General features: G+C 40.2%; 1 protein-coding gene and 1 long non-coding RNA gene across 43 annotated transcripts in view; one reads left to right on the top strand and one right to left on the bottom strand.

The window, feature by feature from the left end:
- Positions 1–31,367: 31,367 nt before the first annotated feature.
- LOC138925418 (uncharacterized) lies at positions 31,368–45,873 on the bottom strand. Its single transcript, XR_011441541.1, has 2 exons — positions 45,587–45,873; positions 31,368–37,612 (listed from the first exon to the last, which is right to left on the bottom strand). It is a non-coding gene; the product is annotated as an uncharacterized lncRNA (long non-coding RNA).
- A 21,135-nt stretch (positions 45,874–67,008) lies between these two features.
- TCF4 (transcription factor 4) overlaps positions 67,009–72,089 on the top strand; it is a 344,026-nt gene continuing 338,945 nt past the window's right edge. For 8 of the 42 annotated variants that reach the window (XM_070275682.1, XM_070275679.1, XM_070275691.1 and 5 more), the window contains exons 1-3: positions 68,250–68,832; positions 69,721–69,812; positions 71,458–71,530. In XM_070275682.1, coding sequence (XP_070131783.1) covers positions 69,741–69,812; positions 71,458–71,530 — 145 coding nt within the window. In that variant the 5' untranslated portion in view covers positions 68,250–68,832; positions 69,721–69,740. Of the gene's footprint in view, positions 67,579–68,085; positions 68,833–69,720; positions 69,813–70,601; positions 70,825–70,909; positions 71,003–71,457; positions 71,531–72,089 lie in introns of those variants that run through there. The other 34 variants (XM_014727825.2, XM_023647843.2, XM_023647841.2 and 31 more) reach the window with 14 other exon arrangements.

Raw genomic sequence — 72,089 nt, 5'->3', positions numbered from 1 at the left:
TTTTAAGTTGTTTCGTGTAGGATGGTAAGTCTGGGCCCCATTACTTCATCTTGGCTGAAAGCAGAGCTCATTTTCTACATTCCTTTTTCTCAGGCATTCAGATGCCTTTATATTAAAGTTATCCTTACCCATAATTGCTTAGAGCATCTCCCACTCAAGGGTTTACAATTAGAATTATAGATCTGTTGGGATTAAGAGATCTTAGAAACTGTTAGTCTGAATTTATCTTTATACATGTGAGGAAAATGAAGAGCAGATAGTTGAAGCGAATTCCTCGAGGTCACACAGCTGCTCAATGGCAGTGGAGCCAGTAATAGACTTCAGACCAATTAGTGTGTGGCCTTGTGCTCTCCTGAAACCTACACAATACTATGAGTCTTTCTTTCTTTATCAAAAAACTGCCATCGAGCAGCAGAAGGTTCCAGATTTATAGTCCAGGATGTGATCATTGACTTATCCTGATGGTTTAGTCTAATTCTACAATGTGTCAACTTCTCTGTCCCTAATATGAAATGAAGATTCTTAGCCCTGGTGGAAAGAAAAGGAGTCCTGTCTTTTAGTAGAGAAAACTGGGAAAGCAGAGGCCTGACTGTGGGTGCCCACATGTCCCACCCCCCTTTACTGTACTTTACCCCATGGAATGCTTGTGGAGTTGCTGGCCCCTCCGTTGGAATCTGAGTGCTTGTCCTTATTAACTGCATCTTGTCCTTGGCCTCTCTGACTTCGTCACCTTGGTCTTTGCCACTAGCAAATGAATATGGGTAAGTAGTCAGCAAGAGACGGAAAAGTTTTCACCTCTATTAAGAATTTTTTTGAGGGGAGGAAACAACTTTTCCTCTCTGTAATCATAATTTTACAAAGACAACAGCTTCGATCAATGAATTGTCTTCTGGAAAATTTCTGATATCACAAGAAATTATATTTTCTAGCATATTTCCTTTGGAATATATTGCTTGATAATAGTGATTTATTTCTCACATATAATAGATATTTTCTTCCAATTAATAAAGACATTTTAGCATACATAACATATAAAATAAAATATACCAGGAAGAAATTTTTATCTCCCTATGTGTCAAGAAACCTCTGATTCCTTATGCTTGTTCTACATTATCTTGCACAAGTTACTTTACCTCATATAAAGTTAATTTAATTTTCAGTTAACTTAAGCTTCAGTAAATGGTAATTTCCACATGCTCAAAGGAAATGTCTTGAGAATCAAAAAGTTATGATTAGAACAAGGCTGTGATGCCATAAAAATGTGAAGCATAAAGGAAAATGAGTATAAGGAGCCTCTGATAGAATTTGCCTAAACATGCCCATTCGTTGGGACTTCATAATTCAGACAGTAGAAGCATGGGGTGTTAAAAGTGAGGACCAGTTGTATACAGAGGGTTTTGTTTATTTATTAAGACCACTTTAGTTATTTAGCTCATGCTGTGTGAAATTTTACTGAAGCACCAGCCTGTATAAAAGTAGCCTGCTCTCAGCTAACAGGTTTTCCTGTCACCTCACTGCAGTAGTTTGGGCCATATCTGCCCAGAAAAGCGTAGTTATATGGACTAGTTCGAATACATTCTACTCAGGTCAGGGGGACATACCAATAGTCATTCCCAAGGCTCCAACCAATGTTATGATTCTATGGCAATGGAGCTTATAAAATTAAAGTAGAAGGCTATAATCCTTTCTAAATAGTTTCTGCAAAATAAGAATGTCCATATTTTGCTCAAATAACCACTAAAAAAATAATAAAAGTTAACAATATTATTTAAAAGTGGGATATTTAATTAAATATATGAAAATACATAGAAAGTACTATCAGGCATATTGTAAATATATCTAAAACACTGTTATAATGGCAATGAAGGACAATCAAAACATTGAGTGGACAATCCATACGCCTGGGATTAAACAGACCCACTTTCAAACTCTGGCTGTATCCTTCATGAGCTGCCTGTCCTTGAGGAAGTCACTCACCCTCAATGAACACGTCTCCTCATCTGCAAAATGATAATGATAGTGCTCTCCAGGGTTATTATGAAGTTTAGGGCTAATACAGGCAGAACACACAGCACAGTGTCCAGCTCCAGGCGTCGTGGCTACTAATGGAAGCCACAGTGGGATGGGGAGGGAGAGCGTGAGCTTGGAAACCAGCAGACCCAGCCCAGGATTCTAGCTCCAACACTTACTTTCTCTGTCTTGGCAAATCACTTCAGTTCTCTGAGCTTCTATTTCTCCTAGAAGTTCATGAAGATAATTATAAAAATACCTTCCTGGCAGGGCTGTTGAAGGAATAGACACAACATATACATTAGAAGTATACTTGTTCCTCTCTCCAGTTTCTAAAAAGAAGGGTCCATGGAACATGGGGGTGAGGGGTCATGGAGAAATAAATGTTCCAGTGTTCCCAGGAGTAAAATGCTCCCGTCCGGAAGGAGAAGTGACTCTCTGATCCCAGCAGAATAAGCCAGTTCTGAGTTCTACACAGAGGAGGGCACTCAGTATGCTAGGTATCAATACACATCCTGGATAAAGACATTTAATCTGTACCCCTCTCATGGCCCCTGCTGATAGGTCCTAAAACAATCTTCCCCTGAGGCCACACACACTTTCACAGGCCCTGAATGTGTTTCAAAAACAGGACAGGGTGGGGCTGGCCCCGTGGCCGAGTGGTTAAGTTCGCGCGCTCTGCTGCAGGCGGCCCAGTGTTTCGTTGGTTCGAATCCTAGGCGCGGACATGGCACTGCTCATCAGACCACGCTGAGGCAGCGTCCCACATGCCACAACTAGAAGGACCCACAACGAAGAATATACAACTATGTACCAGGAGGCTTTGGGGAGAAAAAGGAAAAAATAAAATCTTTAAAAAAAAAAAACAAAAAAAACAGGACAGGGCTCCCCTCTCTGTTTTATTCCCCACCTGGCCCACACATAAGTATGCAAAGCAAAGCCTGTTGCAAGCCGCCTTCAGTGGGACCTCACCAAAGCTGGAGGGGGAGAAGCCAGGCAGCCATTCTCCCTACTCCTTCTGGCTGGGTAAACTGTGCAGGCCTGAGCCAATGGACCAAGCCTACCTGACTGAGCCATTTTTCACTGAAGGCGACCTCATGCATGACTTAAAGCTTAGATCTGGCACAAAAGCTAAGAGGCCTCCATATACCAGTCATTGTTGTTCATGTGGAGAGTACATGGCATTTGCATCTCATTAAAAAGTCGATATTTTGTCTGCCTTTTAATAGTAGTTTTAAGTGTATCCTTTATCATCCTGGACTTTGGAAATAGTGGAAGGATGACCTTTAGCCCCCAAACTCTCAATGGTTGATAAAGCATATAGCACACAGTCAGTAGTCAGTAAACGCCAACGTAATTACCAATGTACTAACTTTGGTTTTATTCTTGGAGGTAGTGCAGTGGCTCCAAGACAGATTTTAAAATCAAGCAGACCTGGATTTAAATCCTGACTCTGCCATTAGCTAAGGGTATGATTTTGAAAAACATCTGTGATTTGTGTAAGAGTCAGTGTCCTCATCTGTAAAATGACAGCTGAACTAGCACCCACCTCCTCGGGCTGGGTGAGGGTTCAGTGAGATCGCGCACTGATGGTGCTTAGGACTGTTCCTGGCACAAAGGAGCTGCTCAACAAATGTTTGTTGTGGTTTTAGCTGTTATCACAAGAATCCTACCTGGCCTGTACTACTGCTCAGCCTCAGCCTCAACACAAAAGCAAGTTTAGGAAGAATCCCGACTCTCGCCAAGCTTTCCTCACTTTTCTGTTGCAATGTATTTGGGCATCTGTCCCTTCTTTGCATTCCCACTTTCACCAAAATAGTTCAGGCCTTTGTAATTTCATAGATAATTTATTATAATCACTTAGCTAATGGTCTTCCCTCCAAATTCTACTCCTGCAAACCATCCTACACACCACTGTCATTGAAATCTTCATAAATTCTCACTTTATCAACAGTTGCCACTGTCTACATTGGTGTGTCCCAAAAATAGAGTCCAGAATTTTTGCTATACATAACAAGTGCACAATAATTTCAAAGTCTGTATTTTACGGATTCTCATCATTGTCATTTTTAGCCTGTATTAGAATCTTGTATTATCTGTTAAATTTACCAACACCATGTGGAACGTGGTTACCTTCATAGTTTACATATCTACTTGTCTATTATTTATCTATGGCTGCATTAAAAACTGCCCTAAAACTTCAGAGCTTAAAGCAATACACACACGTTATCTCATAGTTTGCATGGATCAGGAATTTGGGAGTGGCCTAGCTGTATGGTTCTGGCTCACAGCCTCTCATGAGGTTGCAGTCAAGATGTCAGCTGGGGCTACAATCATCTGAAGGTTTGATGACTCTGTTAGCAGGAGTCCTCAGTTCCTCTCTGGTTGTTGGAAGCCCGTCTCAGTTCCTTGCTAGGTGGGTCTCTCCATACGGCTGCTTGAGTGTCCTCACAACATGGTAGCTGGCTTCCGCTATTGTGAATGATCCAAAAGAGGGGCAAAGCAGAAGCCACAATGTCTTTTACCACCCAGTCTCAGAGTCATGGACCGTCATTCCACAATATCCTAATAGTTACACAGGTCAGCCCTATTCAAAGTGGGAGGGGACTGCACTAGGGCACGAATACCAGGAGGCAGAGATTATTGGAGCCATCTTGGTGTCTGGATACCACAGCCTGGATCAAGATTGTGATTCAAATCACCATACCACCCGTGTCTTCCACAGTTAGATCAGCAGCAGTTTAAGTTACGTTCATGTTAATAACTCTGACTTCAGTGGCTCCTATTCCCTTCTGCTTTTGCAGGAACTCAAACTTCATAACAAATATCCCTTGACTATTGCTGGGAGATGCCAAGAGATCTTTCCCACGTGCTCACAAACAAGCGCTCTCTGCTATCATCCATGGTTTCCCAATTTCTCTCCCCCTTGTCCTGGTCCCCTTCCATGAGGTATCCTGCAAAAGCTTCTTATAAAGCTGTATGAAAGCATATTTTTCCGACCGCCAGTGCCCCCGTCAGTCCTTCTAGATGCTTCTCCTACCTCTGCCACACACAATGGTTCCTTGTTATGATGGCAGGAACCTGAGCACTACCAGTTCCAGCAGCCAGGCAGTTATTCAACCAATATTTATTGATTCTCTGGCACTGTGCTAGATTCTGGGGACACACACACAAGAGATACATGGTCTGTGCCCCTAAAGTTTGTAGTCTGGAATTCTAGACCATCAGACTGTGTAACCAGTCTAATGGCCAAGTTGGAAGTATACGTTGGTCTCCTTACTGAAGTGGGCTAGTAGGGTTCCCCAAGAAGTGCTCCTGGTGCCCTGACGCCTCACAGAGCTTAACTCTTTCAATTTTAGCTTGTAGGTATTCTTCTCTCAATTTGAATCATACAAAAGTCCATGGAAGGCTGAGCTAGAAAACAAATTCAAAATATAAACTCCTGCTCTATGTAGAAGCCCTCGATCCTCCAACATCTAAGTCTTTGTTACTGGGCCAACTTTATCTGGTGAGTTCATTCTGCTCTTTGCATGACACATGTCTCAAGAGGGTCCTCAAAACACCATGCAAAGAGGCTTCTGGGGGCCTACCACAACTTTCTGCTGATTGATGCCCAAGCAATTGCCTTCTTTTTTTTTAAGACTTTATTTTTTGGAGCAGTTTTAAGTTCACAACAAAATTGAGAGGAAGGTACAGAGATTTCACATATTCCCCCTGCCCCAAATATGCAAAGCCTCCCCTGTTATCAACAACACTAACCAGAGTGGTACATTTGTTACCAAGGATGAACCTACATTGATACATGGTAATCACCCAAAATCCGTAGTTTACTTTAGGGTTCACTCAGGATTGTACACTCTATGGATCTGGACAAATGTCTAAAGACACGTATCCATCATTATAATACTATACAGAGTATTTTCGCTGACCTAAAAAATCCTCTGTGTCTACCTATTCATACCTCCCTCCACCCCCAACCCTCACCTCCACAATCACTGATCTTTTTATTGTCTCCAGAGTTTTGCCTTTTCCAAGATGTCATATATTTTGAATCATATGATATATAGCCTTTTTAGATTGGCTTCTTTCACTTAATAATACGCATTTAGGTTTCCTCCATGTCTTATAGCTCATGTCTTTTTAGTGCTGAATAATATTCCATTGTCTGGATGTACCACAGTTTATTTATCCATTCACCTAATGAAGGACATCATGGTTGCTTTAAGTTTTGGCACTTATGGATAAAGCTGTTATAAACATTCATGTGCAGGTTTTTGTGTGGACATAAGTTTTCAACTCCTTGGGTAAATACCAAGGAGTGTGATTGCTAGATAGTGTGATAAGAGTATGTTTAATTTTGTAAGAAACCACCAGACTGTCTTCCAAATTGGCTGTACCATTTTGCATTCCCACCAGCAGAGTATGAGAGTTCCTGTTGCTCCACATTCTCACTAGCATTTGGTGTTGTTAGTGTTCCGGATTTTGTCTATTCTAATAGGTATACAGTGGTATCTCATTTTTCTTTTAATTTGCATTTCCCTGATGATATATGATGGTGGAGCATCTTTTCATGTGCTTATTTGCCATCTTCATATCTTCTTTGGTGAGATGTCTGTTAAGGTCTTTGGCCCATTATTTAATTGGGTTGTGTGTTTCCTTATTGCTGTTTCAAGAGTTCTTTGTGTATTTCTCATAGCAATCTTTTATCAGATATGTCTTTTGCACATATTTTCTTCCAGTCTGTGGCTTGTCTTTTCATTCTTTTGACAGTGTCTTTCACAGAGCAGTTTTTCATTTTAATGAAGTTTAGCTTATCAAGTATTTCTTTCATGGATACTGATGTTATTTTTATACCTATAAAGGCATCACCACATCCAAGGTCATCTGAGTCTTCTCCTATGTTATCTTCTAGGAGTTTTATAGTTTTGCATTTTACATTTAACTGTATGATCCATTCTGAATTAATTTTTGTTAGCAGTGTAAGGTCTATGTCTAGATGCATTATTTTGTATGTAGATGTCCAGTTGTTCCAGCATGATTTATTGAAGAGACTATCTTTGCTCCATTGTATTGCCTTTGCTCCTTTGTCAAATATCAGTTGACTATATTTATGAGGGTCTGTTTCTGGGCTCTTGATTCTGTTCTGTTGATCTATTTGTCTATTCTTTCATCAACACTATACTGTCTTAATTACTATAGTTCCATAGTAATTCTTGAAGTCAGATAACATCAGTCCTCCAACTTTGTTCTTTTTCAATACTGTGTTGGCTATTCTGGATCTTTTGCTTCTCCATATAAATTTTATAATCAATTTTTTTGAGATGCACAAAATAACTTGCTGAGATTTTTATTGGAATTGTGTTGAATCTATAGATAATTGGGGAGAACTGACATCTTGACAATATTGAGTCTTCCTTTCCATGAACATGAAATATCTCTCCATTTATTTAGTTCCTTTTTGATTTCATTCATCAGAGTTTTGTGATTTTTATCATATAGATTTTGTACATATTGGGGCCAGCCCCATGGCTGAGGGGTTAAATTCGTGGCCCAGAGTTTCACCGCTTTGGATCCTAGGCGTGGACATGGCACCACTCATCAAGCCATGCTGAGGCAACATCCCACATGCCACAACTAGAAGGACCCACAACTATGTTCTGGGGGACTTTGGGGAGAAAAAGGAAAAGTAAAATTAAAAAAAAAAAGATTTTGTACATATTTTGTTAGATTTATCCTAAGTATTTCATTTTCGGGCGTGCTAATATAAATGGCACTGTGTTTTTAATTTCAAATTCTACTTGTTCATTGCTGGTGTATAGGAAAGTGATTGATTTTGTATACTAATTTTGCATTTGACAATCTTGCTATAATCACTTTTTAGTTCCAGGAGACTTTTTGTTGATTCTTTCAGATTTTCTCCATAGACGATCATGTCATCTGAGAAAAAAGAAAGTTTTTGTCTTCCTTCCCAATCTGAATACCTTTTACTTCCTTTTCTTGCCTTATTGCATTAGCAAGGACTTTCAGTATGATGCTGAAAAGGAGTGGTAAGAGGAAACATCCTTGCCTTATACCTGATCTTAGCGGGAAATCTTCAAGCTTCTTAGCGTTAAGTTTGATGTTAGCAACAGGTCTACTGCAGATAGTATTTACCAAGTTGAGAAAGTTTCCCTCTATTCCTAGTTTACTGAGAATTTTTTCGTGAATGATGTTAACTAGTGCATTCTATATCAAGGAGAAACACATTCCAGTATTGCCCTGATCCTGGGAGGCATTCTAATATACAAACATGAAGAGAATAACCATTGTACTGTTTTGAGATAAAAAATGCTTTAGAGATTTCTAGTTAAGCATGGGGATTGAACACCCATATTTCTCTCTGCTATCTCCAAAACACCCACTAAAATGATAGGAAGTGATTTTTTTAAAATGGAAATAAAAATGATTAAAGCGTGAACCAAGAAGAGATCTGACAGCAGCCCAAGAGATGTCAATAATATGTTGGAAGCTTGAAAACAGGATAGGTGTTAACTGACTTAGCAGAGAGGAGAAAGTTAAAAACTAGGTGTCTATAGGAGGAGAAATCAACAAAAAGAAAACCAATTAGCTCCACACAACTCCAGAAATTCTGAGCATTGGAGATGTTGAAAACACAAAAGTTTCTAAGTTGTTCTAACGTACTCTTAAACTCCTGGATCCCCTCTACCCTTCTCCACCACAACCACCACGGTGTGAGAAACTGCAACTCTCCCACAGCCCACAGTCCTCAATAAGTCCAAAAGCTTCTGGGCTTGGGACCATCTGGCAGACCCAGGAGCATAGCTGAAGAACTTTGATGAAAATAGAAGGATCAAGTGAAAGCTACCTATTGAAAATTGATCCCTCCCCACCCCATCCTTGCTTTCTTCTATTGGTCAGAATGATATCATATTGCCAGTCCAAGTAAAATTACTGATGAGGAGTTCTGTTAGAACCAGCATTGTCTTCCACAAAATTAAAGGAGATGTTCATAGTAAACATGTGAAATGATGTAGTGAGCCTTCTGTATGCCATTTATGTTTTCAAGTAATTACCCTGCTTATAACTTAAATGTCTCTCAGTACATCAGCTTGTCCTGAGGGAGTCCCCTAGAATCCTACCTCCTGCTGACATTAGTGATTAGGAGGCCATGGGAGGTCAGCAAGAAGTAAACAGATCTGTCACTCTTCTGTACTCTGAAAAGATTCTACAACAGGAGGAATAGAGACCATATTCCTTCGGGAAGTGTCACCAAGAAGGCTTTTAAAAAATCTGCTGAATGTTTTCTAGGTAGTACTTTAGCTGTGAGGGCTTTAGTGCTGTTGTTGTGGTCGTTGTTCTGTTTTCTTTTCTGCAATTCAGAAAATTTGCACAATAAAATACTTCCATTTGGGAATCATTCTTTAATTTTCCAAGCAAGTTTCAATATATTCAATATACTTACTATTTACTATGCCTTATCTAGTACACCCCATTCTATTTTATTCTCCATTCAACTTTGTAGAATGTGGTATTACAAAAGGGTTTTATGCTGCTGTAATTTGCTACTGTTGTCTGCATTTATTTCTTTAATGACATAAAATTAAAAAGCTGGCAAAGTAACAAGTTAGGACATAATTTAGAAAATTTCTTTGGAAAAATAACCTTCTAGAAATGTTCAGAATGATTTGTTATTAAAATGTTATCAGAGCACATAAGCCTTCTTAATATACAGAACAATAGCCCTGCTGTCATAGAGACAAAGCATTTCCTCAATAAAACATCCAGTCTCAATTCCCAGCCCCAGAGCACATAAACTTGGAAATGACCTTGGCAAGTCTCCTTCAAACTTAACTGGTTTCTCCTGATTGTATTGCTAAAAATCTGTAAAGGAGCAACAAATTACAAAATGCACTTGGAATATTTTATTAACACTAGTCCAATTGTGTAGACATAGAAAAGCTGAAATAATCTCTTTCCACATAGCAAAATTTTAACCTTGAAGTTTATTTAATAAATCTAATGTTGAAATACAAAGAAACTAGTACAAAACCATCATAGACATGTTGATCTTTCATTAACTGGCCTCTAAGTTTTGGATATACTCTTAATTTTACAAGTCTCTCAACAAGTAAATGAAGCTATTGCACATAAACTTGGCAGACATTCAGTTAAAGTTAATGTGTGGATGTAGTAGATAACCAAAACACTAAATCAACACAATTCACTTCTTTTGCTTAAAAGGAAATCTTCAGGGACATAGCTTAGCACTATATTATTCTCAATATAGTCATTACGAAGATGAAAACCAAATGTCATTCTCAGACTTATCCAGCCTCTACCAGTTGAAGTCAGTTATGCCTATGCCAGAAGGTTCAGCTCCATGGTGCTGCGCCAGTCTTGCCAGAAAAGTTGTCTTACTCAAGCTTCTCCAGAGAAAGAGAATGAATATGAGGAAGGAAGAAAGGGGGGAAGGGAGGAAGGGAGGAAGGAAGAAAGGGACGAAGGGAGGAAGGAAGGAAGGGAGGGAGGGAGATAGGAAGGGAGGAAGGAGAGAAAGAGTGAGGGAGAGAGGGAGGGGGATAAGGAGAGAGGGAGGGAAGGAATTTATTTATTATGAAGAATTGCTTCACACGATTGTGGAGTCTGAGAACTTCCAAGATCTGTGGCCAGCAAGCTGGAGACTCAAGAAAGCCCATGGTATAAGTTCCAATCCCAAAGCTGGCAGGCTCAATCAAGACCTATGTACAAAGAGGCACTTTTCCAGTTCTAGTCAGAAGGCAGGAAAAGACCAATGTCTCAGCTGAAGGCAGTCAGGGAGAAGGAGTTTCCTCTTACTCAGCTTTTTTGTTCTATTCAAGTCTCCAATTGGAGGAGGCCCACCTACATGAGGGAAGGCAATTTGCCTTACTCAGTCTACCAATTCAAATATTAATCTCATCCAGAAAAACCCTCACAGACACACTCAGAATAATGTTTGACCAAATGTCTGTGTACCCTATGGCCCAGTCAAGTTGACACATAAAATTAACCATCACAAAAATATACTGGGGGCCTGGGACTAGGCTGCTAGGACTGCCAAAAAATTCGAAACCCCTTAGAGTGACATACATTCCTGATTATGAAGTCCATCAGCATCCCCACTTCATTCCACTGTCTAGTTTTACTCAACTATTTGCATATAATTCCCGGAATACACCACATTCTTACACCTTCCTTTCTCAGCACATGCCGCTTCCTCTGTTTAAATGCCTCTCCCCAACGTCATTTCCTGGCTAAACCCTGTTCAGTATTTTAGGACTCAGGTTAGTTGCCACTGCTCTAGGAAGTTCTTCCCTCCCTCACTCTCCATGCCCAACCTGAGTTAGATGCCACTGCTCTGCTCTTGTCTCTAATAAAACACCAAATTGTAATTGTCTAGTTAGTAGTTACTCAACTATCTCCCCTTGAAACAGACTTTGAGGGTGGGTCTTACTAGTTTTTGTATCCCTAGTAATTAGCACAGTGTTTAGCATACAATGGGAACTCAAAAACAAAAATTTCTGATGGATAAATCTGAAAGTACTTCAGCTGCCAAATACCCAGGATCCAATGGACCTGAGTGAGCCCTGAGCCTTGAGGCAAGACTCCCTCCTCTGCAGACATATTGTTCCAATCTCCATGGCTCTTCTATTTTGGTTTCCCCACCCAATAGACCAGCTTTCCTCTGGATCTGGACCCTGTTTGAATCCCAGGCTGGAAGTCACTTCTAAGGTAATGAATCCTACATCCCATATTGCTCCCCATTGCCATGTGGCTTGTCAGCTGTGACCTGTCTCTTCCTACCTGACCCCCAACTCCCCCAACACGCTGAAATTCTCTCCTCAAATACCAATTCTTGTTCAAGCCAATTGGATCGATCATTCAGAGGCAAGCCTACTCTCGGGTCAACTTTCCAAGTCTCTTAGCCCACATAGTGCCGGCTTCTTCCTTCTTCCTACCAACCAAGATATGACCAACTTACTCTCCTTTTATCTTCTATTCTAATAATTAGCTTCATTCTTGGAGATAATTTCAGCAACAATGTATCAGATTTAACTCAAAGAAGAAAAATCAGAGGCCAAAAGTGGAAAGATGCGTAAGTGAATACTGATCTCCTTTGATTCAGGTACAAGGCCTGATTACAAAGGGAGACTGATTTCATTTTATCAAATATATCAAGATATGAAGTTCATCTCACTGAGACTAGCCACTCATTTCACAAATGCATCTGAGCCATTGTGCTAAACATATGAGGAAATTCAGCCTAAAACTTTTATTTTGGGTTACCCAAAAACTTGACTCAAAATAACTTAGAGTTATTTTCAGAAATAAAATTCACCCTTAAAAATAAACATGTGCCATCATTGAAGATATTCATATTAGTGAGCTGCAAGCTCTGAAAGCATTTCTAAAAGAGAAATGTATTTAATATTATGAGTAAAGTTGTAAAATTTGTGTATTTTAAGGTACAAATTCTGGTGCATCTGTCTTCAAGAGAAATCTAATTATCTCAGACTTCTATTTCCTTTTCTTGCTCAAGCAATTTGGAATATCATATCACATAATTCCTTTTATTGAAGAATCATACTTTGAAAGAAATATATCACAGAAACTTCTAAAATAACTACTTTTCAAATGTAAAACTCCCATAGTCTAATATTGCCACACAGCATCTTTGTGCTTGATATTAATTAAGATTCAGCCATTTGAAGAAATAAAGGATATACTGATTTCTTTTTCTACAACAGTAGCATCAGTTTCAAACACTGAGAAATTGTCCACAAGAAAAGCAAAATTATCTTTGTTTCCTGGATCTTACCTTCAAGGCTCACTTTCTACACATCTCCCCTTTTACTTGCTTCAGCTCTTTAGCTTTGGGCAGAGAGCAGAAGGGTGGTCTCCCTGTACCACCCAGCTGTTATGATCTTCACATTAACAAAAGCCCATCACTTATATGTCTAATAGGGACTTTTCTCTGTAACAATGAGAAAACTAAACAGGGCCACACCATAGAGAAGAAATGAGACTCTCCCCTATTCTCATTTCACTCCTAATGTACTCTGCCCAGTGTGGTTGAATGACTGCTCAATCTGCCTCTAAGAGAACAGTTAAAGAGAAAAACCCCCAGCAAGGTAGAAAATGGTTTTTGCAGCTGGTTGGGTTATCAGATGATTGGAAATGTGGGGATTTAGGGATTGGGGGCATTTTGAGGTAGCACTCCCAGGTTGCAATCTGCCTACACACTTTTGTTCTCCAGCCTATAGCTATAATAACAAAGCAACTAAATCTATTGTCCACCTTTTGTCAATCTTTTTTCTTTTCTTCTTCAAGTCTGCATTTGTGTTCATTTTTACCTGAGTTCATCCACTGAAAATTACAGTGAAGAAACTTTATCCATGGAGGCACTTGGGAACTCCAACCTTCTTTTCTTCAGGTATCATAGAGAATGGCCTGCCTTCATCTGTCTCCACTCTAATCACCTATTACTCCCCACAGGATTTCTTCCTTTCAATATACTAAGAAAAAAAAAAAAAGAACAGTTTCCTCTCATTATCCCCATCCTCCTGTCCCTACAGCAAACACTGAGCTTTGGTACCATAGCGCAAGTATCCTCCGTATTAGTCAACTAGCAACTCCGTATTAGCCACATAACACCAACTTCCAAATCTCAGTGGCATGCACAATAGCATTTATTTCTTGTTCAGTCCTTGAGCTGGGATGGGTCTGCTTCATGTAGGTCTTATTCTCCCCCTCAGAACAACTGGTAATCCAGGGCATATTCTTCTTTTGGGGATGACAAACACGCAAAAGGGCAAGCCCTGTGTCCAAGAACATTTCAGGCCCCTGGTGTATCATATGTGTTCACATCTCATTGGCCAAAGCAAGTCACATGATGAAGCCCAAATTCAAGTGGCATGGAAGTATGCTACATCTTTTGTGGGAAGGACTGTTACGTTTACATGAAAAAATGTGGAGGGAGGGGTGAAGTATTGAGGCCAATAATTCTATCTACCACATTCTCAAACTTCATCAACTTGTAGGTACAACTTAGTCAAAATATCTGTATGTCTACATTTCAACAATTCAGTATCCCCACCTGCCTATAAGGAATGTCCTCAGCCCGCTTCGAAGGTTCCTTACCAATATGTCAGAGAGAGTCTATTGGAATAAGAGGAGATATCTTTTGTGTTCTCTCATCTACCCAGGCTTTAGCTTGTGCCTCCAGGGTCACTGGAAACAGACAGCCAGGGGAGATCCCTCCTCCAGTGGATTGTCCTCCCTGTTCTCAATTGTCTCAGATGGTTTCAGAACCTGAATTTACCTTAAGTACTGGGGCCACCATTACCCAGCTACCTGGGAATATCCTTGAGTATGCTCAGACTCCTTAGCATTTAGGACCAGAGAGCGGAGCGGGGGCGGGGCAGGGTTCCTCTCATCACCACCTTCCCAAACGTTCACTTCCTGCTGTAGAATCTCACTCTTCAAAGGACAACCAGCAGCAGAAGGGTCAGTTCTTAATGAAAGAAGCTGCCCTGATCTTTAAGGGTTTCCGCTTGACTAAAAGATTCTGCTACCAAAAATCTTTGAAAATCATCATTAAAGGAATGATCTGCCCAAAGGTTGTGTTTATTTTTCCTCTTTTTATCATACTATATGTTTTGAAACAATAGTTTCTTAAACCTCTACTACTCTTTCTCGAGTTTAAAAAATAATAGGTCTTGTTTCAGCCGGGCCCCATTTCTAAGGTACCAAAAGCAATCTCAGTAACAAACAATTGCAAATGTTCAGCGGCTTACAACCATAAAGATTTATTTCTGGTTCACATCACATGGCAGTCGCAGGCTGGCTGCAGATCTGCAATTCCCTTCTCCAGGCCTACATCTCCAGACTGGGGCTGAAAAACAGCCCCTATCAGGCCTACTGTTGCGCTGACAGAGGATACAGAGAGAGCACTAAAGAAAGCAACAGCTAGGAAAACATCTGCATGGATGTGGCATATTGTCACTTCCACTCACATTCCATTGGCTAAAAGAGATCATATGGCCAAGTCTGAAGCCAGTGGGGTGGAGAAGTATACTCATCGCTGGGGAAGGTGTTCACAGTCACAGAACCATTGACAGGAAAGGTGGAAGAGTCAAAACGTGGCAGCAAGATAACAGTCAGTAGTACCACGCTTCCGAATTTCTACACCGCTACTTTGGGGGTCCACTCTCCAGTGTCCCGGTGTGAGGGGCAGTTGAAGAGGTGGCTTCTTGCTTCCAATCTAGCACTAGTGGTAGCCTGAGAAGTAGCTCTTCCCCTGAGGAATCAGTTCCTGCTCCCCACACTGAGCCCTGACTGATTCTAAGGGTGAACATAACTACCAAAGCTTTCTCCCTCCTGCTCTCTCATTTTACTTAGATCCCTGCCAGATGGAAAGACAGCACATATACGTGGTAAAGCTGAGTACAAAGGGCTAGAAGGAGCCTCTCCCACATCTCAGAAGAACAAGTAAATTCAGTGACTTTCCTCTGGTTGACACAGGAACCAGCAGTGGCACATGTGAGGCTGACCTTGAGCCAGGCAGCAGGGCTGGGGAGATGGGTTGGAGAGAAGGGTGTCTGCTGGGGGCTGATGCTTCTCTTTGACCACAATCTGTGTGGCTGCCATGGATCTCTCCCTCTACCAGCTCTCAGCATAGAGAGATGGGTGGGCGGGCTGCTGGCAAAGTTGGGGAGGAAGAAAGTGAGTATTCAGTATTCCCAGTATTCCGGATAGGCCACAGGAGAAGAAAAAGGGAAAAGGTATTTTTTGAAAACGGAACACTGTGACTGTCCACCTAAGGTGGCAGATCCAGATGAACAGGGGCGTGTGTAAGCTGGCAGGTGTAATTCTCAGACCCTGTGCATAGACATCACCACAGATCTATTTGGTCTGTGTCTCAAACCAGACTACAGTGAAATTTTACTTCTGTCACCTCTTGAAGGCACTTGGTGGCCTTGTTCATCTTCTTTTTGCAGTACATCATAGGTCTTTGAGCTTTCTGAATGGCAGAATTTTACTGCCAACATTTTTTTTTTTTTTTTAGGAAGATTAGCCCTGAGCTAACTGCTGCCAATCCTCCTCTTTTTGCTGAGGAAGACTGGCCCTGAGCTAACATCCCTGCCCATCTTCCTCTACTTTATACATGGGACGCCTACCACAGCATGGCTTGCCAAGCGGTGCCATGTCCGCACCCGGGATCCTAACTGGAGAACCCCAGACTGCCGAGCAGCGGGAACGTGTGAACTTAACCGCTGCGCCACCTGGCCGGCCCCTATTGCCAACATTTTTTATTGCTAATGATTTGCCCTACTATCACTCTCTCCCCTAAACGTGCATATGTACAAAATATATAAAATAGTAGATATGTGAAAATGTATTTGCACACACACACAATTATTCATATATATTTAGAGAGAGAGAGAAATGAGAGAAGAGAGATTACTATAAACATGATATTGAACATGATGCTACTCATTCTCCTACATCGGTATATTACTGAATTTTATATTTACTTTCCGTCTCTACTCCATTGAAGGCCTTTAGAGGAAATGTGAAATATGGCAGTATTAGTCAGTATCATTTTAAATCAAATGTTTCATTTTTATGTAAATTTCTATTTACATAACAATAACCTTTTAAAAATGTAACTATTATGTTGGTCTTTCACTAACTTTCATGATATAATCCCCTATAAGCAACAAATGCTCAAAAAGATAGCGATGCTGGGATTTCTTTGGTCAATTCTTTCCTACTCTGAAATCATCACAGTTTAAATATTCAAATGCATCTCGTATATGAAAACATTCTTCTACTGCTCTTTGTATCTTCCCTTGCCAATCTTATGATTGAGTGTTTTCCTTGACTTGAATCTGCTTAAAGGATATTTGCCTTTATCCTTTTCTTATTCTTATTGCATCTTCCAGCTTAAGTGTAAAATCTTCTGGTTTTGCCGTTTTTATCCCACAGGACATCACTATTTCTCTTTAATCTTTCGTATTCATCTGATCTAGCTTTCCACTGTGCGTGGATTTCCCATTTGGCTTTAAGCTGCTTATAGAATTCTTATTTTGGCTAATTAGATTTAATTCTGAAAGCTGAGAAAGGACTAAATGTATCACTCTGCCCCGACAGCCCCCCCAAAAAAGTTCTGTCTCAGATGTAGGCGTCTGGAGCCTAAACAAATCCAAGTCCAGACATCCATGGCATAGCACATGTGGTATCATCTTAGGGATACAACGCACGTCCCTATGCCCCAATCTCTCTTCCTGCCAAATTTCTCCCACCTGCTGCCTGCTGTCTGCTGCTTGGAATATCTTTATCCGGGAGATAAACTTTGCATTCCACAATTACAGGTGGAATGCACAGACACATGGAGGAGGGAAAATGATTTCACCTTACTTAAATTTACATTTTCCTAGACTTCAGAGAATGTTTTCTTTCTTCAGAGCAAGTTTCAATAGGAGACAGATTCTAGGTGCCAAAAAAGTTTAGAGAATGAAGTTGATCTACTTCCCAGTTTGTCCAGACATACCTAGGTAGTGAGATCCAGGCTCCTTCAAGGATCTGCCCCACATGAGAAGGACTGGACATGGTAAGGATCCAGACTGCTTTAGAATGTGCTTTGGGGGAGCGCAAGTCAACCTAGAGCCTTTTTGCTCCTCCCATTTTACTTTATCTCTTCTAGAAGGCAACTTGAACCCGACTAAACCCCATGCTCTAATATTTGGAGCAACATTGAATAAAATAGACAGATTATTTTCTGCTTCTAGTGTGACCATAATTTTTGCTCTAAGTGTATAGTCCAAGAACAATATGTGGCATAATTATTGATGTTATTTTGAGCATGCAATTAACTTACTTTATCCTCCTGTGCCCGTAGGTATATTAACTCCTTAGCAAAACTGAGACCATATCAAAATACTTTTGGCACAGGCAGAGTTATAGAATCTATCAAAGCAAAACAAAGCAGGAAATGACAACCAAAAAAATCAAAACAGAACAGTTAAACTCATCTTCTTTATGGTAGATTAATATAGAAAATTACAACAAATTCAGAAAAGCTTTTTAAAACTTAGCTATTTTTTAGTCTACTAAAAATATCAAATTTTAACATTAAAATACTAAAAGCACTTCATTTCAGTTCTGAAATGTTTCAAAGTACACATATGCACAATTAATACCAATCTTACCAACTGATAAGTATTTCAAAGTAGTATAGTAAAATCATGATTCTAATAATTACCCAAAAGACCCAAGAGAATAAATTTTAAAAATAAATAAATAAAGCATAGAACCAAAAACTCTTAAACTTGAGTTTACAGATTTCCCAGAGACTTTGCAGAAACACTGTTCCTGTTTCTTTAGCTGGCCAACTCTCCTATGTCTTGAGTCTTGATTGTGTCTACTCCTTTCACGTCCTCAAACTTGCCCTATCATCAGTTATTGTGTGTATATATATCTATTCAATCCTTTCTGCAGGTTCCTTCACCTTTATCTACTAACGTGCTCTACTATAGCAATGTCCAAGATTCAAAGAACAAAATGCCACTCTTACAAAACACTTACAGTACTATCCCGTTGTCTATCAGATAGAGCAATATCTGTCTACTCACTTTTAACTTTTTTTGGATAGATAATGCATGCATATCGTACAAAATTCAAAACAACATGCGTTCCTTGAAAGCATATTTTCATTTTAGTTGTTTTTACTTTATAAATACTTTGTAAATATTTTGTGACTGGGTTTTTCCACTTAATATATTGCTAACATTCATCCATATCATTGCGTGTCACTGTAATTCATTCATATTGACTAAAATATAATATTCCAATCTGGGAATATAACATAGTATATTCATCCACTGTCTCGTTAATGGACGTTTGCGTTATTTTCAGATTTTTGCTGTTTGAAGAATGCACTGTATGTCTTTGGTTGTTTATGTGCAAAGTGCTCTTGGATAAATACCTAGGAGTGGAATTGTTGGATCTTAAGGAATGTGAATATTCCCCCTTAAAAAGTAATGCCAAGATGTTTTCTGAAGTGGTTGAATCAATTCGAATACACACCCACCAGTGATAAACAAGAGACCCTGTGGATTTGCATCCTCTCCAACACTTGGTATAGTCAGACTTTTATATTTGCCAACCTAAGTTATATAAAGTGTCATCTAATTAAAGATCTAGATAATCAATGCTTTTGTATTGTTTAAGAAATCTTGTCTTATCTCAAGGTATAAAAGATATTCACTTAATTTTTTTCTACTAAGTCTTCAAATTTTTTAATTTAAGTTCTTAATTCATTTGGAACCACTGGGGCTGGCCCTCCTTTTCATTCTTGAGGAATAGTTTCACTGGGTCTAGGACTTGGGGTTGATAGTTCTTTTCTTTCAGCACATGAAATGTTATGTTAGTTCCCTCTAGTTTCTATTGTTTCTGATGAGAAATCCACTGTCATTCAAATTATTTTCTCCTATAGTTAAGTTGTCATTTCTCTCATTGCTTTTAAGATTTTTCCTTTATCTTTAGTTTTCAGAAGTTTTACTATGATGTGGCTTGGTGTAGACTTCTTTGGGTTTATCTTCTTTGGGTTTTGCTCAGCTTCCTGAAACTGTAGGTTTATGTCTTATGCAAATTTGGAGTTTTCAGCCATTATCTCTTTAAGTTCTTTTCAGCCCTACCCCCTTTCTCTTCTCTTTCCAGGACTCTGACGACATGAATGCTAGATCTTTTGTTATTATCACATATGTGCCTGAGGTCTTTTTTCTTTTCTCCTCTCTCTCATGCTCTCTCCTTCTCTCTTTTTTTTCCATATTATTTTCTCTGTGCTGTTCAGATTGAGTAATTTCTATTTTTCCATCTTCCAACTTGGTTATTCTTTCCTCTGTTCCTCCACTCTAACAGTGAACCTATTCTCTGAGTTTTTATTTTGGTTATTATATCTTGCAGGTCTAAAATTTTCATTTGGTTCTTCTTTATATCTTGTATTTCTTTGCTAAGACTTTCTATTTTTCATTAGTTTCAAATTTATTCATAGTTCATTGAAGAATTTTTAAATAGCTGCTTTCAAATTTTTGTTGGATAATTCTAACATCTCTGTCATCTCAGTGTTGGCACCAATTGATTGTATTTTTTACTCATTGTCAGATCTTCCTGATTCTTAACATGATGAGTGATTTTTCCATTGAAACCTGGTCATTTTGGGTATTATGTTATCAGACTCTTGATCTTATTTAAACCTCTATTCTAGTTGGCTTCTACTAATACCGCTCCAGCAGAGGAAGGGAGGGATGTCTTGTTACTGCCAACTGGTTATAGAAGTCCAGGTTTCTCTTGAGTGTCTGTTGACATCTGACAGATGTGGCTCCTCCTTATTGCCAACCTTGTGCAGTCCAGATCCCCAGCAGACCTCCACTTATAACTCCCAGGCAGGCAGAGGTAAGAGTGCCTCATTTCCACTTCTCTGGTAGACTCCACTAAAACCATGCTGGGGAGTAGTCCCACTACCAATATGTGATGGTAAAAGTTCTAACTCTCTACTCTGCCTCCCCTAATACCATCCTAGAAAGAAAGGGGAGGACACCTTGTTAGTGCCAGGTGAGAGTAAGAAGGCCAGGCTCTCCATAGGGTCTCCACTGTAACATGCAGGAAGGGGGCCTCATTACTGCCAAACAGAATAGAAATCTAGGCTCCCTGCTCAGTCTCCTTTGACATCATCCCACAACAGGGATGGCAGTGACTCTTTGAATTTTGCTCTATATATTTGGAAGTCATTTTATCATTTATCATTATTCCCATCCCAAATTATGCTTCTTTTTTGTGGGGGCAGGTCAAAGTGTATTTAGTTAGATACTAATATTGGTATATATAAAAAAACTTTTAATATTTCCCTGCTTTGTTTTTTCATATCTTTTTACTTTCAATCCTTTTGTATCATGATGCCTAAGATTTGTCTACTGCAAACAGCATAATTCTGGATTTTTTTCCAATCTGTCAACATTTGTTTTTTGTCCTTTTATATATAATTATATATTTTTGAACAATTTTTACCTAATTTATTTCCCACTTCTTCTATATTTGTTTTTAGTCCTTTCTTTGATTTTTTTTTAAATTGGGTATCTGTATCTACCTCCTAATAAAACATCTTGAGCATGTACTTGTATGCCTCGGTTTCCCTTCAATCCTCATTAATGTTGGTATTATCCAGACTTCCATACTTAGATTATTATGGATATACAATTTTATTTTTTTCCATCTTAGTAGCTTTTTAAAGAAAACAACAACAAAAAGCTACCAATGTATTAAATCACCTTTACTTCATATATTTATTGCAGTTTCTCCTGAATTTGCTTCTTCACTTCTTTAAGAACTTCATCTAAAACTTTTTTCAGTGAGAACTTTTGAGTGGGAAACCTTCTGAGGTCTTGCATATGAAAGAATATTTTTATCCAGCCTCATATTTGAATGACAGTTGGGCTAGATACAAAATTGTAGCTTCTAAATTGTTTTTCTTAAACATTTTTAAAATACCACTATTTCTGACATTAAGTTACTTTTTTAAAAAATATGATGTCAATCTGATCTTGTTCCTCTGGATATATTCTGCTCTTTTAGAACTTTCTCCTTTTCTGTATACTATTTTATTAGAATATGTTTAAATGTGGGTTTTCTTTACTTACCACTCTGAGGACTCTTTTAAACTGAAGTCTTTCATCTTTTATTTTAAAACGTGGGAAATGTGTTTCTTCAAATACTTTCTCTCCATTATTACTTTTTTTATGAGACTCCTATTATCCAGATGTTGTCACTATTATTTCTTTCTTCAATAGCATTTTTTTTCAATTTGTAATTTCTTTGTCCTTTCTTCCTTCCAGGGATTTCCTCAATAACATCTTCCAATTTACTAATTCATTTCTCAGCTATATTCATTCTGCCATTTATCCCATTAGAGTTCTTTTTTCAACTATGATATTTTTCTTATCTAATATTTCTCCTTGATCATTATACTTTTTGTTCTTATTTCATATTGCTAGTGTTTTCCTTTCCTTATGTCTTTTAGAATTTTTATTAGGTCAGTTTTAAATTATTTCTATGTCTAACAGTTCTGCTTCTGATAGAATATGCAATCCGGTGTTTGTTTTTCTTTTGAAATGATTGTGCTTCTCTTAAGATCTGTTATTTTGGGCTGGGAGCTCATTGTTCCCTGATGGCATCAGTTATTTTATCAGGCCGTGGATGTGTGTGTGTGTGTGTGTGTGTGTGTGTGTGTGTGATGGAGAAAGGCCAGACTTCAGACCTTGTCAAGTTAATTAGTGCAGGAATGGGGTTGGGGTGAATAGGATGTAGAATGGGGGCACCAGAAAACCACAGTTAGTCATTCCTCACCCTACAAAACAGCTTAGGTCAGGGCTTGGCTGTTTGCCCTCCCTGGGAGAAGATACATTAAAAGACATTCCATAGTTTGTAAATGTTCTGGGGGTTTGGAGGTGAAAATAAAGGAGTGGAGAAGTGATCAGAGGTTAGTGAGTCCCCACCTGTTTTTCTCAGTACCTCACAAGCTCGAGACTTCCACATTGCTCTGGTTTTATTTTTGAGGACATCTGGACCAGAGCTCAGAGTCACTGAAGGTAAAATGCCATGCGTTATTTGTCCCAAGGCAATATTGGGAGAAGTAAGAACTGAACTCAAAACTCCTAGGCTGCATTCCTATTGTGTCCTCCCACATGAGCACTGAGCTGCTTCTGTCTTAGATCAAAGCCTCAGCTCTCCCAAAACACAAACACAGAACTTCAAATCCGCTAGTGTCACTCCAGGCATTTCTCACAGTCTTCTCCATATTTTGGTATTTTCCCTCTAAGGCAGTGATTCTCAATCTTGGCTGCATAGTAGAATCACCTGGGGAGATTTTTTAAACCCTAATGCTCAGGCCACACCCCAGACCAATTCATTTAAAAGCTCTTGGGATGGGAACAAGGCATCATTTTTCAAAACTTCCCAGGATCTTACAATGTACAGCCAGATGTGGGAACTACCACTCTAGCTCCTTCAGGTTGACCTTGCAGTTATGAACCACCAGTTGGGCTATTTTAGTTTCTTGGTAGAAACTGAAACCATAGATGATCTCTCCATGGCCAAATGCAATAGTCTTTTTCAGCTCTTCAACCTCACTGGCATGTCCATAGCACTTGGCATGCCTCTTGAGAGTCTTTCCTCCGGTTGCTGAGACTGTACATTCTGTCGGCCCTTGTCTAAACTTATGCACTGCTCCTCTCCACCTCCTGTACCATCAAAACCCTAAGATTGATTGCTTCTCAATATTCATAGTCCATGGTTGCCTCTTTCTCTCCAAGAACTTTGCCAGTAAATGTATTTAAAATCCACATCTCCAGCCCTAACCACTCTCACATGTTCTTTCTCTAATACACCTCCATTTGGATGTTTCGTTGGCATCTCAAATTCAACACGTGTAGAATGAAACTCGTAATTTCTACATAAAACAGCTCCCCCTTATGACTCTCTTCCACCAATTCGGCCACCATTTTCAGGGGCATCTTTGGCTCTTCCTTTTATAACCTATTTCCAAAGTTCAATTGGCCTGTTTTGTGCAATATCACTTTTACATTCTTATTACCATCTTTTAAGTTCAGATCCTAACAATTTCCTGTCTAGACTATTGAATCAGCCTCTTGTGTAATCTCCGTTCTTTTGATACTGTCTACCACGAGTAATCAATACACCACTGTCAGATTATTTAGTATAAGATACAATTCCAATCATGTAACTCACAACCCATTGCTCAAAACTCATTAATCGCTCACCGCCACATCACATTCAATGTACAAACCCCCCGGCATCGAGTGCCCTTAAGTATGGCTCAAACTAACTTTCTGGCTATGTTTGCAAGTATTTCTCCACACTAGAGGGGAATTATGTTTTAAGTGGAAAGAATATAAACTTTAAATCAGACATATTTGGTTTTAAATTTCAACCTGCTACTAGTAACTTGGATAAGTTCCTAAACCAACATGAGTCTCACTTTCCACAGCTAAAACAAAAAACAAAAACAGAGATAATATAGAATAACTAATAGAACATTTAAGGAGATTAAATGTAATTATGTATAAATTATAGTATTACGATATTTTTAATAGCTCCTAAACCCCCTACTGCACCTAGTTTAACCCTTTTATGAGCTAGGAGATAGGAAAGGTTTTGTTTGTTTGTTTTATCTAGTCTTATATGTAGTTGCTTCTCCTGGCTATGTTTTAGGCCAAGTGTTGACGAACTATTGCCCATAGGCCAAACTCAACCTGCCTTGGGTTTAACCCAGACACCCATGCATTTAAGTATTGTCTGTGGCTACTTTCATGCTACAACAGCAGTTGAGTAGTTGTGAAAGACACCATATGACCTGCAAAAATATATTTGCTAGGCTCTCTTCCTTTCCTCATTCCATAGTCTCTCACTAAGTGTGGTGGTTTTAAAATATGTCCACAAATTCTTCAATGAAACTCACTTCAAAAGGTGGAGGCCAGTCCCCATCCCCTTGAATATGGACTGGACTTAACGACTTGTTTATAATAGAATGTGGCAGAAATGACCATGTGTGTCATCTTAGAAAGTCATAAAAGGCATTGTGGCTTCCATCCTGGTCTTTTGCATCACTAGTTCTGAAGGAAGCCAATCACTGTATCATGAAGGCCCTCACGCAGCCTGAGGGGAGTCCCAGGTGGAGAAGAACTGAGGCCTCCTGCCAAAAGTTGCCACCGTGTTGAGCCACCTTAGAAGCTGATCCTTCAGGCTCATTCAAGCCTTCAGATGAACTTGCTGACCACAGCCTCAGCCAACATCTTGACTGCAAACCCAAGAAGAGACCCCAGGAACACCTTCTGGCAAGCCATTCTTGAATCCTTGACCCACAGAAATTGCAAGGATAATCAACGTTAGTGTTGTTTTAAGCCAGTAAGTTTTGGATTAACTTTTTATACAGAAATAAATACCTGATTCACCAGACGACCTTCAGTTACCATCCACAGGCCAAAGATTTTCAAATGTACAACCACAGCCTAGACCTCTCCTATGAGCTCAAACCTTTGTATGTAACTGCCTTTTCCACATCTCTTCTTAGATATCTCAAAAGTATCTAAAACCCACCAAGTGCAAGCTTGCGATCTCTTCGCATTTGAATACGATCTTCCTCTAATATTCCTTATCTCAGTAAATGGCACAATGAACTTAATCCATAAGCTACAAACTTTGACATCTATGATACTTCTTTCTCCTTCATATCCCATATCCATCACCAAGTCCAATTACATTAACTGCTATATAGCTCTCACGTCAAGACATTGCTCTCTAGCAGTACTTTGAAGATACTGTTTCTTCATCTCTGGCATCTGTTGTTTATAAGAAGTCTGCTGTCAGGGCAACTTTCTTTAGAGGTAAGCTATCTTTCCTTCTGACAGCTTTTGAGATTTTCTCTGCATCCTTGAGCCCAAAAACGGATTTGTTTTTATTTTTCTTACCTAAGACTTGGCATGATTTTTACAGTCTAAAGACTTATATAGCTCTTCAACTCTCAAAAACTCTTAACTATTGTCTCCTTGGGTATTGCCTTTTGACTAGTCTCTCTATTCCGTGCATCAGTCAAGGTCCATTCAGGAGGCAGAACCTACACCAGTGATTTTAACAGGCAGAAGTTAATCTAAAGAATTTTTAATCAGACAAAAGATGAAAAGGAAGCACCAGATATGGAAGCAGTAACTGCAGGAGGCTGTTACCACCACTAGGGTTAGGGGAACAAAAAGATGAGACTGGGATTATTCAAATTTAGAAGCTTGGAAGAGGGAGCCTGCAGAACTAAAACCAATACCTTTAAGGAAGACCTGCTGGTGAGCTGGTATGTGTGTTTCTGAAAGGGTACAATGAGGCTTGCTACACAAGTTTTGGAAAACTGCAAATTGGAATAATTACTGCTACCGAAATGAACTGCCACTACCAGGACAGGCATTCAACATTGTTCCCTAATCTACTACTCTACTCTCAGAACCCAGTGGGCCAAGTTTTGGTCACATCTTAATTTGCCTCTTACTTTCAAGCTCAGCTATGTATTTTTAGCATGTTTATGTGTTTGGAGCAGATAGGAGTTGTTCCCTCATGGGCTTTGTCATTTGACAAGAGTCTCTGTCCACTTCTCTTCATCTCCACTGTCCTTGTCCTAATCCAAAGCCTTGGTGTCTCTTCCCTGGACTACTAGTACCATCGTCTAACTTGTCTACCTGCGTTCAGTCTAGCCTGTCTGCCATCTTTTCCTCACCCTGCAGCTAATGTTTTCTGAATGTCAGTCTAAAAAGGTAATGTCTTAAGTCCCTTCCCATCGCTCTTAAAATAAAGATAGAAATCTTCATATGTCCTATAGGGTCTTGCTCACTGCTCAGATTCTGCCTTGCATCATGCTCCTTCTCTGTTCTCCAGCCTATAACACTGGCCCCTTCCTCTGAACTTCTGACACACTCACATAGTTCACCTGGCATATTTCCTTCCTTTTCTGCCGTGGGCCTAGCATTCTCAGCATATTGTTGATTAAGGTCAGAGGCCTCTATATTATTTTTGAATTCCCAGTATCTAGCACAGCGCCATTGTGCTAGTATGCAACCAACAAATTCTTATTATTCATGATAATGATAAGAACTTAGCACCATTATAGTTAAAACATTAAAATTTTGCTAATTCAATTATTCCCCCAAGTAGTGTACAACTTTTAAAGCCGACTCTTCTCAAGTAATTAAATGTTGTAATTATCTAACACACTATTAGGCAATGCAAAGTTTCATGGATGTTAGTCCATTATTTCCAGCCCTTTATATTTTAAATTGATGACATATTATAGTAATTTAGGGGGAAAAAAAAAACCTTTAAAATGCTTTACTTTGGCTGAAAACACAAATATCTTCAGATGGTGTTCAAAATGGTTTAAATTACCCAGATGTGGTGAACATGCAGTGAAATCTTAGAAAGGCCCTAAAGAATTCTCTAAGAATGATACACGAGCCAAGGACATGACATTCATCTTGGAGGTTCTTTCTCCCCCTGAACAAGTTTGATAAAATGCCTTTTCTTCCACTTTGACCTTAAGCACTTAGAAATCATTTGTTTTACAAAATCCCTGTAGTCTAAGATTATGGCAAGCAGAATAGTGACTTCTGTCTCCTATTTCTCTTGTGCATGGTTTACGACTTTAGTTTAAAGGAATGCTTTTACATAAAAGTTTTTAGATAGATTTCACCCCCATGCCTTTGTTGGCCTTCTCCGAACTTCTATGAACAACAGCTTTGTGCTTTCAAATCTGGCTTCAAGGAAAATACCGTACCTCCATGGTCTTGTCAACTGTTACAATAACCCAGTTTTCTAGCAGCTGTGCACATATGTGCACTTATCCAGGTTCCGTGCTGCAGCAAACTTCTTATCTTTGCCATTATATGAATCATGTTGATTTTATTTTAGCGCCCAAGCATGGTAGTATCTCACATCTTATTTTAAGAAAGAGGCTTTTGAATATTTTGTAGTATATATTTGTAAATTTTCGTCACTAGGCCATCAGGCTTACTACAGTGTGAGTTCCACTGCAGACCTCCCTAAATTTAGCTTTACTTTCGTCCATCATGACCATCCAGATATCCTAACTTCATATATCTAGGAGGGGAATAGCCAATGCTTTACCATAGAAATATTGGCATAAATTTTATGTTTCCACTTGACATCCAGAGCATCTCCACTGATAGTGATCTCAGGCCCTCTTGTCAGCATACCAAATACACCAACAGACCTTGTCATGAATTTTCCAGACATTTGTAGAATTATGAAAGTTTTTTCAAATTGAAATGGACAAATGTCTCATGAAGAAAATACTATTTTTCTATAAGATCATTATGTAAAATATAATAAGTTCTCAAATTTTATGCTGCATACAACATGTATTACAAGGGAACTTCATACATTTGTAAAATTAGTTACTATTAACATAAATTTATGAAGAAAAATTTAGCATACTGTTTTGTCCCCAGTTATTTAGAAATAAGTCGAGTTTTGTCTATTTTTCTATAAAGGATTATCCCCTGCTATCTTCCAATCTGTCATTTTACTATATATGTATTACTTTTTCCTAGCACTAGGTGATGTTGTCCATTTGTCAGCCTCAAATACATACTTATTGCTGTCATTAACCAAACAGATATTTTACAGACATACAAAAAAAGGTTCTTTTGTAGAAATTGATCTAAATACTTTATAGCTTGTTTCAAGGATGTGAAATTGTGGTTAATTCCAGCCCAGATCAATATTTTCCACACCAACCTAGGGCGTCATTATACTTGTTTCATATAAAACCAAAACATGTTTTTCAATGACCATCAATACACTATATTTAGCTAATGGGCATATCTAGTATTTTAACTTTTCCAAGACTTTTCAATGAATAATGAAAGAGGGGAGTCCCAGTAGACACCGCTTAAAAATAAGTTAACTCTATACTGGTGGGAAAAAAGATTATTAAAAATAATAAGCGCTACTTCAATAAAAATTTTGTCTTAAGTTTTAAAAAAATAGTTAGATTCTATCAAATTCAGCCTGAAATGTGAAAGTTGAAATAAAGAAAGCAGGGGTTTAATTGGAAGGTGCATTGTTGTGATGTTAACGGCCAAATCAGATGCCAAGAAAGCAGTGACTCTCTCAAATTCACACACACACACACACGCACACACACACACACACGAGTTAGAACTCCTTTCCTTATGTCGTCCAGCTCCTAGAGAAGTTTCTAGGATTCTCCCTCTGAATCCACTGGGCGTGAAAGGAACTACCACGTGATCCAGCAATCCCACTTCTCAGTATGTATCCAAGGAATTGAAAACAAGATTTCTGCACCCCCATGTTCACTGCAACATTATTCACAACAGCCAAGATACGGAAGAATCTTTGTCTGTCAACTGATGAGTGGATAAAGAAGGTGTGGTATATATGGATATGCAATGGAATATTATTTAGCCTGAGAAAGAAGGAAACCCTGCCATTTTTGACAACATGGGTGAACTTGAAGGCATTTATACTAAGTGAAATAAGTTAGACAGAGAAAGACAAATGCTGTGTGATAAAACTTATATGTGGAACCTAAAAAGCCAAACTTGTAGAAACAGAGAGTAGAATAGCGGTTATTAGGGGCTAGAAGTTGGGGGAGATGGGGAGATGTTGGTAAAGCGTACAAACTTGCAACTAGGAGCTGAAGCAGGTCTGGGGATCTAGTGCACAGCATAGTGGTTATAGTTAACTGCACCATATTATATTCTCAAAGGTAACTACGTCTTAGATGTTCTTATCACACACACACAAAATGATAGCTGTGATGTGATAGAAGTGTTAGCTAACGTTATGGTGGTAATCATATTGCAATATATAAATGTATCAAACCAACATGTTGTACAGCATAAACTTGCACAATGTTCTATGTCAATTATACTTCAATTTAAAAAAAAAGAAAGAAAGAAAAGTCAAGATCATCTATTGCCAAGTCCTGAAACCAGGCAGTTGGCCTCAGAAGTGATTCTCATCAAAAATTAGTGGCTTCAATGTCCTCTATGAAGCCTTTCCTGACTCTCCTGGATACACTTGACCACTCCCTTCTGGGGTCATCTTTGAAACCATTGTCAGGACATCTACGACGCCTTCCTTCATGTATATGTGCACCTGTCTGTTTCCTCTGACTGAACCCTAAAGCCTGCGATCCCAGGAATACTATGGAATTTCACACAATATCTAGCCCGTAGTCAATGCCTAATATGTTTGTTGAGTAAATTCTTCTGGACATGTTTATAAAAGGAAAACACAGACTCTAGCACCAGCAAACTCTGCAAAAAAACTGAGAAACAGAAACCACAGAATGTAACAAGCTAGAGTCATTCATTCTGAGCAAAAGTCTATAACCCTATATGAGGTAGGGCTGCAAAACAGATTTTTTTTAGCAGCAAGAGTTACCATTCACAGGTCACTCCCTTCTGAGCCTTCATATTATAATCACATAGATTAGCTAATCTTTGGCACCAAAGTGTCATCTTTTTCGTCCAACTTTTTTGTCAATATTCAGAAATCGTAGCCAGGTTATTTCAGTGTTCAGTGATTGTAACTCCATATGAAATTTGGCTATACAATCTGCGCTTCTCCCCGTTCATGTACTAGGTTTTGCCAAATGGGATACAGTCAGGAAGCATATTCCTTCATCATTTTTCTCTTACGAACAAAATTGCAACAATATATTATTTGCTTTTAAGTGGAAAAACATTCCATTTTCCAGATGCTGGCACTTCAGGAAATATTATAGATTTCTTGTTGAAATTTTTAAAAGTGATCACGTTATCATACATTTTACACTCCTGGTCAAGCTGTCATCACTACCAATGTATTTCCGTAACTATCTACATATGCCCATTTCCTTGAGAGAGAAGAAACAGAATGATGCTAACTCTTCTGAAGTTTCACATCCCTTTGAATTTTTAGGTGTCAAGACTCAGATCATCAAAAACTGAAGCGGGGAAATTTTCTCTTGGAACACCAAACCTACGTCAAATACTACCTTTAATGTAATCAACTTCTTTAAGAACCATAAATACTTCACCAATCTTTAGGCGCTTATTCTCAGCAGTACATAGTACTCACGGACCAGAAATGAAGATGAGATTGTTTCTAGATAAATTTAGCATGGGAATAAGGAAAATATGATCTAATAGAGGAAACCTCCAAATAAACTGAAAATAGTGAGTGATGTGGGAATTGGGAACCTTATTGCCACAGATTCTTCCTTTAAATAGAGGCCTTGTCAAATACATCCTAGTTCATATTTCTAATGAAAATGTGAAACAGAAATCTACTTTTTCATCCCAACTGGGTTTCCTCCAAACATGATGCCTTCTCCCTAATGAGTGGGAATCGTGTGCACCGTAAACAGCACAATGCATCCCAAAATGCTGACATTTCATTTTCAATTGAAATCAAACAGAAATACGTCCACTGGGGGAGAGGAAAGTAAAGCAGACTTTCGATAGAAATTAATAGGGGAGAAATTGAAATACTTTTCTCCATTATAAAGTAGTCCAGTGTCAAAGGCTGCCAGTCCTCTTGCCTGAATCTGAAATTATCTCCAGGATTACACTTGGTTAAAAGAACAGATTTTACGAAGGTGGAATGAGAAATCATATTTGGATGGACATATTCTAGAAAAAAATGAAAAACACTGCCTCTTTTTTTGAAAAAAAATCATATGAATACAGAGGTCATGGAAAAACTGTTTAATTTTACTGCAAACACAAATGATAACAAAAGCAAAAGAGTTCATATCATGAGCCAAAATATCTACAAAAATAAATCAGAAAATATATGCTTTAGAAGGTAAGATAAACTTCTATTACTGGAACTAAAATCCTTACAACAATGAGGCAAATTTCTTTTAAAAGCAAGTTTATAGTCAAACCTATAGCAATAGTAACTGTAGGAGTTGTAGTTTGAGAAGTGGCAATAATATTAATGAAGATTAACATTTGTATATCTGTATGTAGATTATAAAATATTTTATAAGAATTTTAATATTTGATCCTCCAAATAGTATTATGAAAACTGGCTTTCAGAAGATAATATTCTATTCCCCAAAAAGCTGGACTTCAAATATAAACAGCCATAATTTTAATGAAAACACTTATCTTTATGGTCGAAATTTCTAGAAATAATCTGTAGCACTTTATACAAAATGTTGGCTTTCCTATGCGAGTCCCTTCAAGACGTTGTTGAGTGAAGACTTATAGTAAGATGAATATGGCGGGATGTTTGACACTGAGGAGTTCATAGGCCAACATTGCAGACAGGTACTTAAAAAGATAAATGACACTATGATGTGATACCTGCCATAACAGAGATAGGAACAGAGTACTTTGAGAGAACAGAGGAGGGAGAAAATAATTCTGCCTGGGGGAATCTGAGAAGGCTCACTGAGCTGAGTACAATTGAGCCAGTAATCATCAACCATGAGGGGTTCACAGGGTGAAGTGAGGCAGGAGGGGATCCAAGTCAATGGGAACTCCATAGATAGTCATTGAAGGACATAAAAAGGAGCACTAGATTTACTTCGTCTTGAGTGCAAAGAATCCCAGGAAATGAGGCTAGAAACATAGTAGGCAGTAGAACGGTGGTCTGCAAGTTACAGCCCACAAAGCCCAAGAGCTAAGGGTCGTTTTTATATTTTCCAATGGCCAAAAACACCAAAAGGAAAATAATACTTCATGACAAGTGGACATTATATGAAATCCCAATTTCACTGTCCATAAATAAAGTATTATTGGAACACAGGTGTGCTCGTTCATTTATGTATTGTCTCTGGCTACAATCACACTACAACCCCAGAGCTGAGTAGTTGCAACAGAACCTGTGTGGCCTGCAAAGCCCAGAAAAAGTTTGCACATTGCTGAACTAGAAAATGTGGGGTTTTGTGTGGAGTTGGAAATACGGAACTTGCACTCCCAAGAGAGGCGTGTTGGGAGGAGGGATGTGGGAGTTGTCAGGATATAGATGGTGACAGAAGCCACGGGACCAGATGAGATTGCCTAGTATGAAGTCTCCAGGAACTCTGACCACTTCAGGGGAGACAGAGGAGGGGAGGGTGTTCTAGCAAAGAGGATGAAAAAGAAGAACCAGATTAGAGAGAGGGAATACAGTGGGAGTAGAGTCCCATGTTTTTATAGAAGGAAAGTGTTTTACATCCTATTGGTTGCCCAGGTCTGACAGAGGCACCTCCTAAGTATCTCTTTGAAGCCAACTTCTCTCCATTCTCACTGTCAAGGTCTTCACTTCACACCTAGATTACTGTCATGTGAGCCTCGTACTCTCCTGTCCGAAGTCTCACCCAACATAATTGTCCATATTGGCACCAAAGTGATCTTTTTAAAAACTGAAGCTGGGAATATTTCTAAAGCACGTATTTAAATTGTTCAAAATATATTAGCAACTTTATTCACTTATTTAATATATGCATAATTGATCTATTGCTGCATAACAAATGAACCCAAAAGAGTTGCTTAAAACAGCAAACGGGCCAGGTGTAGTGGTTAAGTTTGCGCCCTCTGCTTTGGTGGTGGCCCTGGGTTCGCAGCACGGACATGGCACCACTCGTCAAGCCACGCTATGGCAGTGTCCCACACAAAGTACAGGAAGATTGGCACAGATGTTAGCTCAGCGATAGTCTTTGTCAAGCAAAAAGAGGAAGATTGGCCACAGATGTTAGCTCGGAGCCAATCTGCCTCACACACACACACACACACACACACACACAAACAGCAAACGTATCTCCCAGTTTCTGTGGGTCAGGAAGCCAGCTATGGCATTCAGTTCCTCAGTCTTAGGGTCTCTCACCAGACTATAAGCAAGGTGTCAGCAGGGACTCAGTCATCTCAAGGATCAACTGGGGAAAAACCACTTCTAAGTTCACTAACATGTCTGTTGTCAGGCCTCAGGTCCTCAGTGGTTCTTAGTGGAGACATCAATTCCTTGAACTCTGTTCCGTTATGCCTCGATGAGTCAGGTAACACTCAGTTCACACTGGAAAGGTCATATTGCATGTTGATGACAACATGGCAGCTTGATTTCCCCAAAGCAAGGGATCTGAGGGAGGTGTAGATAAAGAGAGAGAGAGAGAGGAGAAAGGGTGATGGGGTGGTTCTAAGACCAGTGAATTTTATGCACTCAAGCTCATTGCTATACTTTCTTTGTTATGAAATAAATTCCTTTAAAAGCAGTAGTGTTGTGTGGCATACCATGATGGTGAATAAGAGGTTAAGTCTCCAGATGATCGTGCCAGCAAAAACATTATATGCAGGAAGGGTAAATCCATGTTCAGTGAGGTCAAATTGCTGCCTCCTCCATGATGGAAGGAAGTCAGTGTTATCAACCTGTCTCTTGGTAGCTTGCTGGTGCTCTAGAGTAGTGATTTCATGCAAGGAGCTCAATATTGGTCTCTTTTATTCGCAAATTAGGCACTTGTGCATAGTGGCACAAGCCAGATCACTTTAGTTCAGGGGAAGATGAGCTCATGCATAGCCTTCATCAGTGCCACCATGGCTGCTTTTAAATGGGTTCATTGAGCAAGCACTAGGATGACTGGGACAAGACAGAGGCTGATGGACATCCATGGAACGTATCATTTTGTCCTTCTGATAACTGAGAGGCCTCTCTACAGTGAATGTCCCTTTGTAAGCTTTTACATGGAATACATCTTCACATTCAGCCCTCATTCCAAAAGGCCATCTACACTCCTCTTTTCCAGATCTACTTGTCATTAATCTTCCAGTCATGTTCTTTCCAAATCCCTGGGCGACCCATGCAGCCAAACTGCTATCTACTGACCAGGAGTTGCTGTATAGCCATCCTTCTGGACAGCTCTCCATCCAGACCAAGTGGACTGCTTGAAGTTCTACCCACTTGAACCTCTTGCACCTCTCTTGCACCATTATCTTTCAGAGATGCTCCAGATTGTATTGTAAAGCTGCAGCAGTCTACTTCTGGTTGGTGCCAACATATGTGGAACCATGTTGCCACGAACTGAATTGGGTCCCCTCAAAATTCATAAGTTGAAATCCTAACCTCCAATGTGACTGTATTTGCAGATACACATATAAGGAAATAATAAACATTAAATGAGATCATATGAATGGGTGTCCTTATAAGAGGAGTGTATTAGGTTTCTCCAGAGGAACAGAACCAGTAGGAGATAGATATATACGTGAGAGAAAGAGAGAGTTGGGGGGGTGGGGGAGAGAGATTATAAGGAATTATCTCGTGTGATTATGGAAGCTGAAAAGTCCCAAGATCTGTAGTCAGCAAGCTGGAGACTGGAGACCCAGGGGAGCTGGTGGTGCAGTTTCAGTCTGAATCTGAAGAAGGGCTGAGAAAGGGCAAAGCCAGTGGTGTAAGTTCCAGTCCAAAAGCCAGCAGGTTTGAGACCCAAGAAAAGTTGATGTTTCAGTTTGAGTCCAAAGTCAGGAGAAAAGACCAAAGCCACAGCTCAAGGCAGTCAGGCAGGAGGAGTTCCCTCTTGGTAGAAAAAGACGAGCCTTTTTTTCTCTTCAAACCTTCAACTGATTGGATGAGGGCTACCCAGACTAGGGAGGGCAAACTGCTTTACTAATCTACTGATTCAAGTGTTAATCTCAACCAAAACATCCTCACAGACACACCCGGAGTAGTGGTCAACCAGATTCCTGGGCAACCCCATGGCCCTTTCAAGTTGACACATAAAATTAACTGTCACAAAGAAGAAGAAACACCAGAGCCCTCTCTCTCTGTCTGTCTGTCTCTCTCTCCTTGTGCACAAAAGGCTGTATGAGGACATAGTGAGAAGACAGACATCTGCAAGCCAGGAAGAGAGTCCTCACCCAACACTAACCTGGATGGCACCTTTATCTTGGACTTCCAGCCTCCAGAACTGTGAGAAAATAAATTTCTATTGTTTAAGGCATCCAATCTGTAATATTCTGTTATGACAGTCGGAAGAAACTAATGCATATATGTAAATCAGGCCAAAGGTTTTACCTCTCAGTCAACTTATAAGAAAATCCCACACACGGCCATGGGTGTGGATTGAGGGAATGAGGCAATGCAGCATGAGTAGGAGTTGAAGTCTGTGCCACCTACTCATTCGACTCACTTGAGTCTTCAGAGCTTGCTCAAGACCAGTCTCTTCTGCAACATTTCCACATGACGATGGATTTGCTGTTGTACATGCCCAGTGCTATGCCTTGATGGGTCAGGGAAACTCAGTTCATGCTGGGCAGGTCATATTGCATAGTCATTCAATGACGTGTGGTGACTCATTTGCTCTACCGGGACCTAGTAAAAGCCAAGCCAAGGGCTATTTTTTGAAAGGAGAATAGTTATGTGCAAAAGAGAGTTTAGGGTTCTAAAATTAGATTGTGGTGATGGATGCACAATTCTGTGAATGCACTAAAAAATATCAACCACTTTAAATACATGAGCTGTGTGGTATATGAATTATATCTCAGTAAAGTTTTTGAAAAATGAACAATTATAAACCATCCTAAACCCTTAAAGAGAAGAGGGCTTAGAGGTCTGCGCTGGAATCCTCCTCCTGGGGCTTGCCAGAGGCTCCTTATAGCATCCCTACTTGCCTCAGATCACTGAGTATCCATCAACTTCTGGGTCATAAGGAACCAAGTGGCAAAGCAGTTTGCTGTGCAGCCTGGACCTTCTGCATGGCTCAGTCCGCACAGAGCCAGGACCCCTATCCTTGAGAAGGAGTACTGCTTAGAGATGCTGCTACCTTGGGAGCTCAAAGGATATGCTCCATAGAGCTGGAACCCAAACCTCTGAGGTGGAGCACTGCCCAGCTGGTGCTGGTAGCCATGCAAGGGCACATGAAGCTGGCTCTGAGAATGCCAACAAGAAGCTGGAGACTGGAACCAACCATCGCTGCCCGAGTGAAGGGCTGTGGTTGAGCATCATTGACAGGAATAGGGAGCAAACAGAAAGAGTGAGTCCTCTCTACCCAGCTCCAGTCTTCCTGGCTCTCTGTCACATGTCCGCTATTGACCGAACCTAAAAGGGAGTCAGCCAGAAAGGAGAAATGTGGTTTCCAGAGGCCAAGCTCTAGCATTACAAAGCAGAAAAAAGAATGATGCTTTCCTGTTTCTCCATCAGAACCTAAGCCCCTTGAGGATTGTGACTATGCCTTATTTATCTTTGTTAGGTACTCAGAGCCGTGTCTGACAAAATGTATTTAATACATGGCTGAAATAAGACAGAAAGGAGCAAGGGAGGGAAGAAAAAAGTGGAAAGAAGGCAGTAATTCAGGGTATGAAGAACCAAAGGGTAGACAAGTCCGTTAGATACTGAGGAGAGGTCACCAGAGTTGGCCAGCAAAAAGTAAGTGGTAACACCAGTGAGCAGGACGGATGTAGAAGAGGGGACTGTGAAGGTAAATGGCTCTTTCAAAGGGCTGAGTGATAAATGAGGGGAGGGATGTAAGAACACAGCTAGGAGGAGAGCTGCATGGCAGATATCTGGTTTTTTTGCTTATTTTCAGAATGTAGAAACTTGCACAGGTTTACAGGCAGAGGGGAAGAAGAGAAGAGAAATTTGAACTTTCAAGAGAAAGAAGGGATAAATGATGGATAAATACAGCTGTCTTTTTTTTTTCATTTGAGTCTTCTCCCCTGTGACCTTGAATGACTTCTTGGGTTACTTCAGACATAGGTTTATTGTTCCTTAGAATTGATCAAAACAATATGGAGTATATTTTAAGGACTGAAGGCCAGATGTTCTCATCCCTCAAGAATACCCAGGTTGTACTGATTTCTTGGGGCCACCAGGCATTTAGGGAGACGCCCAGTGGGAAGAATGCAGCCGTTTATTCTTGTAGAGAGACTTCTCTGAGATGACTAAATCATCTCGCTTGTAGTGAAGACCGTTGATTCTTCATGGAGGTTTCTTCACAGTCAATCATCTCTGTAAATTTTGCCTACAGGATTTTAAAAAAAATCAAGAATGCCAAAAAAATTATAAAATTAATGGTAAAAATGAGTATACATAAGTAAAAACCCAAACCAAAAAGCCCTTTAATCCTGCTCTATTTGATAGTCCATTAAAACTTCACTAGATTGATCTCTAAGTTACCTCATGAAAATAATTTAGTGAATCCTTTGGATAATTCTAATAAAAATAAGAAATCGATTATCCCAGTCTCAAGTTTGCCACAACTAAAGGGAAACTCTCTTTTGAATTGGACTGTTTCTCCCTAAAGACTCTTCCTCTTATAATGAAAGATATTGCAATCTGCTCTGCATAGATGTTTAAAAATCTCTCTCATAAGTTCTGGAAATCTCTCTCGTTGAAATATCCCAGCTTGACAGCCCTGCAATAACCATTAAATATTAAAATAACATTAAAGAACAACTGCTCAGCTCATGCATTAAGCTGCAAAACTCCGTTTCACACTAATGGGACTCACATAGCTAAACCCCCATGTGCTGTACTGAAAATTTACCCGCAAGGATCCAAAGATCAGACACACTCAAGAAAATGATGAATTCACTTTCACAAAAATGATCAATCCACTACCAAACAAATTCTTATTATTCATGGAATTGCAATCACATAATCATTCTAAAAATCAGATTGGGTAAGATTTAACAGCATCCAATTTTGCATTCATATAATATACATTTGTGATGTAATAAAATTCATACTTCTCCTACAGGATAATTTGGATGTTGTAAAGTTACTTATATAGTTATAAAAAAGTGTGTCTCATTTACAAAAATCGCCTAAAGCCAAAATCTAATTTTAAATATTTTTTTGTGTGCACTATTTCTGTACACACTATCACAAATAATGCTTAAGCTTAAGGATTATTTTTTTGTTATTGTTGGTATATGTTTAATGTAAAAGGAAAAAAAGATAGCATAAGTAACTAATAGAATTAGTATTTAAAGTGATATGGAGATCTTACCTTCTCCAAAGTATTTCTTTTAAGAAATTATAGAAATTTTCACGTAGTTGTACCACACTACTTGTAAGAACCCTCCATGTTAATTATCTTGCAAGCAGTTACAAAGTGGTGAAAAGACAGCGAATTTAATGGAACGTACTCTAGACTAAAATTTCACTTATCCAAATGTCAAACTAAGACAAGTCACTTAAATTTTCAAACTTAACTTCATCAGCTATAGAATGAAGATCGACTTTAGGATCTCTTATGCCTGCCAGTTCATGATTCTCTTTTGGCATAACTAATTTGATTTATACTGAGTCTGCTTAGAATTTCCCACTCCTCCCCAACCCTCACCCTTACCCCAACACACACACACGCTCACATAAAGAGGAGGAAAGAACTTAAAAATCTTATATAGAACTATGGCACAGGTGCATCTATAATATTCTGTGAAATTCCTATTTGCGAATGTCAAAGTATTTACCAGAATTGAAAGAAGCCTGGAGAATGAGACAAAGAGGCAGCACTGTTTCATGGGAAAAGCACCTGGATGGAAAATCTGGAGACCCAAATCCACCACTAACCAACTCTCTGACCTTGGACAGATCGCCTCCTGTCTCCAAACTGCAGTTTACTTCTCTGAAGAAAATGCGGATGTCGGATAAGCTGGTCATTAAGTACACAGCAACTCTGATGTTGAAAGCCACTAACTAAAATATCACCATTGTGACAAGCCAAGCAAAGAAGTTATTCTTAAGTTTGCAGAGAAGAGGAGGGTGTGTGTGTGTGTGTGTGTGTGTTTGTGTGTAATCATGAAGGATGAAGACTAAGGTTGAAGTAAATGTGGATCATTTTGCAAATTCAACAGCAGTAGAAAGACTCGGAGGTATCTTTAAAGATTAAAGATTTTTCTCACATTTTTTGAGCACTTATTGTGTGTCAAGTATGAAGCTAATAGCACTGCAGATCCTATCTCATTTAATCCTCACTACGAACCCTATGAGGAGCTATGACAACTATCCTCATCTTCTAGATGAGCAAATGGGGGCCCAGAGAGCCCTGCGTCCCATAGTCATTGTACCTAATAAAGAAATGTAGACTAGAGACTGAGCCACGTCCCCTGAAGAGTCACAGCCTTTTCGAGTCAACATTATAGAGGCCTAAGCTCTGATTCTTTTATTTTTTTAAACATTTTTGGTAGCACTACCAGACACACTACCTGATGGTGCATATTAGTGGTCCATTCTAGCAACAATGATCTTTTCCCTCTGTCTACTACCAAAGGGGTAGAGTTCTAAGGGAAATCACATTGTCAGGAACATGAATGGTTTTTGAAACAATAAAAGACAATTCCTTCTCCCAACTAAGATGGGAGAACGTGGACTGGATTTACACTGTCACCTGAAAGAGGCAGAAAGGACCAAAAAACTGGACTAAACATATGAAGCAACAGTTTTCGATTCTCTGGGCACAGGGCAACAAAGAATGGCGATCCCTGAAAGAAAAGAAACAAATAAGGCGAGCCCCATGATTACCCAGCTTAACGCCTTCAGCGAGTTTCAGATCTGCAGCGCAGAGAGAATCTATTCAGAACGCTGCAGGCTTTCTGAGTTGAGGAGACAGAAATGAAACTGGGAAGACCAAGGCAACTTGAGTTCACAGAAGAGAGAAGCAGAGACAGAGAACTCTGGAGAACTGCAGAGGGATTCACTTGAATATTCAGCAAAGTACTGACGAGCACATGATGCGATGAAACTACCCGAGGCCCAGGAGAGAATCCCTGGAAGGATTAGAGTGAGCCTCTCTCAGTGCTCACACACGGCTGGGAATAGTGCCTGCAACCACTAGCCAGGTAAGAAAACCTCATAATTCACAGGGTACTGGGCAGGGTACTCCTAAGAGTCTTGCATCATTAATGGAAAACAATCTGCCCTCAGCTAAACACAGCCCTGGTCGCAGGTAACAAATTTTTAAAGATTAGCACCTGAGCTAACAACTGTTGCCAACCTTCTTTTTTTTCTGCTTTTTCTCCCCAAATCCTCCCAGTACATAGTTGTATATTTTAGTTGTGAGTCCTTCTAGTTGTGGCATGTGGGACGGTGCCTCAGCATGGCCTAATGAGCAGTGCCATGTCTGTGCCTAGGATCCGAACCAGCGAAACCCTAGGCCACAGAAGTGGAGCGCGCCAACTTAACCATGTAGGCCGGCCCTACATGTAACAAATTTTACAAGCTGGGTCTTCCAAGACTAAACTATTTCCAAGTGATTTAACATACTCCAGAAAGAAAAAGTATCAAGAAGATCTATGGGAATATGAAAATAACCAGTACCCAACGAGGTAAAATTCAAAATGTCTAGAATTCACACAAACGTCACAAGGTATACAAAGAAGCAGGAAAATATGACAAATAATCAGAAGGAGAAAAACATCAAGCAATTGAAACAGATCCATATCTGACATAGATCTTAGTAATAATTTGTATACATGGACAGTAAAACACTTACAAGAGCTGTCTTCCATTTCTTCAAAAACTTAACCAGAGGCATAGAAGATATATATATATTTTTTAAGAGAGTCAAATCAAACTTCTAGAGATGAAAACTACAATGTCTGGGATTAATGGTAAATTATACATTGTAAAAGAAAATGTTTGTAACCTTGGAGATACTACAATAGAAGCTATCCAAAATAAACCATAGAAGAAAAGAATAAAAGCCAATATCACAAATATCAGTATCAGGAATAAGAGAATGACATCACTGCATAAGCCACAGACATTAGAAGGGAAATAAGTTAATATAATTAGCAACGTTTTGCCAATAATTGTGGCAACGTAGATGAAATGAACCAAAATTTCCTGAAAGATTCAAACAATCAACACTTCTCAAGAAGAAATAGGTAACTTGAATATCCCTGTATCTATTAAAGAAATAGATTTGTAGTTAAAAATATCCCTCATCCTATCACCAAAAGACCCCTCAAAACTCTAGGTCCAGGGAGCTTTACTGGTGAATTCTACCAAACATTTAGGGAAGAAATAATACGAATCCTTTACAAACTCGTCTAAAAAACCAGATGTGGGGAATACCCTCCAACGAATTGAGCGAGGCCAGCATTTCCCTGATACCAAAGCCAGATAAGGGCACTACAAGAAAAGAACACTATAGGCCAAAATCCCTAATAAACATAGATACAAAAATCCTCAACAAAAGAATAGAAAACTGAATTCAACAACACATTTAAATGATCACACATCATGACCAAGTGGGATTTATCCCTTGGATACAAAGTTGGTTCAACTATGCAAATCAATTCATGTGATACACCACATTGACAGATGAAGGATAAAAATCACATGAGTTTATCAACAGATGCAGAAAAAGCATTTGACAAAATTCAATTTTCAGGATAAAAACTCTCAACAAACTAGGTTTAGAAGAAATTTACCTCAACAAAAAACAGGCCACATATGAAAAACCCACATTAACATTTTACTAAATGGTGAAAAACTGAAAGGAACCAGACAAGGATGCACACTTTTATCACTTCTGTTCAATATAGTATTGAAAGTCCTGGCAGGAGAAACTAGGCAAGAAAAAGAAATAAAAGGCATTCAAATCCAGAGAGATAGAAGTAAAATTATCTGTTTGCAGATGGCATGATTTTATACCTAAAAAATCATAAAGATTTCACCCAAAAAAACCTGTTAGAACTAATAAATGAATTCAGTGAAATTGCAGGACACATAATCAACACACAAAAATCAGTCATGCTTCTATACATTAACAATGAACTATCTGAAAGAGAAATTAAGAAAAGAATTCCATTTACAATAACAACAAAAAGAATACAATACTTAGGAATAAACTTAACCATGGAGGTAGAAGATGTATACACTGAAAACTACAAAATGCTGATGAAAGAAATTAAAGAAGATGTAAATAAAATGTTAATGGATTGGAAAACTTAATATTGTTAAAATGTCCATACCGCCCACAGCAAGGATTCAGTGAAACCCCTATCAAAATCCCAATGGCATTGTTTACAGAAACAGAAAAAACAATCCTAAAATTCATATGGAACCACAGAGGACCCAAAATAACAAAAGCAATCTTGAGAAAGAAGAACAAAGCTGGAGACATCAAATTTCTTGATTTCAAAATATGTTACAAAGCTACAGTCACTGAAACAGTATGACAATGGCGTAAAGAAAGACATATAGGCCAACGGAACAGAATGGAGAGTCCAGAAATAAACCCATGCATCTACGGTTGACTGATCCTCAACAGGGTGCCAAGAATACCCAGTGGGAAAAGGATAGTCTCTTCAACAAATGGTGCTGTGAAGTTTGGATATCCACATGCAAAAGAATGAAATTGGACCTTTGTCTTATACCATCTACAAACATCAACTCAAAATGCATTAAAGATTTAAACGTTAAGACCTGAAACTGTAAAACTCCTAGAAGAAACAGGAGAAAAGCTTCTTGACATTGGTCTTGGCAATGATTTCTTGGATATGACACTAAAAGTACAAGTAAAAACAGGTAAGTGACACTACACCAAACTAAAAAGCTTCTGCACGGCAAAGGAAACAACAGAGTGAAACCTATAGAATGAGAGAAAATATTCGCAAACCGTATATCTGACAAAGGGTTGATATTCAAAATATATAAGGAACATCTACAACTCAATAGCAAAATAGCAAATAACCTCACTAAAAAATGGGCAGAGAGGGGCTGGCCTGGTGGTGTAGTGGTTAAGTTTACATGCTCCTCTTTAGCGGCCTGGGCTTTGCGGGTTTGGATCCCAGGTACAAATCTATGCACTGCTCATCAAGCCATGCTGAGGCAGCATCCCCCATACAAGACAGAGGAAAAATGGCACAGATGTTAGCTCAGCAACAACCTTCCTCAAGCAAAAAAGAGGAAGATTGGCAACAGATGTTAGCTCAGGGCCAATCTTCCTCACCAAAAAAAAAAAAAAAAAAAAAAAAAAAAAAAAAAAAAATTGGGCAGAGGACTTGAATACACATTTCTCCAAAGACATACAAGTGGCCAACAGGTATATGAAAATATATTCAACATCACTAATCATCAAGGAAATGTAAATCGAAACCTAGATGAGGTATCACCTCAAACCTGTTAAGATTGCTGTTATCAAAAAAAACAGGGGCCAACCCAGTGGTTAGCAGTTAAGTTCATGCACTCCACTTCAGCAGCTTGGGATTCACGGGTTCAGATGCCAGGCACAAACTTACACACCACTCATCCAGCCATGCTATGGTGGCATCCCACATACAAAATAGAGGAAGACTGGCACAGATGTTGGCTCAGCAACAACTTTCCTCAAGCAAAAAGAGGAAGATTGGCAAGAGATGTTAGCTCAGGGCCAATCTTCCTCACCAAAAAAGAAAGAAAAAGGTAAGTTTTGTCAAGGGTGTGGACAAATCGGAACCCTTGTACAGTGTTGATGAGAACATAAAATGGTGCAGCCACTATGGAAAACAGTTTGGTGGTTCCTCAAAAATTTAAAACTAGGACTATATATGATCCAGCAATTCCACTTCTGGATATATGTCCAAGAGAACTGAAATCAGGATCCTGAAGCAATGTCTGCATTCCCACGTTCATTGCAGCACTATTTACAATAGGCAAGACATAGAAATAAACTAGATGTCCATCAACACGTGAATAGATCAAGAAAAATGTGGTATATACACACAGTGGAATATTATTCAGCCTTAAAAAAGGAAAATTCCTGACATATGTGACAACAAGGGTGAACCTATAGGATATTGTGCTAAGTGAAATAAGCCAATCACAGAAGGACCAATACTGCATGAAGCATCTAAAGTAGTCAAACGCATAGAAACAGAGAGTAGAATGGTGATCGTCAGGCGCTAGAGGGAAGGGGAAATGGGAAACTGCTGTTCAATGGGTATAAAATTCCAGTTACTCGGGATGAATAAATTCTAGAGATCTGCTGTACAATTTTGTGACTATAGCTCACAATACTGTATTGCGCACTTAAAATTTTGTTAAGTCTCATGTTAAGTGCTCTTAACACAATTTAAAAAAAGAAAGCTAAAGACCCATATTCCTCATGAACACAGATTCTAAACTAAAATTCTAAACTAAATTTTAGCCTATTAAATCCAACAATATATAAAACGGATAATATGTCATGATAGAGTGGGGTTTATCCCAGGAATTCAGGGAGGTTTAACATTTGAAAGTCAATCAGTGTAAGTCATCATATTAAAACAATAATTTTTTTAAAAACCCATTTGATGTTAACCAGTGACAACATCAACAGTTGACAAGTTCGTTCTAACATTCATGCTTGATTTAAACTCTCAGTGAACTAAGAATAGAAGGGAGCTTCCACAATCTCATAAAGAGATCTACAAAAGAGTCTACAGCTAACTTCATACTTAATGGTGAAAGACTGAACACTTTCCCTCTAAAATTAGAAACAGGGTAAAAATCTCTGGTTTCACCATTTCTATTCAACATTGCATTTAAGGGTATAGTCAGTGCAATAAGGCCAGAAAGGAAAATAAAAGGCACCAAGATGGAAAATGAAGTGAAAACTGTCTTTCTCCACGGATCTGATCACCTATGTAGCAATATGCTGGAGTCTACCAGGGCTCACAAGTGATCACCAGCCAGACAGCTCTGAGTTCAGCCCGTTGGCTGCTTCAGCTCGTTCCTGTTTCCACGCATCTGTACAACAGGCAGTAGTGGGAATTTCTTCCTCTCTCCCTCCACAGGCTACCAGGGTGGCCACAGGAATAGGGGCAGAGGCGTCTGGATGACCTACATACTCTACAGGGCTTACTAGCACCCACACTTCTAGAGACAGTGGGCTGGCAGCCAGGGTGCTCCTCTCCGCAAATAGGCAGGCCACTTAGTCAACATGAGAGACTGAGGCATGGCAGAGGTGGCTCAATGGAACATATTCTCAACCCACCCCTTGATAAGGAAGGAAAATTCTTACCACGATCTGCTGTTCCTTCATGAGAGAATCCATCTGGAGGAGCACTGTGTACACTGCCAGAAGCTATTGCTCTGTGGGAGTGTATCAAGTTTCTGCCTCCTTCCAGAGCTGGACCAAAATCCTGGGAGTACTCACTCCTTTTGTTGTGTCCAACACAGTGCTCAACCCACCCCTTCCAGAGTCACAGACATATCCAGCTCAAATGGTAGCCCTGCTTGGGAGATGCCCTCCTAGCTTTGCAAAGCAGCATGCTAAGGTCTCCAGCTGATTATCCTGCTCTTCCAACCTTGCCTGCCAGCCCTGAAGCTAGCAGAGTAGTGGACAGCTGCACCTCCTTCTCTAACCTCAGCTCTTCCAGCTTTCTAATTTGAGCTTCAGCCTCTAGCTGGGCACTGGTGGCCAGCTGAACTGTGCACAGAGGAGGTCAGCCAACTGCAGCAGCCATGCATTTCCCTTCTTTGCTGCAGTGAGCTATGCACAGTTCCTCAAACAAGTGCATTAGACCTGCTGGTGTTTTGGAAGTGTCCCTGTGCTCACTTGATGGTTCACAAGCATCCAACACATGGGTCACCCCTCCCCACACAGAGGTCAATGGCCAACTCAGGATTTTCCCCTCGAGGCCACTTTCCCAAAGCCCCTTTCTCTGGTCTCGTGGTTGGCTCTCCCATTATTGGTTTGCAACTTGGCCCCCATAGACAGAGGGCAAGGAGACGCCAAAGAAAGAAGCAGAACAACTCCAGATTGGTAGGTGGCAGGTTTAACAAGCCATGGAACTTACATATGAGGCTTGTCTTGAGCAGCCGCGTGAAGAGTAGATCTCCACACCAGCCTGCCAGAATCTTAAAAGTTTATATATGGGGCCGACTTGGTGGCGCAGCGGTTAAGTGCACATGTTCTGCTTCGGTGGCCCGAGATTCACCAGTTTGGATCCCAGGTGCGGACATGGCACCGCTTGGCAAGCCATGCTGTGGTAGTCCCACATATAAAGTAGAGGAAGATGGTCATGGATGTTAGCTCAGGGCCAGTCTTCCTCAGTGAAAAGAGGAGGATTGGCAGCACATGATAGCTCAGGGCTAATCTTCCTCAAAAAAAAAAAAAAGTTGATATAGAGGCCTTAACCAGGTTCAGTAACACATACACCATCCAGATGGTCTCAGCAACACATTGCTCTCTCAAGGTGAGTCCTTGAGGCAGCTTCTAGAGTAGGGAAGGCAAGCAGAATGCACATTCCAAGAACAGGGCAGGGGTGGAGAAGCCTATGATTGCCTGGGTCAAGCTCATGGGTCAACCTACTGTCACGTCCTCTCAAGGACCTCCTCCAACAACTATTGATAAATGAAACACCATGAGTGAATCATAAAATAATGATGCTGAGTTCAAGAAGCTAGATATTTATATACATATCATACTCTATGACTCCAAGTGCATAAAATTCCAGAAAATGCAAACTATTTATAGAAAGCAGACTATTGGTTGCCTGGGCATGGAGATGAGAGATGAGGAGGGGTGGGGGGCAGGGAGGAGTAGGAAGGAGGAATAATATAGGGGCATGAAGAAACTTTTGGGGTGATGGATATGTGCATTTTTTGATTGATTTCATGGGTATATATTTATGTATGTCAAATGTATCAAATTATACACTTTAAATGTGTGCAGTTTATTGGATGTTGAATATTCCTCAATAGAGGTATTTTTTAAAAATATGAAAAGGCCAATTTTTTACCAGATAAAAAACTAATATTGTGAACTATTTTGCCTAGTGCTTTCCTTTTTTTTTTTCTTTGGTGAGGAAGATTTGCCCTGAGCTAACATTCATTGCCAACCTTCCTTCTTTTTGGCTTGAGGCAGATTTTCCCTGAGCTAACATCTATGTCAATCTTCCTCTGTTTTGTATGTGAGTTGCCACCACACCATGGCTGACGAGTGGTGTAGGTCTGAGCCCAGGATCTGAACCCCCAGGCTTGGGCTGCTGAAGTGGAGCACGCTGAACTTAATCACTATGCCACGGGCCAGATCCAGTGCTTTCTCATTTTTCATCACAACAATCCAGTGAGCTGGATATTATTATTATTTTTATTGTGTTATTGTTATATATTACTTCTATATTATTCTTCCCATGTAATATATGATGAAATCAGAGGTTCGATCACGTTAGCTTATGCAATGTCAGATAACCTTTGTCAGCAGACATGATGTAGAATTCCTTTGAAGCAAATGGAATAAAGAACAAGCCTGATTTCATTGTGGTGGTTCTCAAATATTTCCATTCCTGCCTCCTTACTGTCCTCTCCCACAGCCCGAAGAGATTCTCAGGAAATTCAAGAGTGCTCATCACTCTCCATTTCTGATCTCCCCAGAGATGTGAGCTGACATCTCAACCTGTACCATCCAATGCACCACTTGCCATTTGTGCTGCAGAGCACTTGAAATGTGGCTCATCCCAACTGAGGTGTAGTGTACGATACAGCCCAGATTTTGAAGACATAAACATCTCATTAATATTTTTTATATTGATTACATGTTGAAATTTTCATATTTTGGATATATGGGGTTAAATAAAGTATACTTTCCCTTAATTTCACCTGTTTATTTTTACTTTTTTAATGTGGTTCCTAGAAAATTTGAAATTACACGTCTTGCATAAGATTTCTATTGGACAGCACTGTTCTAAATCCTACTGAGAAAACCAATGTTATACCTTTCACTATGACAATTTCAAAAAATAATGAAATGTGTTTCAATCATGGTGCTGTCTAGCTTCAGGTTTGTAAGAGGGTGGAAGGCTTTAGGTAGGATGCCACTGGGAGACTCTATGGGGATGCCTGAAGAAAATGGCCCTAGGCAGGGAAGCAGAAGGTGATCAGAAAGAAAAAGGGGTACAGCTGATGGTGAACTCATAGCAGATGGGGGAAAATATTCAATCAGACTCTAAGATCAATTTTCCAAGTCAGTTCTTGTGCTGGAGTGCTTTGGGATACAGTGCTAGGGTTTTGATGCATCAAGTTCTACTGGATGTTTGCGGCAGGCGTCAAAGATGAGCCAGTGGAGAGTTGTCTGGCCCAGTCGAGGACTTACCGGTATAACCATTACTAAGGCAGGATTTGGGGCGCAGCTTCAGTTTTTAACTCTGGATTAAAATCCTGATCTCCTCGAAGACTTTGCTTCATGCCAGACTTTTGTGCACCATACAGCTCTCTATACTGCTCTGATTTCTCAGTCAGCTAGAGCTCCGCCACATTGTTTGGATTCTTGTGAGTGTCAGTGAGTCTTGGAAGTCCTTCTCAGGTCTCCCCCTCTAACTCTCCATGAGTCAGGCAGGTGCTCAAGTCCCGTCGTACTGGCAGAATTGCAGCATTCCAGAACTTGGTAGGTGGTGCTCAGTTCTCATCATTTATATTAAATCCAGCTCATGTAAAACATCGTTGAAATTGCAGAGCATGAGAAATGTCCCAAAAGGCAGAGCCACGTCTTGCAGTAAAGTTACGCTCTCCCAGACTCGTTCCTCTGGAATGCCTCATGCTGCCGTGTCAGTCACCTCCCTAGGTGTAATCTTTCCATCTTGATGGATATCTTCCTGTTGTAGTTGTTAGGGAGTCAATATATAGCATTCTTTTTATCATCTTCTGAATTTGGAATCAATGGAAAAACAGATCCAGGTGTCAGATGGTGATGGAATGTGACTTTCGATTAGAGGCCCAAAAATCTTTGGATGGTAAGTGCTATTGAGAAAAGAAAGCAAACAAGAGGGAGCAGGGAATTTGTAATATCAAATAGAGCAATGAGGGACGTGGGAGGGGGTGAAGGTGACATGAGTATAAAGGCCTGATGGAGGTAAGAGAGTGAGCCTGCAGATACTGGGAAAAAGTGCTCTAACCAGAGTAAACAGCAAGGGCAAAGGCCCTGGGGACAGATGCCTAATAGGCTGGAGGAAAAGCAAAGAGGCTAGAATTGCTGAAACAGAATGAATGCAGCAAGTTCACACATAATCTCTGTCTCCAGGTTAATTCATGTTCATGGCAGTTACTCCTGCCTTTTCCATCTGTGTTTTAAAGTTCAGACTCTCCTAACAGTTTTATTACAGCTCGTGGGTTCACTGCTATAACGTTCCTCTGTACCACTCAGAAGCTTCACACAAGGCATACGTACATTCATTTCAGCAGCTCTGAACCTGCCTTCCTTCCCTCAAAGCCTGGAAACTCCTGAAGGGCAAAACGTTTCTCTGAATTCATCAGGTACCCAGCATACGCCTTTCAGAAAGCAAGTTCTCAATATGTTTGGTGAATGACACCCTGAGACCGTTGCCTCAAGGACTTTCATGAAAATCCTGTCTCCAGATGTGTCCGATCTTCAATACGGAGTGTGGGTACTCCCCAGCAGGAGTGGTTTCCTTTAGAACACAAGGCTGACCACTGGCATATTTAGTCCATACTCCACAAGGCACCCTCCCCTCTTCCGCGATTCAGTTGCTGGCATTTGTATACATTAACGTCTGCGTCTCCTACCCCCCATCCTCTCCCATTGATTTTACAACTATTTATTGTGGGTATATTATAGTGTCTCAACGAATCAAACAGATTCTGCTCTTCCCTGCCCTCCAGAACTTATATTCTAGAAGATAACACCTTCCTTGAAGGTGGAACACTGTCTTAATTGTCATTACTCCCACAGCCCACAGCACAGTGCTACCTTTGCTTAACGTGCTCTATAAAAATATGCACATCTCGAGACAAGTCAAAAAGCAGAATTTTGTGGAACCAAAAATAAATGTGCTCATCTCTTTCACTCTTTTTTTTTTTTTTTTTTTGGTGAGGAAGACTGTCCTTGAGCTAACATCTGTGCACTTTTTGCATGTGGGATGCCACCACAGCATGGTTTGATGAGCGGTGTGTAGGTCTGTGCTGGGATCCGAACCTGTGAACCCCAGGCACACAAAGCAGAGTGTATGAACTTAACCATTATACCACCTTTAAATGGCTCAAACAGTCTAATCAGAATGGAGAGCAGTATTTAACTCAATGCCTTCCTCTAAAACGTACTCAAGGTCCCTTTGTTTCCAAGGTGGCACTTCCTCCTATGATAACTAAAACCCCATATTGTGAAAATATGGTGGCAAGATGCTAGATGGGTCTAATTTTCTCCTTGCATTGTAAATCTTTAAAACTATTGAGGGTGGGAGTTTAAGATGGTTGACAAGTTTGAGGCTTATGTGGAAGATGATTTAACGTGACTGTTTAATAAATTGCATTGCTAGTAAGTCATAGGCTGAAACTCCTCAAAATATCAGTATATCAAAAACTTCTATAATGTTATCAAGGAGAAGAAGATGGATTTGGGGAATTTTCCTCAAGTGCTTGAATTAATATTATCTTTTCTCGGTCCTGGAAATTTTGCTAACAGCCCTGCTGATTTTCCATTAAGGGTACAATGAGATGGAGTGTGTGGCTTTTATTTGTAGATCGACAGTGAAAGAGACAGATTTGTAGTTTTTATCAGCATTAGCAGGGCTAAGCACATTTGTTCACAGGCGTTAGGAGTCACCACTTGAATGGAAAGCTGGGAAGGGAATTAGTATTTATCTAGTGAAAAAATACACAGTCCACACCTTCAAATACAGTATTACACTTTCTCTGCTGACGTTAACCTGCATCAAAAAAATCCTGGCGTATTCTTTCCTTGAGTTCGTTTCTTAAATTGAATTAGCACATCATAAATCCTGACGATAATCATTAGTGATGGGATGGTAGCATTTTGTACCAGCAACAATCTTTTCGTTATCAACTTGGTGCTGAGACTGTGAGATCATCTAACTCAGTTTTTAAAACTAGAAAATGGAATTTGTGTATAGTGGCATATAAAGTTCTTTGACAGACCTATGATTAGGACTCAAAACACCTAATTCCAAAACCCTCGTTTAGTCTCTGGGGGAATAAAATCTCCTAGGTTTGTCCTGTTGATTCTCTGGGGCCTAAATTTGCTGAAGAAAGGCAGCCTGAGTCAGGGTTAACAGGAGAAATAGTCGCTTTTCAAATCCATTGGCCTTGTAACATGGGAAAATCCCCACTAACCCTTACACACAACAGTTTGCTTACAATTTGTTAGAAAATTTATTGTAAACTCAAATCAAATCAAATTAAATTGAATCAAATTATATCCATCATTTGACCTACTGACCTTCAAGAACAATGCATATTTATCAGACATTGTCAGACAGTCAAAAATATTTCCATTGGTTTACAGGTTTCCCTGGAAGAGGCAAATAAATTCTATGAATTTTTTTTAAGAAAAGCAGACAAGAAAATACAGTACTTGGAAAATAAATAAAATATGAATTTAAAATTCATCACATCCCCCAACAATGAAGAGATTTGGCATAAAGACTCTCACCTCTGCCCATTGTACCTACAGTGCTATAGGTATTGCTGAACATATGGCACATGATGTCACCCACTGTTCTCCTCTCTTCCCTCTGAGATATGTAGACCAGACCCCATCAGCATTTCTAAGGAGGATAATATAATTATATCAATTTACTGGATTTTGATGTGTGAAAAATGAATTAGATAGCACCTTCCTAGCAATAGGAGTATATGCAAACAATGTTACTGAGTGAACATTATGAATTAATTTTATGTAATTGTTACAGTAGATAAATATCATCTAGTATTTCAATTGTCATCCATCCACCAAAAGAATAAGCCTCATGGAATAACTGATTTTAATCAGGATCAAGTCTGTATTATTGGTGTATTTCTAGCCTAGATTTCTTTTTGGCTGAGAAAATATTTACCTTGCTTAAGTTATAGATAATACCTGTTGTTTGGAGTGAAGATTTTACAAAGCCATCTTAGAACTGTGCAGCTGAAAGTTTCTAAGAAATGAAAAAGAGAGAGGGGTCGGAACTTCAATTGTTTTCTTCCAAGATGGGCCCTCAACCCTTGTGCCAATTTATCTACCTCAATGACCTGGTCTCCGTAATCCTGCCAGCCATCTCCATTTCTACTTCTTCCCATTCGCCTGACTCCTGCTAGAAGTGTCCCAGCATGTAGTAGGCTGTCCCTAAATGGTAGCCATTATAATGACCACCAACCCTCTTCTAACCCCAGTCTATTTCCCAAGGTGGTAAAACGGAGATCCTTCCAACTGAGGTCACTGCTGGACCTTTGTAGAAGTCACTTTTTCATCTATCAATGGCTGGAGATGCTGGAGTTTTCTTAGCTCCTTCCAGAGTAAGATCCTGTCCTGCCATTCTGCTCCCCTTCCTGAGTCCCTGCATTCTTTTTCCTGCTGAGACTGGATGGGCAATGCTATGAATGCAAAGACCCTCTTTGTCCTGCTCTTAAAACCTGGACCACAGCCAGCACCAAACAGACCTCAGCACTCTTTTCTTAACCCTTCATTAACCTCGCAACAGAAGGCCCAGCAAGGCCCGCTTACTCACACCAGAGGAAGAAAAAAGAGGAAGATGAGGAAAGGAAGGAAACTTGCCCCCACGCCCGCTGAAGACTTCCCAGTGTGTGACCTTGACACGTATCAGAGCTATTTCTCCAAGAATTCTGGGGTGGGGTTAGAAGCATGGCAGAAAAAGGGAAGGATCTGCTTGAAAAAAATTGACGAGGTGGCAAAATTAAAATCTTCCTTCAATATTTATGTGCAGAATCTTTGTATCTAGTGTCTTTCAGAAAATTATTGTTGTTAAGATGTATCAAAATAATAACTATCCAGCCACTCAATAAAAATGTGTCCCTTGCCTGACCTGTGCGAGGGCCTGTACTATGCATGACCTGTAGACGGACACAGGAAGAATCACATGAGAAGTCTACCTTTTGAAGCTTTGGGTTCCAAATGACATGACATTCTACACTAGGGAGCTCCAATGACATGACATTGATGACATGAACATCAGTCATGACAATTCAAGCTTCTGAATGAGGCGCATTCTAAGACCATAGAGCTGTAAAACCCAGGGGTCAGAGAAATTGCTTTCTCCTTAAGAGGATCTCTTTCCTATGCTGTGCTTTGCAAATGATGATCACCTGGCCTCCTGACACTAAGATACGCTCTTGTGATGTTTCTTCTGGTCATGGGGTGATGAGTATCTGCTTTACACTCTACGTACCTATCTTCCTTGAGGACTGACAGCAGTCCTTTTCAAAATACGTTAACCAGCAGCAGGAGGGCAGTCTATGGTTACAAAATGGAATAATCTTAGCTATTAGTTTATTGACAATAGCAAATAGTTAGTGCCTGGCCTCTTCCATCTATTATGATTATTCTGATAGCCCCTATTAGAAATATACATAGAAATATATTCTGAGATCAATAATAGCTTGATAATATATTTCTTGTCATATGTAGCACTGTCACAAAAAGCATGAGCTAAATAATAAATAACAACAGTAATATCTAACTTAATGCTTAAGTGACAATTTAGAATTTTCAAAACTTGTGTGAATACATTGCTCTTTACAACAACTCCATAAAATAAATAAAATGATCCTCATTTTTATAAATAAATAAACTGTAGTTCCAAGAAATTCAGAGGTCTGTCTAGAGCAGTTCTCGATCAGGGTGACTTTGGTTCCCAGGGAACATTTGGCAATGTCTGGAGACATTTTTGATTGTCACAACCGGTGTGGGGGGTGGTGGCTGCTACTCGAGTTTGGTGAGTAGAGACCAGGGGCGCTGCTAAACATCCTACAATGCACAGGAAAATCTTTCACATCAAAGAATCATCCAGCCCAAAATATCAGTGCTGCTACGGTTAGGAAAACCTTGTCTAAGATCACACAGTTGGTAAGACCTGAACCCAGGTTTATTATTCTTAATACAGTCTTTTTTCTACTACCCCTAAGGTGGAAAGCTTTCACCTTGAATTGAGTGGGGAAGCATAGTCTAATACATTCTATATTATGCTCATTTTTGCTTCTTTTATTCTTGAGCTTCTGAGAAGAATGGAAAACATTCCTTTAGTAGACAAGGAAATGCTGCTGTGTAGTATAAAATTGTTGCCAGTGAGAGTGGAAAAGCTTTCGGCATGACCCCCACTCCACATGCACACATACACCCCCACCCACATTTCTAACTTTATGCAGCTCATTGTATCTGTAATTACAATTTTTTGGACTACAAAGGGTGAAACAATTTCACTGTGTTTCCCAATTCTAACACTGAGATAGGCAACATCTAGAACCATGCAGGAGAGATAGGAAGTGGGATGAAATGATTGATTAACATGTGTGTGAGTTCTCAATTATCGATGGTAATGGCCCATGGATGTAACGTGGATTTGCCAAAGCCACTGATAACCCAAAAGACATGTTTATTGAAATTTGGAATACATGACAATTTTTTTTAAAAGGAGAGTCATCTATCTAATAATTACTTTAATTTAGAGGTAAACTACTATAGCAGTTCTTTTTAATTCCCTAAATATACATCACTGTGAGGCAGGAGAGGCATCCAAGAATGTGCTAGTCAGCAGGAGATGCCAACAAAGATTAAAAACCGGAACAGGATCAGCAAAAGAATGGCTGAAAAAGCTGTGGTATGGGCACAGCACAGCCAGGCCAGTAGACTTAAGGCCACGCATCCCAGAGTCAGACAACTTGGGTTCCAATCCTGGCACTGGATACCTACTAACTTTATGATTGTGAGCAAGTTATTGAATTTCTCTATACCTCAGTTTACTCAAGTATAAAATGGGAGTGTACATAGTATCTACCTCATAGCATGGTCCTGAGAACTAAACATATTTAAAAATGTGCCTGGCACATTATGTGTGTGATAGTGTTACATAATTTCTATATTACACAGGCGTTAACACGAATCAGGCAAACCTATGTATAGTGATATGAAAACATGGCATGACATACTGTTAAGTGAAAAAAGAGAAGGAAAGGAAAGGAATTCACAGACCAATCATTATAGCACTGACCAATTTGCATTTTAAAAACCCCTGATGACCAGATATGTGAGTCATAGGTCACATGGTGAGGAAGAACTTGCACTTATGTTTTTCAGTGAGAGAAGCTTACAGTCACTTCCTGGTTCAGAAGTGGGTGGACACAGAAGGCCCCTTTGAAGCAGATTTTCTTTTACTTCTCTCAGTAATGGAATGTATGACCAGGAGACCTGTCTGGGCCCAGGGTAAGGGTATAGAAAGACCTTTTAATTTCCATCAAGTTGGTTAGCACAGCTGGTCATGTGAGAAGGGGTGGGCAAACTGAATGGGGCTCAGTAACCCCCCTGGGAGGACAGGGATCTTACTGGCTCCTTCTTTTCTCAGGGTAACATGGTTAGAACCTCTCTGCCTGCTGTTAGCCTGTTCATGTCTGAGGTGGTCATATTCCTCTCGACAGGAATATACTCCAATGGCCCCAAAGAAGAATGCTTGCAAGGGAAGGGGAGCCTAGCTGGGTGGTAAAGCCTACACGCCCTGGCCTGGGAGTACCTGGGGATGGCTACTTCTGGTCCACGTGTACATGAAGTCAGAAGTCCATTTGAACCACCTAGCTTTTTTGGCCCAGAAGTTACACATGTGAGTGTGGACAAAAGTGGATAATACTGGAGCCCACGTGTAGGGCAGGACTGTGGTCACTGCAGGGATCCTACCAAGAAGAACTCATTGTGGCTGTGATAACACCATCTGATTGCACAGGACCAGCTATCAACAGTGACACAGGGGCAGTCACAGAAATCCCAGCAGGAATGGATTAGACGTGGCAGTTCTCTTTCCTCCTGATTTTTGGAAGCAAAATGGATACTTTGGACTAAGTACTCAGAGTACGAAGACAACCTGGGGAAGTGATACATACTGGATTTATCAAACTAGATGTAGGTATAAACATGAATGTATATTAGGTGTAGGTATATTAATCCGAGATAGATGAATAGATCGATGGAAAGATAGATAAAGATCAAGATATTTTGACCCTGAGAAATGTTTTGACCTCACCATGATTTGAAACTCAAGCAATTGCAGAATAGATGCAATCATTTCATATTAGTTCAAAAATCTGGACATGAGTTTGTGTATGTGTGTGTGGTGTGTTTATGTGTTCCTGTGCACATGCAACTCAAAGTATGGTTTCAAGACTAACAAAATCGGTATCACCTGGCTGTTTGCAAAGTCACGTGTCCAGTGGCATGCTGGTAAATGTTTAACATCTGGCTTTTTAGGGCTGGGAGGAGAGTCCCGATTTTTAGCGTTTGCTAATTTCAGTGGTATAAATGCTCCCACCTGGCCGATTTCAAGCTCTGTGACATCACTGAACATGGAGTTGAGAAGAATGTGCAAAATCACCTCTCCTGAGCCAGCTTGCGTGGATCCCTGTCCCTCCCCAGATGTGCTGAATCTGAACCTCTGGGATTGGAGCCCAGGAGTATGAGTTTTAACAAGTCCTCCAGACTATTGCGATGCTCATGAACATTTGCAAAGCACCGATAAATCACCGTGGAACTCAGCACGCTCCTCCATTTCTGCAGAGGTGGAAGTGCAGTCAACAAGACCCAGGTGAGCAACTTAGTTGAAGCCACAAATTATCCCATGCAGAAGGGCTCCTTCAATCTGGAAACCCATAGGGAGAATCTACAGGTTTCAAGGCCGAAAGACAAAGACCCCAAACAAAGCATATGAAAAGAAAGCAGCTACAGAAGTAACTAAAATATGGAAGAAATGAGAATGGATTCGCTGAGAATCCTAGAATCCCAGGGAGAACTGCTCATAAGTTTCTTGTGAGTTAGCTAAGAAATAAATACAAAACAATACAAATCCAATAAATACAATTAATAAATGCAAAGAATACAAAAAAGTTCTTTATCAGATTCTATTAGTAGAACTATACAACCTAAATGCAATCTATGAATGGCTAAAACAGCATGTGATAAAATTTGTCACTGAAGATAAAGAATCAAAAATTTAGATCTCCAAAATCTGCTGGAGAGAACTGAACTTGAGAGAAATAATGGCGATATTATTTTCATTGTGAATATACATATGTGTTATAGGGTACTTCTCTTTAACTTTTAAAACTCTAAAATTAAAAGGAAACACATTATTATTTTCTTACTGTGGTAAAAATGCATGAGATAACATTTACCATCTCCTCCAGTTTTAAGTGTACCATGTTGTTAACATAACAACATGGACATTGCTGTGCAACAGATTGCTAGAACTTTTCATCTTGCAAAACTGAAACTCCACATTCACTGTACAACGACTCCCCTTTTCTCCCTCCCCCACCCCCTGGCAATCACCATTCTACTTTCTGTTTCAAGGAATTTGACTACTTTAGAGACTTCATATATGCGTAATCATGAAGTATTTGGCTTTTTGTGATTGGCTTATTTCACTTAGCATAATGTCCTGTGGCCCACTGTGTTGTAGCATTTGACAGGATTTCCTTCTTTTTTAAGGCTGAATAATATTCCTTTGTATGTATATACCACATTTTCTTTATCCCTTCATCCACTGATGGACATTTAAGTTGCTTCCACCTCTTGACTATTGTGAATAGTGCTGCAATGAACTTGGGTGTGCAACTATCTCTTCAAGATCATGTCATCAATTCTTTTGGATATATACTAAAAAGTGAGATGGCAAAACATAATGTTAATGAAGTTATTGATTATTAATTAAACATGATAAATACATGATTTTATAACATATATAATAAAGAAATGTATAATAAATATATAGTTTTTAAAAGTCATGGCTAGAACTTTCTGGGAAATTGACAGAATCATCATGCCTGTGCCGAACACAATATCGGCAGTGGAACAATGAAGAACTCTAAGACAGTCTCTGCCCTCTAGAGGTTTAGAGTCCAATCAATAAGGCAATACCAACACATAAATATATAAATTACAACAGTTTATACTAAAAGTAAATAGGTTCATCTCATACATTGCCATGCAAGTACAAATTGGTCAAACCACTCTTGAAAACTGTCTGGCAGTGTCTACTGAAACTAAAATGTGCCTACCTGTGACCCAGCAATTCAAGTCATATATTAGGATATCCTAGGTACATACCCAAGATAAATAAGTGCAAATATCCACCAAAATACATGTACAGGATTTTCAAAGCAGCTTTACTCATAGTAGCCAAAATTTGGAAATCCTAAACTTTTTGGAAGGAGTTGAATAGACAAGTATATTTGAATTCCTACAATCAAATACTATACAGGAATAAAAAAGAACAGCCTGTTCCTATACAGAATCACATGCATAAATCTTACAGATGTAATAAGTGAAAAAAGACAGACACACATGAATAGATACTGGGTGATTCCAAGTTCAAGAATAGGCGAAACTAATCTCTGGAGATAGAAGTCAAAGAGCATGTGTGAGGACCGTGAAGGGGAAGGAGATAGATAGCCTTCTGGATTTCCACGTTGCTGAAAATGTTCTACGTCTTAGTCTGGGTGATGGTTACACAGGGGTGTGTGTGTGTGTGTGTGTGTGTGTGTGTGTGTGTGTATGTATATATGTATGTATGTATATGTGAAAATTTGTCAAGATATAGATTTTTACTTTTTACTGTATGCATGTTGTACTGCAATTTTTTGAAAAGTTTTTAAGTAAATGAGCTAGTTCAGAGGAACGAATGATGGGGAAAGATTAAGAAGTCAGCACAGACCTCAAAGATGAGGTAAGAATTGAGCTGGATTTGATGGAAAGGTAGGAATTATTCAGGGATCTGCACAAGAGAGGTCAGGTCAAACAAGAGAAAAGATGGAAACAAATGCATGGGGCACAGATGTCCAGAAAGCTTGGCAAACCTTGTGCTTGTGTCTCCAACATCCATCTTCCCTTCCCTCCAGTATATAAGCATTGTGGGTTGGGAAGGATTGATTCACCTCAGCTCCAAGAATGGGATTTAACTAGTTTGAGCCTTATCAACATAATTACTACCTAGAGATGAACATACACCAGTCATTACATGGTTTGGGGCAAAAGCGGATGTGTTCCTAAGATGATACAGTTAGAATTCAGCTGAGGTTTTAGTATCAAGATTTAGGGAGAAACAGCAACTGCATCCTTTCGAGACAGACAAAAAAGCTAATAGCTTCAGTTTTTGGTGGTGGCCACTTTGGGGACCAAGGAAGAGTTAGCTTGATGTATAAAGTTGGGTTGAGCTGAGAGAAATGTGAAGAAATGAAGCTAGACCCCTAATTGATGGCTCTAGACTTTTAGATTTGCAAGTCCTTTACCATTTAAGCCAGTTTGAATGGATTCTTCTATTGCTTTGTAACCCAGATAACTTTCCTAGTAACCTACACACAGCATCTCTCGAATGATTCTTCTGGTTCCCATGGCCATAGCCACAGCCCTACTTCAGACTCTCATAATCATTGGTTGAGAGAACTGCAATAGATTTCCAATTGGTCTCTGCCTTGAGTTTCTCCTTACTTTCATTGTCCTCCACATTGCTTCCCAAATGATCTTCTCAGGCTTAGCTGATCACTGCCACTAGGTGCATGACGCATGATAGTTGCACGCATCACGAATGAAGGCCAATGGGTCCAAATTTGCCAACTGAGTTTTAACACTTTAGTCCTTCAGTTCCACTCACCAGCCCTAACAAGATTCTGACTCTCTAGCCTTCCAGCCTTTGTCAGAGTTAGACATCCCAGAATGTCCTTCTCTCTACCTGCCTGATGGGAGTACCACTTATATTTCCAGATCCAGCTCTAATCTCATCTTTTCGAAGCAGTCTTTTTAGATTTCTCCAGCTGGTAATTTCTCATTGTGCTATAGTCTCTTGGCATGATTTTACCTCTTGATAAGTCTCAGCTCGGTCTGTCAGGAGTGGGGGTGATTTGTGTATGTCTGGCCTACCCACTAGGGTATGGATACAGGGAGGTCAGGGGCCCTGTTTCTTCATCTTGAATTCCTCACTGCACCTTGCATAGTGCTTGTCACAGACAAATTGCTCAATGAAGGTATGTTGTGTGGTTAGTTGACTAGAAAGGAAACTTCCTTTTGGGAAGGAGATGGAGATGAAGTTGGAGAGGTAACTGAGGGGGAGGGGCGCAGCTTTCGAAGGATTTTAAAAACCAGGTTAAGTATATTAAGTTTAGTCAGTTTTACTGAGCTTTTGAATAGATGAAAGCTTTTCTTGCTGTTTTCCAAAATTCCTTCTATTCTTTCTATATTGTCTATTTTTAAAAAAAATTTATCATTTTATCCATCTCCCTTTCTTTGGTGGGGTGGTGGCGGTTGGTTTTGAAATAGCGCGCAGTCTAAGAAGAGGAGAAATAAAATGAGAGAGTGATTAGCTTTCTTTTCTCTTTTCCAGTAAATTCCTAGAACATACTTCATGAATACCCTTGCTAGCAGAGCAATGAAGCCCATCTACTAAAGCTTCAAACATTTTTGATGGTAACCTCGTATGCACATACTACACTGTATATACACACCTGAAACAGGCTTTTGTAAAACAACACTTACACTTAATTTATGCAAGGCATGTTGGCATTTTCTGTGTTATTCTATTTCACTTTGAACAAACAAAAAGTTGGTCACAACCTAGTAAGTCAATTTCATGACCATTAAAGAACTGAGAACTGCAATTTGAAAAATGTGACATTAAAGAGTATGTATCGTAATTGCTAAGTTACAATCATTGGATGAGCACTGTGCCAAGTGCTTTTGCTAATATTATTATATTTAATGTGCCATAATAATTCTATGACAGATTTTTTTTTTCCTGAGGAAGATTAGCCCTGAGCTAACATCTGTGCCAATCTTCCTCCACTTTGTATGTGAGTCGCTGCCACAGCATGGCTGACGAGCGGTATAGGCCTGAGCCTGGGATCCAAACCCACAAACCTGGGCTGCTGAATTGGGGTGTGCTGAACTTAACCACAAAGCCATGGGGCCAGCCCCTATGACAGATTATTATACCCATTTTATGGATGAGGAAACTGTGGCTTGGGGGCACAGCCAATGCCCAAAACAACACAGCTACTACATGGCTGACCTGACACTTAAACACAGATAGACCATGCTTCTGCTTTCAGCTCAGTGATGTGCTGTGGCTTTACGTCAGCGAAGATCGGCATGCACTGGACTTTTAACCTTGCAGTGCACGCAAGGGAGAACGAGACCACCAGAGGACAGACGAAATGCTCTCTATGCAACATCTTCATTTCTTCTCCGGAACTCTATTCTTGCCCTGTTCTTCCAATCTATCAAGTCCCTCAAAAAATGACAAAACTCTTAAAATAGAACACAAACTATCACAGCGAAAACAGTTTTATGATTAGAAAGAAATCTTCCAGAAGGCTGGTACTAAATCTTTGAGTCCTCTTTCAATTAACAAAACTCTGTGAACACTAAGAAAGTTTTATTTTTTTACCTTTCCTTTTCCAAAACCCCCCAAACATCTAAAAGTAGGTAAAACAAAAATTGTGCTTTGTTATGTGCCTAGGTCCAATGAGGAAGGTTTATTATTTTACACATCATTCTTTTGTCGTACAACTCTATTTCCAAAGTTGCTTGATTTTCTGGGTCATTCTTGGAGGAATAATTCAGTTCCATAAACAATCACTTATGTGCCAAGTGGTGTGCTTGGTCATTAGGATGCAAAGACCTTCTCCGCACCTTTATAAAGGGAGCATATACTGAAACAGAGACAGAATACACCAACAATTGCACCACAGTGGCATCCACGCAGAAACAGTTGTACAAGGTGCAAAGGACAGGCAGGGGATTGAATCATAATCCTGGGAAAGCAGAATTTTGGCTTTACTTTGAGATGTTTTGGGGGTTTGGGGAAAGGAGAAGGAAAAAATAAAACTGACAGTCTTTCACTCTTGGTGTCCACAAAGTTTTGTTAGTTTAAAGAAGACTCAAAAGTTTATTGCCAGCCTTCTAGAAGGTTTCCTTCTAATCATAAAATTGCTTTTTCTGTTATAGTTTGAGTGTTCTATTTTCAGGGTTTTGTCACTTTTTGAGGGACTTCATAGATTGGGAGAATAGAGTTGCAGAGAAGAAATGAAGATGCTGCGTAGAGAGCATGTTGTCTGTACCCTACTGGTCTTGTTCTCCCTGTGTGTGTTGCAAGGTTAAAAGTTCAACATATGCCAATCTTTTCTGCAGTTGGCCGTGACCTAAAGCCAGGGCACATGTCACTGAGCTGTAAGCAGAAGCACCGTCTCCCTGTGTTTAAGTCTCAGCTCTCCCACGTTGTGGCTGTGTGACCTCAGGAAATTTGTTGTACCCCCAAGCCACAGTTTCTCATACGTAAAATGTTATCAGAGTCAAGCAATACAACAACAGCATCTTGTATTGCTTTCACAGTCATGAAGAGACTGTCCCTATGGTTTGGTAAGTTTAGGCAATTATCCTTGGTCTATCTTTAGGATCTAGGATTCAGGTGACAAAAGGCCAGTGGTCTGTTGGAAATCAAACCAGATATTCACCAGCAACATTTACCAACAATGAAATCAAGCTAAAATGAAACCTTAAGAGAAACTGATTTGAAAAGATAGAAAAGCTCCACTCTTCAGCAAAAGGGTGCATCTTGAGGATAAAGATTGGTTCTTCATTCAACAAATAGTTATCGAACACCTCACACGTGCCAGGCACTGCATTAGGCATGGGTACGTGGGGTGAGCGAGATTCATGTAGTCCCTGAATTATGGAGTCTACAGTCTGATGGGGGACACAGGCAATATAGAAGTAAAAGAATCCCAATTGGGAAAGGCACCACTACAGATATAAAGTGGATGTTGTGGCAGAGAATAATATAATGGGGTGCTTACTTTAGACAGAATGGTTAAGAAGGTCTCTAAGAGGAGGTGATGTTTAAGCTGAGACCAGAAGGATAACAAGGAGCCAGTTGTGTGAAGCCAAGGGAAAGATTCACAGGACCAGTGAATGCAAAGGCCCTGGGGTATGTGGGATTGTTTGTGTGTGGTGAAGCTCTGGACTTCTTTCACACCCACTGACTGGATCCCTCCCCTACTGTCCTGCCAGCTGCTTTTCTGACTCAGCTTTGCAGTATGTGTGTGGCTCCAGCTTGGGGTCCCGGATGGTTGTGTCCTTTTGATAGAGCAACCTAAAAATATGCTGGGATAGTCCTCCCTTTTTCACATATCTTCCACAGACTGTATCTTGCTCACTGTGACTTCGTCATTCAATCAAGACTGCCCTTGACATTTATATCATTCTGATTTCTTTGCCTACACGTTTGCCTCAGGTCCTGAGAGAATAGTTGCTGATACAAGGTAGACACTCAAAAATTAATTGCTGGATTTTTGGATGAATTTCATTGGATCATCAAAGACCTGACTTTGTTGTTTGTGGTTTTGTCTGCTTATTTATTTTAACAAGGGCAGGATTGGGGGAGAGCAAACTGGATGACATTTGAAGAAGAATGATATGGCATTCTGGACTGGCACTCAGTTACTGGAGAGCTACTTCTGGGTCTGGAGTTCATTAGTGATGTGACCTTGGATGGGTCATCCCACTTGAGCCTGGTATCTTCAACTAAAATGAACGGTTTGGTCCAAGCACCCTTCAACGTCCGTTCTGTTCTATGACTCATTGCCTTTCAATATTTGCCACTTGTTCCACATTCCTAAAAAGAAATGTTATCTTTAGACATCAACTCAGTTTATGTAATAATGATGCCTTAAATCTGATAGGAATTTGTCATTTTCAGAGCACTTTCATCTCCACTACCTCGTTTGATTCTAACCAGTCACGTAGAGTATTGAAGACAGGTTCACTTTTTTACATCTGACAAGATGTGGAAGTTGCCCAAGGTCACAATATGGTAGGTAGAAAAGGGAACGTCCCTCATATAAACTGTCCTGACTATTTGTGGCACAATTCATTGGATAGAGTCTCTACCACGTGGCAGTGGAGCAAATTGTTTATTCACAAGAAGAGTGGGCATTACTTTTTTTTTTTTATGTTAAGGACTGTTTTGAAGTGCTGGAATCTAAAGCATCTTTTTAAACTAAAACTAAAGAGTTTTAGTTAATTTCTTTAGTTGTAAGAATCAGAAAAGTACTCAGGTTAGCTCAGCTGTGGATGGGGAGCACTACAGGAATTAGCTATCTTCTAGACAGCAGGCCACGCGGTCCGAATAATAACTGGGAGAGTATCTCGAGGCATTTCTTCCTAGGACTAAATTGTCTCCTTTTCTAGGAAATTTTAAGACCTTTCTCTCTTATCTGAAGAGCAGTTTCCTCTGCTTACTCATGGTTCTAGCTTCCCCATAACCATGTCTCTCACACGGCTTGGCTTCCTGGCACCAGCTCTGGCCAGCTGACTCCAACATGTCAGATCCATCACTCAACATAGACTACTGTCAATCTCTTCCTCTTTTAGTTCCTGTGGTCCAATCAGCTGGGGCTGGTGGGGCTGGGGTAGCAAGGAGTCATGGGGCACCCACACCAAGTTCTACCTCTATTTCAGGATTTATGGCTTTAAGGAAGGTAGTCTGTAGATGGAGCAGGCATCCAAAAACATCTCTACTACACTTTCCTTTTTATCTAAGTTTCACAGGATTCCATTGAGTTTGCTTTTCTAAGGTGCCTCCAATCTGCATAATTTCATCAGTATACCTGTTCTTGTCATAGTTCAGGGAGAAAACAAAAACAATCCCCATTTGTCCCTTACTTTAAAATAGGAAGGGTAGTTGAATGATTTTCCGACTGTAGTATGTGGTTTAAAAAACAAAAACCAAAAACTCTAGCCATCAGTTGGGTGCATTTAAGCCCCAGACCTGATCCAATTAATGATTTCCGAACAGATCATTTATTCTCCTTGAAATTCAGTGGACATGGGAATCTTAAAGTTTAGAAGCTGGAAGGAATCTTACCAGATTATCTAGTCTAGCCTCTGCATTTTACAGTAAAAGACATGACATCAAGCCTTAGGTCACAGAGCTGATTAGAGGTAGAGCCAGTGGAATATTTCTCCTAAACAAACGCTTGTGATCTTTTTATTACATCATCTCTGTAGAGCCTGAAGAGGCTTACTCTGATAGTCAGAGATAATGCTTGTGATAATGCAGCGTAAAGTAGTGTCTAAATGTAAAATATTATTTTAAGATGAGAACATGGAATGGGGATAGCAGTCAGGAATCTTCACAATGTGTGAATAGATACAAAACAACTTCTATATTCCCCAATTCTCGTTCTCTAAAAACTTACATGTAAACAAAAGATCTTGAAAATTGATCTGAACTTGGTTACCGCCACAAAATTGCATCAGAAAATGGAGATTAGGATGTTCCCGCTGCCAGATGGTACAGGAATGTGGCTTAATGTTGACTCTGATTGCAGACTGCCTGGCTTCAAAGGTGGGCTATAGTACTTAATAAAGGTATGTAATTTAGGCAAGTTTGTACCACTTATTAAACTGCTCTGGGTCAAGCTACTCAACGTTCCTTGCTTCTGATTCCCTATATGTAAAACCCAGTACTAACACACACTCCCCAGAGTCATTCTCAGAAATAAAACAGCCAACACTTGAGAAATTCTTAGAACACTGTTTGGCACATAGTAAACCCACTATTTAAGTGTTACCTGTCATTTTATTACTCACTTTTCTCTGGTGGGAGGACTAAAAGCTATCCTTTTGGAATAGAGAAACTTCCATTTAAAATTCCGTGGGCTAGATTAGAGATATCAGTTGGTTTAGCAAAGGATTAGAGATGGAAAAGGAAGATTTCTTCAGTGGTGGCTCCACCTTTATCTTTATCCCTTAACTCTTATGAAATTCGCTGTTATTTGCATTTCACAGACCAGAAAACAGGCCAGGCAAGGTCCTTGCTTCGTCCAGAAGGAGACTTTGAGTCCGTAGCGGTTCATGGTACACACTCGATGGGAGTCTACTAAGCAATCAACGGAAGTCGTCTCCAGGTGAAGACTTCCTGGACCTACGAAGGTCTCACTCTCCCAGGGGCCTAGATAAAGATGGGGTGGGGTGCTGGAGGAGGAGAGGGCCCACATCCCTCTTCCAGCCCAGAATCTCCAACTTTCCACACCGCCCCGGCCTCGCTCAGAGGACCGGCTCCACGTTGCGGGAGAAGCGCGCTCAGGCTGTCCGTGGGCGAGGCCTGCGCGGCCTCTCCCGAGTCCCCCTCAGGGTGAGCCAGGGGGTCTGACGCCCCTGCGGAAGCCTGGGGAGTTTAATTCCTTCACTTATTTGGAAACTACACTTTCGAGTCAAAGAACAAGGAAGGTCAAGGAACCGTAAGAAGAAGTAGCGCGCAGGGGCACGGAGCCCGCAAACAGCCCCAGCCTCGGTAGCCCTGGCAGTTCGGCCCCACGCGCGACGCACCCCCAAGCCCAGCCACCCGCCTCCGGTCCCGGAGGAGGCGTGGCCCGCAGCGCCGCCATCTTGGTCGCCTCTCTAGGCGCTCTGTTTACCACTCTATGGTCGCCCGCTCCCGCCCCGCCCCTCCCCAGTCATTGTCTGGAGGAGCAGCCACGGCCGCAGCGCCTTCTCTTTATAAGCCCGCAGTGCCCGGATGTGAATGGATTACAATGTATCTTTCAGGGAAACCTATTATTATCAATGTGACTCCACGGGGGAGTCAATGGTGATGATGATGAGCAGGAGGAGGATGATGATGAGACACCTCTAAACTTGGAACAAGTTTAAGACTTTAAGAGGAGAAGAAAAAAAACCCCACCAACAAGATTTGTTTGAGGAAAAATTGTAACTATCTTGTATTGATATTTTTTTTTTGTAAACAATAAGAAAAAGTTGTTGGATTTTTTTTTAATGATTTCTTTTTTGGGGGAGGGAATTTTGTTGCAGTTTTATGGTGGAAAATGCAAAAACCAGAGCCAGGTGCATAATTTTGTATTCTGTGGATATCCCTGGAGCAGAACTGAGTACCAGTTAAAATACTTTTTTGGGGGATACACATGTGAGATACTAAGTACTTGCAGAAGATTTTTGTCTCTCTTTTTAAAGTCACTTTCCTTGGAATATTGTGAGCATATTTGTGGCCATTTAAGGTAACGTTACAATTTGCTGTCAGAGTAAACTGTTTGTAATTTAATTTAATTTTTTAAATGTCGATCCCAATGTTTTATTAAAACAAAAGGAACAACCTATTAAATAATTGCCAATGGGAAAAAGTGTGTGCATGCATTTTGTGTATGTACTCGCACATCTAGCAATAACACGATTTGTAGAATGTGTATTTTAACACACGTTAAAATAGTGTCTGTTGCATATACTGGATAAAGCACGCTTGTTATTACGAAACGATAGAATTACGAAGCTTAATTTTTATCCGAAAAAGTGGTGTGAAAAAGTATGTTTTAAGAGTATGCAGGGCCTGTAATGGTAAAGGTTGAATTAAAAACTTACAGAGCTGGCGAACGCAGACTTAGCGTGCCTAGGAACTCAACTGTAAAAACAAAACAACATTCACCCTCAAAAATAGCCTTTTTTTTTTTTTGGCGAAGTTTACAGCTATACTATTCTGTGACTTAAAAGGGAGGGGAAAGAAAGTAGGCAATTCAGGTTTGGCCCCCGACGCAAAATTACCGAAATGAAAATCTCTCCGGCAAAATGTGGCTTGGTTTATATATGGAAAAGAAAAATATTGTCCTCTTGGCAAAGTCTTTTTGCATCACGTGTATTTGCAGCCTAGTATAAACTTGCTTTGCCGTGTGTGGATGTGTGAGTGAGAGGGAACGAGAGTCAGAGAAAGAAAGAAGTGAAGGGATGTAAACTCGAATAAATTTCAAAGTGCCTCCGATGGATGAAACGGGCAAAAACTGAACTGTTCAGGCTTCAGATTGTAACTGACGATCTGAGGGAAAATGAGGTGCTCGATGAATTTTCGTTTGTATTTTTTTGCGAGGCGGGGGAGGTTTTGAGATTTTTTTCTTGTGGGGGGGTGCATCCCAGCCAGCCCGACCGGAGTGTGCCGCGTCTCCCCGCCGGAGCCCCCCCACCCATTTCTTTGCTGAACTTGCAATTCCGTGCGCCTCGGCGTGTTTCCCCCTCCCCCCTTCCCTCGTCCCCTCCCCTCCCCGGAGAAGAGAGTTGGTGTTAAGAGTCAGGGATCTTGGCTGTGTGTCTGCGGATCTGTAGTGGCGGCGGCGGCGGCGGCGGCGGCGGCGGCGGCGGCGGCGGGGAAGGAGCAGGAGCGGGCGCGGGCGCAGGAGCAGGAGGTGGTGGTGGTGGAGGCAGTGGTTAGACATGAACGCCGCCTCGGCGCCGGCGGTGCACGGAGAGCCCCTTCTCGCGCGCGGGCGGTAGGTACCGGCGCCGGCGGGGCTCGGCGGGGCTGATGCGCCGGGCGGCGCGGGGCTCGGGCTCGGCGGCCCCGCACGCGGCTCCGCGCCTGCGGTGCCGCGGGCTCCCGGCTCCCGACGCTCCCAGAAGAGACACCCCTTCCCCTCCAGCGCCTCTTCCCTCCCCCTCATCTCTACCCCCCCACCCCCCTTCCCCAGCATTGCCACTTGGAGGGACCGATGACTTTGCCAAGGGCCTGACTTTAATTTTTACAACCCTTTCTTTCACAAATTAGGGTGCTGGACAATTACAGGACCCGACCCTCCACTCTGCTCCCCCCCTTTCTCCGACCCTGTCACCCCTCCCCCTTTGGACGTGTTTTCACTCCAGAGACGCTCATCTTTAATTTCTTTATAGCTACTTTGAAATGCAGAGGGGAGTGGTGTGTGTGAGTGCGTGTGTGTGCGTGTGTTTGAGTGTGTGAGTGTGTGTGAGGGGGGCGGGTAGGGTGGAGGGTGGGGGGAAAGTTGAGACCGGATCGTTCTGAGTAGTTTCTCTTTTCTCTGTGATCCATTCATTTCTCGCTCTACCTCCTGTTGCATAAAATGATGCGCTGAAGAGCGGCTTTTTTTTTTTTTTCCTTCCGGGATTTGGTTTTATAGTGGATGTTACCAGTTTTGATCGTCTCTTTGGAAATACAATATCAATATCGCTTTTTTTTTCCTTTTGCTATTGCTGCCTATTCCATCTTAAAAAAAAAAACTCTCCCATCCCTCCCTCCTTTCCACCTTAATCCCACCCGCCCCCACATCCCCACCCCCAACCCCCCCAGTCTCCAAAAATCCGATTGTGTTTTCTCTAAGGATTGGGACTGGATTTTCTGATTGCGGTTATTTCCATGTTTCTAGGTTTGTGTGATTTTGCTAAAATGCATCACCAACAGCGAATGGCTGCCTTAGGGACGGACAAAGAGCTGAGTGATTTACTGGATTTCAGTGCGGTAAGAAAGAACGGTGGAAACTAACAACAGCTGTGAAACAAAACAAAACAAAACAAAAAACCCAAACACTTCAGCTAGAAACCAATAGTAATCTAAAGGACAGGAATAATTTTTAATTGGCTGAATCCTTGGTAAACATAAAGGTCTTTTTGATAAGTTTTTAACTACAATTTTTGGGTGTGATGGACGAGTCAGGCTTTTTTTTTTTGAGTCTAATTACTTGCCTTGAGTTCCCTACACACCGAACCCCGAAAATAATGGAATCTCAGCCCAATGGAAAGGAAAAACAGACACCCCTAAAACTGTGAACCACCCCTAAAACTTGGCCTTTTCTGAACATTTTGAGTACTAATACTGTGCACTACTGATGTTATTTATTTTGTTCTGAAAATGGGAAAGAGATATTAGGAGACCCAGTTGTCTCTTAATTAAAGTTTTAAACTGATGATGCTTTGGTTTAGCAGGACCTGTAGTCCTAGGTAACATCTTTTCCTGGGATTCTGAAAACTCTAATGTGTATCCTGAGCATACATTCTTTAGAACCCTTTAGACTGTTTCTGTAAATTTCATAGTCGTGAGATCAGCACAAAGCAGAACTTACACACTTGTGGAGTTTTACGGCTGTACTTGGTCCTTCTCCATCCCTCTGCTTCCCTTTCCCAAACGTGTCAGGGGAATTAATTCATTTTTAATGCCAGATGAGTTTGGTGTAAGATGCATTTGCAAAGCAAAATAAAAAGAATCCACAAAACACACAAATAAAATCCAAACCGCCTTCTAAGTGGGGCTCTTTCATGTTGCTGCTGCCGCTGCTGCTACTGCTGCCGCTGCTGCCGCTGCTGCTGCTGCTGCTGCTGCTGCTGCTCCTGCTCCTCTTGCAGACCTTTTGGAGACATGGCTTTCGGAAGTTTTGCCAGGAAACGTAGCCCTAGGCAGCTTCGTAGCCCCCTTTCTGCTTGCTGCACTTTCTCCATTCGTTCCTTTGCTTCTTGCAGGCTCTGACTCAGGGAAGGTGCGCATTATCCACTAGATACGTCGAAGAAAAGGGAAACCAATTAGGGTCGAAATAAATGCTGGAGAGAGAGGGAGTGAGAGAGAGAGAGAGTGAGAGTGAGAGTGAGAGAGAGAGAGAGAGAGAGTCTTGCTTCAAATTGCTCTCATGTTAGAGACGAAATGAGAATTTAGTGCAGGTGGCACTTTTATTTTTATTTGGGTTCACATATGACAGGCAAATCCTATACGGGATGGAAATGGACATTGCCACGTTTATGGCCAAGGTTTTCAATATAAAACAAACAACTTTTTTCTTCTCCTTTGTAAAACTAATGTTTTCTAGAGAGGCCGCTGCCCTCCAACCTGAATTTTGATAACATTATGGGGACTGTGTTTGTTTAAAATCTTGTAGTACTGCCTAGTACTGGCAATCTAATGAGCCTGAGGAAAAAGATAGAGTGCTCATGGGGAGGGGGCTGACTGGTAATGTTGTGCCTGTTTTAGTTTTAAGTTGGAATGGTGATGTGTTTTACTAAAATGAACCCTTACCATAAACTCTAAGTTATTTGGTAAGAGTGTGAAAGATCTTTGACTCACTCTGAAGGCACAAATGTCTTTTTTTTCAACAGTAATATTTCTTTGTTTCTTTTAGATGTTTTCACCTCCTGTGAGCAGTGGGAAAAATGGACCAACTTCTTTGGCGAGTGGACATTTTACTGGCTCAAGTATGTAAATTCTTTTCTTAGTGTGTAGTTAAATGTTTCTTAGCTGTTTATTCACTCATTGTATATTTTTGGCTCTGTTGAAGTCTTCTGAAAAAGTCATTGAAATTTTAGCCTGTAATGATATGGTTATTTCATTATCCATCAGTGGTATGACTTACACAAAATGTTATCTTTTGCAAAATTAAAATAAGATCTTTTTTTTAATCAAGGAAACTCTCAGAATTCAATCATTTAATTTCAAAGCAATTTTCTAATACAATTGTAATCAAACACGTGAAGCTAAGTCCAATGTTAACATGGGGAAATAAATTAATGTTCCCTATTTGAAAATTGAGGGAAAAATCTAACTTTCAAAAAAAGGGAAAATCCCTTGTAAATAATATCAATTATTAGGTACTATGTATAATTAACCCTTTTAAAGAAATGAGCACTTAATTTAGCAGATGAATGCTGCATAGTAAACCAGAGCTGTAAATAGCCTCTTGCTAATCTGAGAGCTGTATATGAATTCATTTATATTTAAAATATCCTTTTTGGTGCGTTAGCTGTTTCTTTGCTG

The sequence above is a fragment of the Equus caballus genome, chromosome 8, assembly GCF_041296265.1.
Source record: "Equus caballus isolate H_3958 breed thoroughbred chromosome 8, TB-T2T, whole genome shotgun sequence".
Lineage (NCBI taxonomy): Eukaryota > Metazoa > Chordata > Mammalia > Perissodactyla > Equidae > Equus > Equus caballus.
Note: the sequence above shows the minus strand (reverse complement) of the source record. Positions and strands in the feature narration are given on the sequence as shown.